Consider the following 60,948-nt stretch of genomic DNA (forward strand, 5'->3'; position numbering starts at 1 on the left):
ACCCATGAAAACTCTTTGGGGATCGAACAGATATTTGTGTTTTCACCTCATTTATGAGCAAGTTAGATAGAAATTAACCATCATGGTAGGCCCTAGGAAGGTTTCAACGGTGGATATCATTATCACTGTTGCTTCCTATGGTGGTCCACTTAAGTCTTGGATCTGTCTCATTTTTGGGCTTATATTACCTAAAATAATAGGAAAAATGGATGGATGGTGTGGATAAACCGCATATATTGGCCCATCAGAGCCCCTCCCCTTTCTGAGCTCCCCTTAGCTGTTACCCCGGTAACACCTTAATGGGTGTTACTATAACCGTGTGGGGCCACATTGATGTATTTGGTGGATATCCATGCCGTCCATTTGATTTTTCATATAATTTTAAGAGGCTATCCCAAATATTAAGAAGATAAAAATATCAGGTGGACCATAACACTAGAAACAATGATAAATGACTATTAAAAACTCTTTGTGGGTCAAAAAAAATTGTGGATTAAACTAATATTTGTATTTTATCTTCATCTGTATATTTTTGACAATATCAAAAATTTTGATTACAAATAAAGAATACAAAAACCTTACGATGGGCCCTTTGAAACTTTTAATGGTGAGGCACTTAATCACCACTGTTTCCTGTGATGTGGTCCACCTGAGATTTTTATTTCTATAATTTTTTGAAACCTATAATAAAATGGACAGCGTGGATATACAGAACATCATCAAGGTGGGCCGCACGGAAAGGGTAACACCTAATCCGCTTCCTCGGAACGGGCGGGGTGGTATGCAATCCACGTGCCCCACCTTTGGTCCCGTCATCTTTTCACGTGAACGAGTTAAAAGGGTCCTCAGTTCTTAAATGAAGTGCGCTTTGACCATCCTTCCTGGTCGTTTGAATATGTTCCAACTGAGTGACAGTTACTACCCGTCCATCCTTTTATAGAATGACCACGTTGGCTCCGTACACGTGGGGCCCATCCCTCACTGACGGACTGTTGATTTAATAGCCCACTGTGAATATTAGAAGATACCTAACCTTCAATCGGACGGTATACGCTACTAAGAAAAGAATGCATTTTCAGTACACGATCAGAAAACTGGGGGGCCCATATGAGCTGGTGCTAAGGCTCTCAGCGTCCACCTCTACGCGCAGCACACCATGCGGACTGACCAATGCGTGGTACATTCATCAGGTGGCCCTACCTAGAAGAATATTGAAGAAAGAATAATCCGCTCATCAGGTGGGCCAATCTCTAATGAAAAGGAATGGACAGTTTAAAAGAAAACAGTAACAGGTCTTCATTCTAGATACTTGAGACCTTAAAAAACGGATAGTCCTGATTTGTCAAGATATTCATATGCGCAGTAAGGGCCACTTATGCATGGGATGGCAATGGCTAAGTTTTGGGAGACCAGGCTAGGCTAGGCCTGGACCCGGCCCGACACTTAGCCCCACGCCTAGCATGGAACTGAAAGTTTTGATTGCCAATGGTTCCAAAATTGATGAAATCTCTATTTCCCACCTGGATGTTCCTCATCTATGGGTTGATTGAGTGGGCCAGACATGCATGAAGAAACATACATTCTAAAGAAATGAAGCCAAAAGTCTACGTTCAAGATGGATGGGTCACGTAATTGAAGATTGAAATGACATACTTATAGTTTATCTTGGTTTCTACTTAATTAGTAAATAATTATAATTGGTAGACAATATATTTATCATCAAAAAGTTTTAAAAAATAAAAAAAACAAATCATATTTAGTTTCCAACATCACAAGTAATTATGTCGAAAGTTTGTTTCGCCCCCCTCACATCCCCCGTCCATCATGTGAGGCCAACCTTTGATGTAGATTGTTCATTGTGTGGGCACTGCCTTTGATGTGGGTCATCTATCGTGTAAGGCCAACCTCAGTTGTGAGCCATTTTTCATTACGGGATGACCTTTTACATGCAAAGTTCATTAGGTAGGGCCCACCATTGATGTTAATCATCCATCATGTAGGGCCTACCATCATTATTATTGTCCATCATGCAGGGCACATCTTCAATATCCACTACCCATCATGTAGAGCCCACCTTTAATGTAGACCGTCAATCATGTGGGCCAACCTCCAATGTGGGCCGTCCATCATGCTGGACTTGCCTTGGATATGGGCCATCATCATTAGGCGAACCTTTGATGTGGATTTTCCATCATGATGGGCCCACCTAGATGTGGATCATCTATAATGTGGGCCCACCATTATTAATTGCAAATCGTGTGGGGCTCACTTTTGATGTGGGTTGCTTATCATGTGAGTCTCACCTTCAATGTCGGTTGCGGGGCTCACCTTGGATGTAAGCCATTCATCATTAGAGGCAGACATTTGATATGCACTGTCCATCATGTGGAGCCACCGCAATATGAGCCATCATCATATATGACCCGCAAAATTATCTACTCATTCATTGGATGATTTTCCAATCTCATGAACTTAGAAAGGATTCATGGCCACCAAGGGCATAAGTTGCCGTCTCATGGAACAAAATAGAGAAAATAAGTTACTTTTGAAGTTGAAAATCAATAAAAACTAACTAATAAAAATAAGTTACTTTTCTAAAAGCTTATTTATTTAAGTTTAATAACTACACTAATTTATTTAAGAAAAGTAACTTATTAAGGTTTTTTTTTCTTATTTATTTATTTATTTTATTTTAAATTTAAAAAAAGCTATAGTTGTGGTATCCAAACTGGTCCAAAGTGACTTCAACTTGAACCCACTCTTAGCCTGGTCTGACTAAAATGACCTGAGCCTCAATTTGACTGGGAAATCAATTAAGCCATGCATGTGAGGCTCAAGCCTGGCTATGGGCCAAGCTTTTGTTTAAGCCCAGCCCGAAGCTGGGTAAGGTGGGCTACCTGGCCCATTGCTACTGTTACCCATGCTCCTGAGCATGCAACTCAGGTGAGTTGGGTCAGGTTGAACGTCAACCCAAGTTGAGCCGATCTTCAAGAGGACCCACTGTGAGCCCAACTAACCTAAAGTCCAACCCAAGGTACTCAACCAAAGCTTAATCCGAATTCCTCTGCACCTGAGCCAACCTGACACGACCCAGCCCAAACACTGTATTTCTCCCTGCCCAGCCTAACCTCACCTGAATTTATTCAACCTGAACCCAACCCGTACAGCCCCACCTGAACTCAAGTCGCAGTCCCTCGTGCACCTAAAATTACATGAAGTTGCATGGTTCCCACCTGTGTCGTAGGTGGCCAGGGCAACCATGCATTCCCAAATTCCACCGGAGGGAGGAATAGTCGATGGATGCAGAATGGGTACAACCCCCTCGGGTCCCTGGCTAGGCACCGACGGGGGCTTTGAGGGGCCACCGTGATGCATGAGTTTTATCCACACTGTCCATCCATCTTACCATATCATTTTACTACAAAGCTAAAAAGTGAGCCAGATCCAAAGCCCAATTGGACCAATAATAGGAAGAAGTGGTGATAATGACACCCACGGTTGAAACCTTCTTAGAGCCCACGGTGATGGTTAACTGCCATCCAAGCAATTCATGAGGTGAGGTCGTATATACCTGGATGAAGGAATGCGGATTGCCTGAAACAGCCGACATGAAGTTAGGTGTGGCTCACGGTAATGTATGTGAGAAATCTATCCAATCCATCCCTTTTACCAGGTCATAGTAGGAAATGGGGTATAATTGAGGCGTATAAGTTGGCTGCACAACAGGAAAGTGTGGGCTGGGAAATGCCTACAGTGGAAACCTTGTTAGGTTCATTGTAATGTTACATCCATACGGTTGTAAAGTCATTCCTACTGTGATAATTGAAAACACAAAAATATTAGCTTCAACTAAAACATGTGGCCCCAACAATATTTAAACGGTGAATGTTCAATCCTCATTGTTTTATGTTGTGGGGCGCACTGTAGTTTTTTTTATCTGCCTTAATTTTGGTCCATGTCCTGATACGATCTAGAAGAATGGATGGACTGGGTAGATTTTTCACAAATATCATGGTGGGCCCCACCAAGCTGGTTGTCATAGGAGGTTTGTGTCACGTGCTGTCAAAAGGCTGATCTGCATCCTGGATGAAGGGGGAAACACAAATATCCAACTTGATCCAAAACATGTGTGGCCCCAAATACTTTTCAAGGGTAGGTGTTTAATCCCCGCTGTGTGGTCCACTTGAGCCTTGGAACTGCATATTTTTGGGCTTCTCCCTGAAATGATATTGCGAAATGGATGAAAGGTGTGGATAAAACGGACGCCCATTTCTTCCTACCCAGCCAGCCTCAAGCTAGAAACGGGCAGGAGCTTTGAGTGGCCATGGTGATGTATGGCTCTTATCCAGACCGTCCATTCATTTTTTCGGATTGTTTTAGGATATTAGCCTAAAAATGAGGCAGATCCAAGGCTCAAGTGGACTACACAATGGGGATTAAACTCTTATCATTAAAATTTTTTTGGGAGGCACATAAGTTTTGGATGGAGCCGGTATTTGTATTATCTCTTCATCCAAGTCGATGATATTTGTATTTTCTTTTCATCCAGGTCTACGAATAGTTTGGATGGCAAATAAACATCACAGTGGGCCCTAGAAAAGTTTCAACGGTGACAATCATTATTACCACTGCTTCATGTGATGTGGTCCATTTGAGCCTCTGATCTGCCTCATTTTCATGCCTGTAATTTGAAATGATACAAAAAAAATGGATGGACCGTGTGGATAAGACCCATACATCACGGTGGCCACTCAAAGCTCCTGCCCGTTCTCAGCTGGAGACGGGCGGGGTAGGACGCAATCCGCGTCCGGATAAAACCCATACATAAAGTGGCCCCCACAGAGGCCCTGTCCAATTCCTAGCTAAGGACAGGATAGTACCCAATCCACGAGGTGCCGTGAACGCCCAAGCCCTTTAGGGCCACCACCATATTGTATCTTTAAAATTCACTCCGTCTATCAAGTGACATACCTTACAGTCATCGGACGAGCGAAAAATCAGCCGCATAAAATATACTCATGGTACACATCAACGGAAACAATGTAACATTGTGCTTACCACCTACAACCTGATGAACGGGTTCAATTAAAAATAAACAAGATGTTGACCCACAGCTAAACCTATGGTTTTCATCCCATCTCCACGGTATCAACTCATATGGCCCACTCAAGTTGTTAACATATATAAGACTTTTGGCGCAGGGCCTAGTATCTACTATATTAGCCGACGGAATGGCATTAACATGCTGGTAACGAGTTCGGCTGCTTAGCTCGGTTGTTTGAGCGCTGTGTAAAACAGGCGTTGCAGAGGATTTGAGTTCAGCAGAAAATAATATTACTCCGAAAAACTTCAAAATTCAGGTGGCATAAATAATAAATTTTAATTAATGAATGAATGAATAAATGTATACACGATTTCTAATCTCATGATCATCAGCATCAACAATATCATGACTAAACGAGAGTGGAGCAGGAAGATGTGGAAGGGTCGAAGAGAGCAGGCAGCAGGTACTTCCTTCCATTCGCCCCGTTCGCATTATAGCTGGCCCCCGTGCTAGAATCCACCAACAGCTCCCCTGCGTAGCCTGGGTAAGCTCCTTTCCCGTAAATTCCTGGACAAGCCGTTGCTGCTTCCAGCGGCGCGTCCTTGGGTCCCTGGAAATACCCGTTCCCAAACGGATTCGTTACTGTTCCGGCCAACAGGCTGGCGATATTTACAATCATGCCATCCAGCCCCACATCGTTGTTGGGCGCAACCAAGGGCGGGACCTGAGGTCCGTAGATGGGCTGGTGGAATGGCCAGGCGCACTGACCTGGACACTGAGTCTCCGAGTTTCCCACCCAGATGTATGCGAATCTTCCATTCTTCTTCGCTTGCGCGCCCCTCGGAGAAGACCCGTGGGTCCCGCACCGGCTCATGCAGAAACCCTCCACCGTCACATCCGATGCGGTCAGGACAATGTTAATGGCGTTCTTCTGCGGCCCCTTCCCTGCGAGACGCACTATCTGGCTGGATCTGAGGGATTTTCCGAGGGAGCAGCTCTCGTCGAGGATCTGTTTCCCCAAAGAGAGAGACGGCGTTTTGGCGTTGGATTGGGAGTAGTATTTCTCGGTGGTCTGCCACCACGATGCGACAGAAGGGTTGTTTTGGGATTTGGAAGGAGAGGAAATGACGGAAGTGAGGAAGTCGGTTACAATGGCCCGCTGGGATGGATTGAACTTTCCGTACCAGATGAGATTGAGGGAGATGGGACCAGAGAGAAGTGGGCCATGGTGGTATTGCAAGAGAAGAGGCTGATCTTGGACCAAGGACGCGAGCTTCCTTGCAGCATACGACGAATGGAAAAGAGAGATTAGAGATAGCAGCTGCAAGACAAGGAAAACGAGGCGTTTTGGCCTGATAGCTGTTGCCATTGAATTGAATAATAGAAGCTTTTAGAGAGATATAGAAAGATGCAATTGGAGATATAGAATGAGAGGGGAGATGGGGTTTATATATAAAGCAAGGGTGAGGTGTTTGGGAAGAAAAGGAGAAGGGAAAGGAAAGAGGGTAGAAGGAGAGAGAGAGAGAGAGAGAGAGAGAGAGTAGTGGAGGCAAGTGATGGCCAAACGCGCCTCTTTTTAGATTTATGTGCAAACTACAGCTAAGAGCATTGAAATTATGTGAGTATGGGCTGTCGCTGCAAAACAAAAGCAAACAGCTTCGTCTCTTTTGACCTGTCTACCCTTCATCGCCAAACCTCACGCGTCTCACCCGGACCGATTTTGGTGGAGCCCCCGCATCTCCCAAAACGGTGCCGCACTTGCCATGAGGCTGACCTAGCTCATGTGCTCTGTATCTACACCGTTCATCTAGTTTTCCCGATCATTTCATGGCATCCTAAAGATTAAGCAGATCCAACATCTCAGGTTAAGAATACCATAGGAAACTGTTGTGATTGACCATCAATGATGTGCGCTTTGACTATCGTTCCTGATCGTTCGATTTTGTCCAAACTGAGCGACAGTTATTGACCATCTATCCTTTTATGGACTGACCACATTAGCTCCGTAAACGTGGGGCCCATCCCTCACGGATGCACCCATTTTTCCATATCATTATATATTAAAAAAATAAAAATAAAATAAAAATGGATGGATGGTGTGTATAAAGCCCATAAATCATGGTGGCCCTCAGAGGCCCTACCCCGTTCCTAGCCAGGATCAGCAGGTTAGTACCCAATCCGGGTTCATTCCTCACTAACCGACCTGTTGACTTAATAGCCACTGTCAATAATGATGCCCTCAGATTGGAAGATCCTAACCTTCATTGAGAAGGAATACACACTAAGAAAAGAAGGCATTATCAGTTTACAATCAGAAATCGGCAGAGTTTCACGCGTGGGGCGCCCATACGGTCGTTCCTGACTTTTGTGAACCATTAAGCTGGTGGTTAGGCTCTCAGCGCTCACCTTTACACGCAGTTTCCCATGCGGATCATGAAAATGTGTGGGACATTCATCAGGTGGGCCCCACTCAGAAGAATATTGAAGAAAGAATAACTGGCTCATTAGGTGGGCCAATCCCTAATGAAAAAGAATGGACAGTTTAAAAGAAAACTGGCACAGGTTTCCATTTAGGCCTTAATAAGTGGACAGTCCTGATTTCTCAACATATTTATTCTGAGTGAGGGCCATCCATGCATGGGGTGGTGGCTGGGGATGAGGCTTGGCTAGGCCTGGCCTTGCAATAACACTTACCCCTAACCCCCACATGGGCCTGAATAAATTGATTGGGACTAAGCCAAAACCTGAGAAAATCCCTATTCTCATCTAAATATTTCTAATTTATCTAATGAAATCAATACTTACCTAGATGGGTTTCGAAGATCGAATAGGTCCAGGATTAGGAGGGCTGTAATGTTCATTACATAAAAGTAGCGGTGGCAACTGTTACATGTCATGAGGTCGTAACAGCCGTTGCAGGCCCCAAAATGTCCTGTCACGCCCAATAAAGGTGCCGTAAGAGTTCATTATAAAACCCATACAAGTTTTTCAAAATTTCTTAATGGAAAAGAGACTGTCATCACCATTATAGCTTGCATGGTAAAGGGAATAGTAGTGACCGTTGCGGCCAACACTGTCATTACAAAATACCTTGGCTTAGGGCTTAGATTAGTGGCCAACACTGTCTTCCAATCCCTTCTAATCCCATCCAATCTGCCCGGCCAAACAGGCCCTTAGCATATCCTGAAGTATGATAGTGCAGGTCATAATTTGTGAAACCGGAAGTCTATATTTAAGATGTGTTACCTCGATGGGGATTGATATGACATATTGTTGTACATAACACATGCTCATATAAAGTGATTTCAAGTTGAACCCGTGCTTGGCTTGATCTGGCTAAAAAATGACTTGAGCTTAAGCTTATCTGAAAATTGATTGAGCTATGCATGCAAGGCCTAAGCCTGGCCTATGGGCCAAACTAGCTAGTATTTTCAAGCCCAGCCGGAAGCTGGGTGAGGTGGGCTACCTGATCCATTGCTACTGTGCCCAGCTGAAGTTGGGTAGGGTGGGCTACCTGGCTGCAGATTACTACCATTACCCATTCTCTTGAGTGTGCAACTGGGGTGAGTTGGGTTAGGTTGAAGGTCAACCGAAGCCCTACCGATCTTCAAGAGGACCCGTTGTGCACCTGACCTGACCTAAACTCTCACCCAAGGTGCTCAACCAGAGCCAAACCCTGAATTCCTCGAGTGTCGGGACAGCCAACACGACCCAGCCTAAATACATGTGATTATTCCCAGCCCATGCCAGCCTAACCGGACGTGAATTTACTCAACCTGAACCCAACCCGTACAGCCTGACCGGAACTCAAGTTGGAGTCCCAGGTGCACCTAGAATCCCACGACGTTGCCAGGTTCCCACCCACACCGTGGGTGGCTGCCGATTGGGTTCTACCCTGCGTATGCCTAGCTAGGAATGGACAGGGGCTTTGAGGGCCATCGTGATGTATAGGTTTTACCGATACTATCCTTTTAGGGTATAACCTTAAAAATGAGACAATCCAAGGCTCAAGTGGACCACGCCATGAGAAGCAGCAATGATAATGACATCCACTTTTGAAATCTAGGGTCCACCGTGATGGTTAACTGCCATCCAACCTGTTAATAAGGTCACATGGACATGGGTAAAGGGAAAATACCAAAACTTCCGTCCCTTAAAAGTTTTCAATGGTAGTTGTTGATGCACAAATCTAGGCTGCCCTCTTCTAACCTTCCTTCGGACAAGAAACAAACAAAGGAAACCTTGTCTATAGCAACTAACGCTCGGATGCCAAAGTCAGGCTTGGAATCTAAGTCTAGTCGTATTCGAGGGATTTTGAGCAGGAGATTTTGCATACCTATTCTTATCAGTGATTCTTGTATTTATAGTGTCCATAGGGCCGCATGATCCGTGATTTCAAGCACTATTTCAGCTGTTAGGTGAGATGTGTGCTAGTGGTGAATGTTGGCGGTTACCCTGGAATTGTACGTCAGGCAGTTACCATCATCGTGCGTTACAGGGAGGGGGTCTTACGCCAAGCTAATCTAGTCAAGCTCCCTTGGTCAACCGAAGACAATCCTCATCTAAGCCGAGCTCTTTCGAGCGGCCGAGGACAACTCGGACTGAGCTTATCAGAGTCGGGCTCTATTGTTCGATCAAAGATGACCCGAGCTGATCCAATCGCAAATAAATTAGTCCGAACAATAGCTCGGTCCTAATTTCTCGTTGGATCTAGCTGTTCTCGATGGCCCCTTAGCCTTGTCAAGTTATCTAGTTTCTAGTGAGTACGCGTGAACAAGAACTTGGGACCATATCTTGCGGGAGCGGGTGTTGGCTTCATGCCGGTTTTCCTAGGCGAAGTGTTTCGGGAATAAGCATTCGTCAAGCTGAGCTGCCCTTGATGGTGGTCGGGCCGAGCTGTCCTTGAAAGTGGTCGGACTATATTATCCCATAATAGTGGTCCTTTAAACTTTAGTGTGATCATCTTGAGCCCTGGAGCTGCCTATTTTTTGACCTGTATCCTAATGTGATTAGGCAACACCGATGGATGGCGTCGATAAAACCCATACATGATTGTGACCCTTCAGAGCCTGTCTGTTCCTAGCTAGGGATGGGATCGGGTAGTACCCAATCCGTTAAGTGCCGGGAACACCCAAGCTTTTTGGGGTCACCATGTAGCATATGTAAAATCCACTCCATGCATCAAGTGACTAACCTAACGATCAACCAACGTACAGCCGAAAAATCAGCCGTGTAATACAAAACACTCACGAGACACATCTACATAAACAATGTAAAACTATGCCGAAAACTTTGGAAGTACACTGATTGTTGGATCAGGCTGATTTTGCTTCTTTCTTACATTTTGTAGATTCATACCTGACAAAAGGGTTTGATGAAAGATAAAACACCATGGTCGTCCCACAGGCAAACCTATTAGTTGGCATCCAATCTCCGCTGTCCCCATTGGTATGGCTCATTTAAGTTGTGAATCTATCTGACTTTTGGCCTCAGGCCGTCTAATATTTTCTACATCACCTGATGAATGGAGTGGATTTCACGTAAACAACATGGGGAGCTTGGATGGTATAGTAGAAGGTTATGTAAGACTTCATTAGGTGAGCCAAAGATGATCATTGGCTTAGATCTAATTGCCGGAATATTTAGATTGAATGATCTAAGAGGCCTACTGCATTTGTGATCATTACATACAGGTTTAGAGTAGGATGTTTGCTTATTGCTTGCTATAAACAATTATTAAGATATATATGTAAATCAATGGTACGAGGAACTGAGAAAGAAGAAGTGTGATGAATAAGTTTCTTTAGTAGACTTACTCTTTAAGTACATTTAAAGTGTGATGAATAAGGAAGTAGATTGGCTGGTGTACTACACACCAGCTATATAGCTGGTGTAGGCCCGTGTCATGCTAAGACAAGCGCTGACACTCCTCAGTTCGGAGTTGGACGAATGGTTCAAAGGAGATTAAAATTACATAGGCTCCAAAATTATGTATATATTATATCCACACCGTTCATCCATTTTTCCAGACCATTTTAGATTACTATTCAAAAATTGAATCATATCCAAAGATTAATTGGACCACACCACAAATAGTAGTGGAGATAATGACTTTCACTGTTAAAATTTTTGTAGGGCCGATCATAATGTTTATTTTCCATCCAATCTGTTCATAAGGTCACAAAGACCTAGATGAAGAGGAAGAAAAGTTCCATATTGATCCAAAACTTCTATGAACCCCAAAAGGGTTTCAATGGTAGACGAACATCCCCCACTGCTTTTTGCGGTGGGGTCCACTTGATCGTTAGATCTGTCTTATTTTTCATATCAAGCCTTACGATGAGATCGAAAAATGGATGGAAGATTTGGATATAACACATACCTCATTATGGAACCCACAAAACTTGTTGACGTCAATACACCAGCTATATAGCTGTGTGGTACACCAGCCAAACCGCTTCCAATGAATAAGCTTCTTTAGCTGCACTCTACTCTCTAAATACATTTAATCGCCTGGTAACTAGAGGTGTAGGTTAGCTCACTCAACTCGACTTGAAAAGGCTTGATTCGACTCGATTTGAAGCTGAATTCGAGTTGAGCCGATTTTTTGAGCTTGAAAATGGTTCGAACTGGCCCTAGCTTGACTTGACTTGGATCGAGCCCAACTCGAATGGAACTTGGATCGAACCATTATGGTGACTAGGTTACTTTGATATTGATGTTGCTCACCAAGTGTTTGATGAAATGACTCAAAGAAGTGTGGCTGGTGGTAAGGAAGGTATGTATATGAAAGCAATACCCTTTTTTTTTTCTTGATTTTGATGTTGCTTAGGTGTTTGATAAAATACCTGTAAAACCATTGCCGTTGTCTCAAATACAATGAGATTTTGAAGGTGCAATTCAGGTGTTTGAGAAAATACTGCAATGGCGAACTCGGCTCAAACTGGCTCGAGCTGCTGACCAAACTGAGCCAAGCTGGCTAGTGAGGACTAAGCCGAGCCGAGTTCAAGCTGAGGTCAACTAGTGGCGTCGGTCGACCAAAACTTGTATCTTAGCTACCGCGTCGTGCGCCGCGGTTCCAACGCCGTGACTTGCGCATCGAACAGATACTCAGGCTAAAAGATGTTGATCTGCGTTTGTTTCGAAGAAACGCCGCGCGTTACAAATATCGAGGGAATCTCTACGATATGTCCAATCAGTCAATCAATCAATCAATGTAAGTACAAGTCAAGTCACACCTTATCCAAGTACATCAACCCATCCCTCTTTCTCCACAAAGTCAACTCTCTCTTTTCACCCATTCCTCTTTTCCAAAATTTCAACCCAACCCATACTTTTCCTTACATCACCCATCACCCATCACACCTCACCCATCCATATCACTCCCATCCCCTCTTTTTCTCTCTTATTTCTCAAAATCTCCCAAGCAACTCAAGCATCCCATGTCCAAGCTTCCTCTCTCCCAAACCACAAGTGTGGCCCACCCTCTCATCTCTCATCCACACTATCAATCTCCCATCAACCTCCATTAAAAGGGAAGCTAAGGAGCATTGGAGTCTAAGGGACCAAGAAGAAGGAAGATAAGGTGGGTGATTTACCATTATTTTAAATTTTAGGGCCCACTTGTTGGTGGGACCCATTTGGATGTATGTGATTTAATCAAGAGGGCCCATAGTGGCGGGGTTCCTCTATCTCACCGTATACTTCTCTCTCTCTCTCTCTTTGTGATGGTGTGGATCCCACCAATATGTGTTATATCTACCCGTCCATCTACATCAGACGGCGTGGCCCGTCCAATTGTAAGTGATGATCCACACCATCCACTGTTTGGATGGACCAAATACATTCCCTTTTCTATATATTATATTTCATATAATATATATATGATATATATAATATATATGTATTGTGTATATATATATATAATATAAAATATATATTATATGTATATATATGTATACATATAGGTGGGCCACGTCTAAGTGGGACCCACCACAATGCTTGTATTGTATGTGGACCGTCCAGCGTCCCTGGACGCTGGACGTGGAGTGGTAAAGGAGAGAAGTGCTAGTTCACAAGGCAGCTTTAAAAAAAAAAACAAAAGATATAATAATAAAATAATATATTTTTTTGGGCATTCATGTAGGCCCCACCTGGATGTATGTATAAGATCCAAGCCATCCATCCTCTTCCTCAGATCATTTTAGGTGTTGAACCAAAAAATGATCTCAATCTGAACTTATGGTGGGCCATGGCATAGCGAACAAGTTTCCTACCATTGAAATACACCTTGATGTTGCTGTACATCAGAAAACTATTCAGTATTTGTCTCGATAGATTTGTATCGAGCCACAGGGGCCAATGACTGGTGTGGATCTTGCTGATGCGGGCCCCGCCTGTGAAAAACCGCAGAAAAACTATATTTTCAAAAAAAAAAACAACAGCAGCAACTACTGCCACTGACAGAAGGCGCAGGCAGCGCCTGCGCTAGTTGATGGCGGACGACCGGCTGGGCCTCACGGCTCTAACTGTGGGCCCCCATTGTGATGCGTTTCGGCCATCAACACCATGCATTTGATGGGTCCCCTCAGACCACGTGTCCACCCCAAAAATCAGCCTTATACGGAACTCATGTGGGCCACACCATTTAAAAGCATGTGAAGACATGCCAAAATGTATAAAATCACTTGGTGGGGCCTACCTGAGTTTTGGATGCTACTGAAACTTGGTCTGGACCGTCAGCCAGGTGGGACCCACATAACGGGTGGGTTGGATTTGTGAACCACGTTTCGGTGGGCCCCACACCCACCGCCAGGTCCAAGTGACCTTATAAACAGGTTGGACGGCATATGAACATCACAGTGGGCTCCTGCCCACGTGACCAGCCAACAGTTTGGTGGCAAATAAACATTTCAGTGGGCCCTACTCCCTGGTACACGTGACCTTATGAACCGTTGGATGGCAAATATATGGTCCGGTGGGCCCCAGTCCCACCCAGGTCCACATGACCTTACGTACAGGTTGGGTGTAAATAAACGTTATGGTGGGCCCTGGCCCACATGACCTTATGTACAGGTTGGATGTAAATAAATATTACAAGTGAGCCCAGGTGGGTAGAAAATAAATATTACAGTGGGTCCTACCCTGGTCCACATGACCTTATGAACAGTTGGTTGGAAAATAAACATTATGTTGGGCCCGAGGTTGCTTGGAAAATAAACATTACTATGGGCCCCGGTCTGAATGACCTTCTCAATGGGTTGGATGGGAAATAAACATTTTGGTAAACCCCACATGGGACCCACTTATGTATGTATTGTAAACCATACCCTCCATTAGAGTGGGCTCCATCATGATGCATGTGTTTCATCCAACTGTCCAACCATTTTGGAGATAATTTAAGGCCCATTTTTGAGGCCCATCTTGATGTATTGGTGGTCCTTGTTGAAGCTCACCTTGATTTGTATAGGGCCCATATTATGAGGCCCACTGTGATGTATGCAAGGCCCATGTGACTAGGCCCATGTTGATGCATTTGTGGCCCGTCATTGAGGCCCACCTTGATATGTACATACGAGACCCATGTATGAGGCCCATTTGATGTACTGGAGGCCCATGGGTCAAGGCCCAATAGGACGTACATAAGGCCCAATGTAATGTAATTCCACCATGGTATATGTGTTGATTTTTTAGTGGGCTACGTCTTGGAAGCAATGATGGTTTGACGTCCACATTGAATGGATAATGTTGGTTAAATGTCTGCATTATAACTCTCCCTAAGGCCCACGGATAGGCCCATATTTGCGGTAAGTAGGCCATCTACGCCCATCTCCATCATACACAGAGCCCATCTCTTTTTATATGTTTAGTATAGATCCATGATTCATGATCATTCGCATCATATGTATGCCTGATGTGAGGAGTGACTGATCATAGCATATGTCTTCGGGCGGACTGTTTATGGGCTCCCTGATAGGCGGAGTGCCCCATATAAGTGCATGGTACACGCAGGACTGTTGCATGACTGATAGTGTGACTTATGCACTTGCATTTGTGTGATTGAAGTTACTGTATGCCTTAGCAACATCAGGGCCATAGCCTCCACAAACACATCGTGGATGGCGGGATTGGAAACTGGAAATATTTGGTTTTAGCATACGGCGCTATAGATGTCCCTGGGTGAAAATCCCTAAACCCAATGGTACCATAGGATGACTCCAACGTTGAGACCGAGTAGATACACGAGCGCGCGAGGGCCGTATACCAGTAGGCCGCGTTTCCGACTATGTCGTGGTCGGTTTGAAAGGGGTGTGACCTTACCCGCCTGAGTGAGGGGGCAATTTCTAGGTTGAGTTTGACCATCTTGAGTAATCGGTCCGCTATTGACAAGCCGGGCCCGATATTGGCAGGCGGATAGTGAGGTCTCTTCCACCCTCCCAGTTGTGCGTCCGGATAGGGGCGGCAAGCTGGCATAGAGTGTACTTGACCCCGGTGATTATCCATACTGAGAACCGCACTGATTTGATGCTCTAGTGAGGAGCTGCATTAATATGTGGATGAGGATTGACATGCTTGACTTGCATTCTATATCGTATGGCCTTGGTATGGCTGATTGCATTCATGTACTCATCACCATGATTCCGTATTACTCTAACCTTGCATTCTGAGCATGCTTATATTGCGCACACACTTACACCACCCTCTAAGCTTTCTATAAGCTTATGCACGGTTGATGCGTGTAGGTGACATCAGGTCGTAGCCGTAGCATAGCAGCAACAGGAGTGTGCGGCCGAGCCTTTGGAGTTTTTGTTATTCGCACTATCTTGTATTTCCCTTCTCACACATTGTACTCAAAATTTTTTGATCATAGTGGATTTTGTGGTGGTGTTCTTGTGATTATTGTTTGTGAGTTATGCTTTTAGTTATGCTCATTATAGTTAAACTGATAATTCGAAATCCTCCTTGTAGCATCCCAGGGAGCCGAATTTTGATGTTGCTTAGGTGTTTGATAAAATACCTGTAAAACCATTGCCGTTGTCTCAAATACAATGAGATTTTGAAGGTGCAATTCAGGTGTTTGAGAAAATACTGCAATGGCGAACTCGGCTCAAACTGGCTCGAGCTGCTGACCAAACTGAGCCAAGCTGGCTAGTGAGGACTAAGCCGAGCCGAGTTCAAGCTGAGGTCAACTAGTGGCCAAGATGAGTCGAGCTAAGGCCAGCTCGATTGGGTTCGACTCGATGTACACCCATACTCGTAGCCCACCCAAGAGAAATTCGTAGTCCCTTTACGAGAATTTTCTAAGAACAGATAATGCGGAAGATCAAGCAATTTTCTCACAGGATATGTCTTCCTAGTCATTTCCTTTACAATTTTAAGACAATCTCCATCACTGATGTATAAATGATCTGTTTATTGCACTATTAAGATTGCAACTTCAGTACACAGGAGGAACAGGCAGTACCAGTAAAGCTCAAAATTAAGGTGGCAAAAATAATATATTTTAATTAATTAAAGAATGAATGAATAAATGTATGCACGAGTTCTAATCTTATCGTCACTAACATCAACAACCTTATGGCTAAACGAGAGTGGAGCAGGAAGAGGTGGAAAGGTCGAAGAGAGCAGGTAGCAAGTACTTCCTTCCATTCACCCCATGCGCATTATAGCTGGCACCCGTGCTGGAATCCACCAAGAGCTCCCCTGCGTAGCCTGGGTAAGATCCTTTCCCGTAAATTCCTGGACAGGCCGATGCTGCCTCCAGCGGTGCGTCCTTGGGTCCCTGGAAATACCCGTTCCCAAACGGATTCGTTACTGTTCCAGCCAACAGGCTGGCGATATTTACGATCATGCCATCCAGCCCCACATCGTTGTTGGGCGCAACCAAGGGCGGGACCTGAGGTCCGTAGATGGGCTGGTGGAATGGCCAGGCGCACTGACCCGGGCACTGAGTTTCCGAATTTCCTACCCAGATGTACGCGAATCTTCCCTTCTTCTTCGCTTGCGCGCCCCTCGGAGAAGACCCGTGGGTCCCGCACCGGCTCATGCAGAAGCCCTCCACCGCCACGTCCGATGCGGTCAGGACAATGTTAATGGCGTTCTTCTGCGGCCCCTTCGCTGCGAGTCGCATGATCTGGCTGGATTTGAGGGATTTTCCGAGGGAGCAGCTCTCGTCGAGGATCTGTTTCCCCAAAGAAAGAGATGGTGTTTTGGCGTTGGATTGGGAGTAGTATTTCTCGGTGGTTTGCCACCACGATGCGACGGAGGGGTTGTTTTGGGATTTGGAAGGAGAGGAAATAACGGAGGCAAGGAAGTCAGTTACAATGGCCCGCTGGGATGGGTTGAACTTTCCGTACCAGATGAGATTAAGGGAGATGGGACCAGAGAGAAGTGGGCCATTGTGGTATTGCAAGAGAAGAGGCTGATCTTGGACCAAGGACGCGAGCTTCCTCGCAGCATAGGACGAATGGAAGAGAGAGATTACAGAAAGCAGCTGCAAGACAAGGAAAAGGAGGTGGTTTGACCCGATAGCTGATGCCATCGAACTGAATAGGAGATGCTTAGAGAGAGATGGAATTGGGGGATATAGAATGAGAGAGGGACGATGGGGTTTATATATAAGGCGAGGGGTGAGGCGTTTGGGAAGAAAAGAGGAGTAAAAGGAAGGAGGGTAGAAGGAGGGACAGTGAGGAGAGAGATGCAGGAAACGACAGCTAAGCACCGAAATTATGGGCTCTCACTACCTGTATGAAGTGAACAGCTCGTGAGTTTGACCTTACTACCATTTTATGCGAAAAACTGTGGCGCGGATTTGGGTACTGCCTCCACGAAGACGCAGTTAAAGACGGACGGTACTGTTGGGAGCTAAGTGGGGCCAACCGTGATATTTATTTTTTATCCACTCCGTTAATCTATTTTAAAAGATCATTTTAGCTCATGGTCTAAAAAAATAGAAATATATTAACCACAAGTGTTTCACATCACTGCATGTAGTGGGGATTGAATGCTTACTGTTAAAATTTTCCGTCGGTCCACCGGATGTTATTTGACATTTCTTAAGGAGACCCGGAATTCCTGTACTCTTTCGTAGGATGCTCCATCCATTTTTCATAATCATTTTAGAACATTACAGCAAAAATTAGGTGGATCCAAAACCAAATGCTGCCCAAGAGTAGAAATTAGGTAGAGAGTTGTCTACTGTAGTCTCCACCTCATGTTTATATGCCATTAAAACCATTTATAAGGTAATTTAACATCAACGTTTTAACAGTTGTTACTGAATCTCCACTATTACCTTTTGTATAAGCTCGTTGAGTTTGGGACATACTTCTAAAATTATCAGTAAAAACGGATAGACAGGTTGGATTTCTCACGAATATTATCATGGCACCACTTAGCATCCCTCTCAAATAAAATATAAATGTAGCTTGATACAAAACTTCCGTGACGTTCTAGAAGTTTTAAATGATACGCTCAATCCTAGCTGCTTCTTGAGGTATGTTTCAGTTAATCTTATATCTCTCCTTTTTTGGCTCATTCCCTAAAATAGTTTTTTAAGGATGGGTGGACAGCGTTGAAAAAAAAAAAAACGTTAGGGTAGCCCCACAGAGCCCTTTACAGTACCGTTCGTCTTGGTTACGTCCTGACGGGGTAGTACCTATTACCTAATCCCTCTTTGAAAACTGGCGTACCTCTTCCAGCTAATAAGGCGGACGTGCCGACAGCTAACGTGGGAGAACGCCTGTGTGTTTCCCAGAAATAACGCGTAATCCATTGCATAGCTGGGCCACCACATCGGTGACAGAAAACGGACGCGCACTGCCCGTCCCTGGCTACGAACTTTCAGAGGCTTTGAGGGCGCTCCGTGATGTATGGGCTTTATCCATATAATCTATCCATTTTCCCTTGTCATTTTAATTAGGATTCAACCCAAAATTCAGAGGCTTAATTAGATCATATTATAGAAAGCAGTGCACCATCTGCATGTGATGATAATTGCTATCCAATCTGTTAATAAAGTACCGGGCACCTCAATGAAGGAAAAACACAAATACCAGCTCGATCCAAATTTTCTGTGGTCCTAAAAAAGTTTCCAACAACAGTTGTTTAATCCTTGCTTTGTGGTTCACTTGAGTTTTGAATATGTCTTATTTTTGGGTTTATACTTTAAAATGAAATGGCAAAATAGACAGACAGTGAGGATAAAATCATACATTGTGTTGGCCAATCAAAGCCTCTGTCCGTTTCTAGCTGGGGGTAGTACTTATCCACGTCTGTGCAAAATATGACTAAAACGGATACGGTTTCCATGCTGAAAGTCAGCAGCGAATCGATGAGACTGTGCATTGTGGGCCCCACAATGGTGTGTGTTTTATCCAAGCCATCCATCCTCATTACAGGCATGAACCCAAAAATAAAATAGGTCCAACTCTCAGGTGGATCACACCACTGGGAAAATATTTGTGATTGACGCCCACAATTAAAAGCTTCTCAAGATTTATTTGCCATCAAACTTTTTAATAACATTACGTAGAGCTGGATAAAGATAAAATACAAATATTAGGTCGGTCTAAACTTCTGTGGCTTCTATGAAGATTTAGGTGGGTGTTCAATGATCACTGATGATTGCTTCATGTGGTGAGGTTCACCTGAGATTTGGATCTGTCTCAATTTTCAGCTTGTGGCATAAAAATGAGCTGGAATATGAATTATCTTGTGGGTTAAAAAAAACATACATCATGGTGGAGCCCACATGGCACCATCCAGTAGCAAGTGAGTGGCTACTGGCAACGTCAGTATGCAATCCAGGGAGATGGATTAGGCCGCTTTGCTAGCACAATCCTTGTGGTGGTGTGTATGTGTGTTGAGTGCTGTAGGCCCCAACTTGATTTGTGTTTTATATCCACGTTGTCTATCTGTTTTTCCAATTCGTTTTAAGAAATGAACCCAAAAAATTAAGCAGATCTGAAGCCAAGTGGACCACACAACAGGAAACAATGGGAATAATGACACCCAACATTGAAACTTTTTTAGGGACCCACCGTAGTGCTTATTTGCCATCCAACCTGTTGATAAGATCATTCAAACCTTGATGAATTTAAAACACAAATATAAGCTTGATCCAAAACTTGTTGTGGCCCTCAAGAAGTTTTCCATCATGGGCATTCAATCATCACTGCTTCCCGAGTCAACCACACTGGCTATGCCCTTTCCGTGCCTCGTGTGGGTGCATCCCCACTTTTGCCTATGGTACTACTGTAGCTACCAGTGGTGGTACCTCCCCCTATGCAGGTTCTGCTCTACCTCACCACTGCTTCCTATTGTATTGTCCATTTGAGCTTCAAATCTGCTTTGTTTTTGGGGCCGTGCCCTAAAATGAGGGAGCAAAATGGATAGACAACGTGGATATAAAGCACATACATTGTGTTGGGCCCCCATGACACTCGACGCATCGACACACTACCGCTGAGGGTGGCGTTGGCAACGCCACCTGATCCACCTTCACAATCCACGTTTGCCTAAAACCTGTAAACTCAGGTGGTATGGCCCACTTGAGTTTTGGAACAGCCTAGTTTTTGAGGCATTCCTCTATCCTGACGAGTCTTTTTAGATAAATTGAGTAGAGCAAATAAACACCAATGTGGCCCTAAGCACAACTAGCATACCACCCTTAACTGTTCCTGATGGTGTGGTCGACTTGAGTTTTTGATCATAGTAATTTGCTAGGCCAGAGTCTAGCCCACGGGTGAAACTAATAGGTTCATCCCTGTCCAAAGCCAGGCTGGGCTGACCAGGCGGTTCAACCAAAAGTCAGGCCCCTCCAGAGACATGCCTTCACCTGACAGGATTTCAAGGCTGGCCCATTTGGAGGCTAGGGTCCCACTATTAAGCCCCCTGAACCAAGTCCAAAGTTTGTAATAGAGCCTGATGAGTGATCTATAATTTCTTTTCACAGGCAGAGTCGATGGGCTGATTCCAGACATGTATATCTAGAGGTTTACACGATCCAAGTTAGCTCAGTTAGCTTGCTCGGCTCAACTCGAAAAAGCTCAATTCAACTTTATTCGAAGAGTTTGAGCTGAGTTTTTAAGCTTGAAAAAATTTCAAGCCAAGTTCGAGCTCGACTCGACTCGGATCGAACCTCAACTTGTATCGACTCAGTGACTCAGTTATTTTGATATTGATGTTGCTCCCCAAGTGTTTGATGAAATGACTCAATGAAGTGTTGTTTCATATGCATACATTCTCCGTGGGATTAGCTAGCAGCGAGGAAAGAATGGATATAAAACAAATCAGTAAAAAAAAAGAAGAACAAACTTCACGTGATAAAACCACCCTCAAATCAAGATTTTGATGTTGCCCGCCCAATGTTTGATGAATTAACTGTATGCTGCTGTTACTGTTTTGCATTATGTGAAATTTTGAAGATGCATTGTATGTGTTTGTCTGTGTTTGAGAAAATGCCGCATAGGCTCGAACTTGCCCGAGCTATTGAACGAGCTGAGCTGAGACGGCCAGTCAGGCTTGAGGAGGACGAGGGTTAGCTATTGGCTGAGCCAAGCTGAGCTGTGCCAAGCCCGACTTGGTTCAACTTGTGTACAGCTCCACGTACAGGGTCCTACATGTCCACACAAGCACACATGCAAAATGGCACGTGTGCTAGGACTCAAACATTAAGGCTGGCCACATGGATTAGGTCATCTGGATAAAATAATAAAAATAAAAATAGGACATTTCAATCCTGGGGCCACATCGTGCATCACAGACGGATGGACGGTGAAAGATAATTTTTATTTGCCATTCGCTCAGTTACGCACCGCCCAACCTGAGAAACAGCCAAATTATTTATTATTTAGGTCAAAGATCCAACAACATACCTTTGGAAGCCCAAAAAGTTTTCAAAGGTAGTTATTTAATCTCCATTGTGTGGGCCTTGGAAGTGCCTTATGTTTGGGGTGGTACCCTAAAATGATATAAGAAAATGGATGGCCGTGCGGATAAAACCAATACATCATCGTAACCGCTCACAGCCCAGGGGTAGTAATTTGCGGGGAACACCGAGGCTCTTTCGGGCCACCATGTTATATCTGTAAGATCCACTCTATCCATCATTCACAATGCGAACGAAAAATCAGCCCTCTAAAAAACATTCATGGGACACTTCAATGTGAACAATGTAAAACTGTGACTAAAACTTCAAGGACCGCAGATTTTGCTTCTTCGCACTTACGCCTGATGAACGGGCTTGATGCAAGATAAACACTATGGTGGGCCAACAGGCAAACCTAGGTTCGCACTCGTCTCCACTGTCCCCTCTGGTATGGCCTACCTAAGTTGTGAATCTATCTACCCCACCACCAATGGAGTAGATCGGCTGTTTAAGCGCTGCGTAAAACAGGCGTTGTAGAGGGTTCGGGTCGACATAAAAAGCGGGGCAGTTCTCAGAAACCTCACAATTCAGGTGGCAAAAATAAATAAATAATTAATTAAAGAATGAATGAATAAATGTATACATGATTTCTAATCTCATGATCATCAGCATCAACAATTTCATGACTAAACGAGAGTGGAGCAGGAAGAGGTGGAAAGGTCGAAGAGAGCAGGTAGCAAGTACTTCCTTCCATTCACCCCATGCGCATTATAGCTGGCACCCGTGCTGGAATCCACCAACAGCTCCCCTGCGTAGCCTGGGTAAGCTCCTTTCCCGTAAATTCCTGGACAGGCCGATGCTGCCTCCAGCGGTGCGTCCTTGGGTCCCTGGAAATACCCGTTCCCAAACGGATTCGTTACTGTTCCAGCCAACAGGCTGGCGATATTTACGATCATGCCATCCAGCCCCACATCGTTGTTGGGCGCAACCAAGGGCGGGACCTGAGGTCCGTAGATGGGCTGGTGGAATGGCCAGGCGCACTGACCCGGGCACTGAGTTTCCGAATTTCCTACCCAGATGTACGCCAATCTTCCATTCTTCTTCGCTTGCGCGCCCCTCGGAGAAGAACCGTGGGTCCCGCACCGGCTCATGCAAAAGCCCTCCACCGCCACGTCCGATGCGGTCAGGACGATGTTAATGGCGTTCTTCTGCGGCCCCTTCGCTGCGAGTCGCACGATCTGGCTGGATTTGAGGGATTTTCCGAGGGAGCAGCTCTCGTCGAGGATCTGTTTCCCCAAAGAAAGAGATGGTGTTTTGGCGTTGGACTGGGAGTAGTATTTTTCGGTGGTCTGCCACCACGATGCGACGGAAGGGTGGTTTTGGGATTTGGAAGGAGAGGAAATAACGGAGGCGAGGAAGTCGGTTACAATGGCCCGCTGGGATGGGTTGAACTTTCCATACCAGATGAGATTAAGGGAGATGGGACCAGAGAGAAGTGGGCCATTGTGGTATTGCAAGAGGAGAGGCTGATCTTGGACCAAGGACGCGAGCTTCCTCGCAGCATAGGACGAATGGAAGAGAGAGATTACAGAAAGCAGCTGCAAGACAAGGAAAAGGAGGTGGTTTGACCTGATAGCTGATGCCATCGAACTGAATAGGAGATGCTTAGAGAGATGGTGTTGGGGGATATAGAATGAGAGAGGGAAGATGGGGTTTATATATTAGGTGAGACGGGGTGTTTGGGAAGAAAAGAGAAGTAAAAGGAAGGAGGGTAGAACGAGGGACAGTGGGGAGAGAGATGCAGGAAACAACAGCTAAGCACCGAAATTATGGGCTGTCACTGCCTGACAAAAGTGAACAGCTCGTGAGTTTGACCTTACTTCCATTTTATGCGAAAAACTGTGGCGCGGATTTGGGTACTGCCTCCACGAAGACGCTGTTAAAGACGGACGGTACGGTCGGGAGCTCTGTGCGGCCAACCGTGATATTTATTTTTTATCCACTCCGTTGAGCTATTTTAAAATCAACAGATTGGATGTCAAATAAACAGTACAGTGGGCCTTAGGAGGATTTTAATTGTGAATATCCATTCATTACTTTTGTCCTGTGGTGTGGCCTATTAAGATTTATATCCCTATAATTTTCCATATGAAGCCATAAAATGATCCATAAAAGTGGATTAACGGAATGGATGAAACACGTACATCATGGTGGGGCCCACAGAGCACCGACCACCAGCCACGGGGAAGGAGGGTAGAACGAGGGACAGTGGGGAGAGAGATGCAGGAAACAACAGCTAAGCACCGAAATTATGGGCTGTCACTGCCTGACAAAAGTGAACAGCTCGTGAGTTTGACCTTACTTCCATTTTATGCGAAAAACTGTGGCGCGGATTTGGGTACTGCCTCCACGAAGACGCTGTTAAAGACGGACGGTACGGTCGGGAGCTCTGTGCGGCCAACCGTGATATTTATTTTTTATCCACTCCGTTGAGCTATTTTAAAAGATCATTTTAGCCCATGGTCTAAAAAATTAGAAATATGTAAACCATAAGTGTATCACATCACTGCATGTAGTGGGGATTGAATGCTTACTGTTAAAATTTTCCGTCGGTCCACCGGATGTTATTTGACATTTCCTAAGGAGACCCAGAATTCCCTTTCGTAGGATGCTCTTTCCATTTTTCATAATCATTCTGGAACATTAGAGCTAAAATTAGGTGGATCCAAAACTAAAGGCTGCCCAAGAGTAAAAACTAGGTTGAGAGTTGTCTACTGTAGTCTGTACCTTATGTTTATATGTCATCTAAATCATTTATAAATGTCATTGAACCTCAGTGTTTTAACAGTTGTTACTGAATCTCTGCTATTACCTTTTGTATAAGCTCGTTGAGTTTGGGATATACTTCTAAAATCATCAGTAAAAACGGATAGACAAGTTGGATTTCTCACAAATATTACGGTGGCGCCGCTTAGCATCCCTCTCAAATAAATGTAGCTTGATACAAAACTTCCTTGACATTCTAAAAGTTTTAAATGATACGCGTTAAATCCTAGCTGCTTCTTGCGGTACGTTTCAGTTAGTCTTATATCTCTCTTTTTTGGCTCATTCCCTAAAATAATTTTTTAAGGACAGATGGACAGCGTTTTAAAAAAAATAAATACATTAGGATAGCCCCACAGATCCCTTTACAGTACCGTTCATCTTGGTTACGTCCTGACGGGGGTAGTACCTAATCCCTGTTTGAAAACTGGCGTACCTCTTACAGCTAATAAGAAGGACGTGCTGACAGCTAACGTGGGAGAACGTCAGTGTGTTTCCCAGAAATAACGCGTAAACCATTGCATAGCTGGGACACCGCATCGGTGACAGGAAAACGGACGCGCACTGCCCGTCCCTAGCTACGAACTTTCAGAGGCTTTGAGGGCCCTCCATGATGTATGGGCTTTATCCACATAATCTATCCATTTTGCCTTGTCATTTTAATTAGGATTCAACCCAAAATTCAGAATCCAGGCTTAATTAGATCATATTATAGAAACCAGTGCACCATCTTCATGTGATGATAATTGCTATCCAACCTGTTAATATAGTACCGTGCACCTCAATGAAGGAAAAACACAAATACCAGCTCGATCCAAATTTTCTGTGGTCCTAAAAAAGTTTCAACAACAGGTGTTTAATCCTAGCTTTGTGGTTCACTTGAGTTTTGAGTTGATGGGTTTATACTTTAAAATGAAATGGCAAAATAGACAGACGGTGAGGATAAAATCATATATTAAGTTGGCCAATCAAAGCCTCTGTCCGTTTCTAGCTGGGGGTAGTACTTATCCACGTCTGTGCAAAATACGCCTAAAACGGATACGGTTTCCATGCTGAAAGTCAGCAGTGAATCTAGTAGACTGTGCGCTGTGGGCCCCACAATGGTGTGTGTTTTATCAAGGCCATCCATCCTCATTATAGGCATGAACCCAAAAATAAAATAGGTCCAACTCTCAGGTGAATCACACCACTGGGAAAATAGTTGTGATTGATGCCCACAATTAAAAGCTTCTCAAGATTTATTTGCCATCAAACTTATTAATAACATCACGTAGAGCTGGATAAAGATAAAATACAAATATTAGGTTGGTCTAAACTTCTGTGGCTTCTATGAAGATTTAGGTGGGTGTTCAATGATCACTGATGATTGCTTCATGTGGTGAGGTTCACCTGAGATTTGGATCTGTCTCAATTTTCAGCTTGTGGCATAAAAATGAGCTGGAAAATGAATTATCTTGTGGGTTAAAAAAAACATACATCATGGTGGAGCCCACATGGCACCATCCAGTAGCGAGTGGCTACTGGCAACGTCAGTATGCAATCCAGGGAGGTGGATTAGGCCGCGTTGCTAGCACAATCCTTGTGGTGGTGTGTGTGTGTGTTGAGTGCTGTAGGCCTCAACTTGATTAGTGTTTTATATCCACGTTGTCTGTCTATTTTTTCCAATTCGTTTTAAGAAATGAACCCAAAAAATTAAGCAGATCTGAAGCCAAGTGGACCACACAACAGGAAACAATGGGAATAATGACACCCAACATTTAAACTTTTTTAGGGACCCACCGTAGTGCTTATTTGCCATCCAACCTGTTGATAAGATCATTCAAACCTTGAAGAATGGAAAACACAAATATAAGCTTGATCCAAAACTTGTTGTGGCCCTCAAGAAGTTTTCCATCTTGAGCAGTACCTTAGCCTATTGTCACGTCCCAAACTCGGAAAACGGGCTCACAAAATTCTCGATCGCCGAATCTAGTGCCGACAGCCTCCGTAGTGTCCCATTCTCGGATTCCGGCACTCTCATGCCAGATTCCGATCCTGGGATCCTACAAGGAGGATTTTCAGAATTTTTTTTTTTTTTTTTGTAATAGAGCATAACCATAAGCATAACCAAGTCACAAAACAACATCACCACATATCCACTATATCGAAAACTTTTAAGTACAATGCAGAAAGGGAAATACAGGGTGATCAAAAGCTTCAAAATAAACTGATGTGCACTCCTGCCTCAGCGCTGCTGCTGTCCAACACTACCTGCACGCAACGGTCGTGCATAAGCTTACAAAAGCTTAGAGGGTACTGTAAGTGTGTGTGCAAGGCCAGCGCCAAGTGTACAATATCAGAGTAATGCGGAAATATGCGATAAGTCCATGAATGCTATCAGCTGTACCAACGCTATATGATGCAAGACATGAATGCTATCGGCCATACCAAGGCCATGCGATGCGAGGCCTATGTAGCCAAATGTCATATGCGAGATGCGAAGCAAGCATGTCAGTCCTCATCAAGTACACATATCAGTACAGTTCCTCTCTGGATATCACCGGGGTCTAATACACCTCACACTGACTGCCTCCTCCCTAGCTGCACAGTCAAGCAAGTGGAAGAGACCACACTATCCGCCTGACCAGTAGTCTGCCAATATCTACCCGGCTCGTCGATAGCGGACTCATTTGCGAGCTGGTCAAACTCGGCCTAGCTTATAGCCCCCTCACTCGAGCGGATAAGGCCACACCCCCTTCCAACCGACCACGAAACAGTGGGAGACGCGGCCTACTGGTATTCGGCACTCGGGCGCTCGTGTATCCACTCGGTCTAGAAGTTGGAGCATCTCCTGGTACCAAAAAGGTTCAGGACTTTCACCCAAGGACATCCTAAGTGCCCATAATGTTAGAGCCAATATTTCCTGGATCCGATACGACCATCCACGATGTGCCTGTGGAGGCCACGGCCCGATGTCGCTAGGGCATGCGGTGATCAAGTCACACATATGCGGAATGCATGAGTCACATCGTCAAATCATGCGGTAATCCTGTGCGTACTACGCACTCATGTGGGGTACTCCGTCTCATAAAGAGTCCAGTAATGTCACAGCCAAACGGCTTATGCTATGATCAAACAATCCTCATATCAAGCATACATATGATACGTATGGGCATGTATCATGGAGCTATACTAAGCATATTATAAAGTGATGAATTATCCCTACAATGCAGATGGGCCTAGACGGCCTACACACGACAAGTACGGCCTATCAATGGGCCTTAGGGAGAGTCGTAATGCGGACATTTAACCAACATTATACTTGCAATGTGGACGTCGAACCAACATTGCTCTCAAGGCATAACTTGCCACAAACCATGGAGAAATCATGCATTGCAATGGACCCTAAGGACAACCCGTTGGGCCTCGATCCATGGGCCTTAGGTACATCAAATGGGCCGTATCACATGGGCCTTACATTCATCAAATGAGCCACATTAATGGGCCTTACCAACGGGCCTTATGTACATTGCAATGGGCTATAACCCATGTGCCTTAGAATATATCAGAATGGGCCTAATCACATGGGCTTTATGTATCTCAAATGGACCACACCAATTGGGCCCCATATGTAGGTCAAATGGGCCTCATAACACGGGCCCTATAAATGTCAAGGTGGGCCTCCTCAAATGGGCCTTATAAATATCAAGGTGGGCCTCTTCAAATGGGCCTTAAATATGACGGGTGGGCCACATCGCATGGGCCATATGCATATCAAATGGGCTACACCCAAATACAAGTGGTGGTAATGATTTCCACCATTAAATTTCTAAGGCCCACCATAATATTTATTTCTCATCCAATCTAATTATAAGGCCTCACAGATCTGAATTAAAGGGAAAGACCAATATCATATTTGGTCCCAAACTTAGTAGACCAAGGGTCTTAATGGTGGGCCTTCAAACCCTATAATGTGGTCCACCTATTCCTAGATCCGTCTCATTTTCTTTTTGAACTCAGGCTTTAAAATAAGCTTTCAAGTGGTTGGATGATTTGGATGCAACACATGCATCATGGACCATGGATCCGATTCATTCTTTAGCTCATGCTCAAAAATGAGCTTGCAAAATGGATTGACGGTTTGGATGCAACCCATGCATCATGGTGGGTCCCACCGTCCAGGTGTGGACGGTGTGGATAAACACATAAATCATGGTGGGGCTCACTGGCCGTCCAGTCCCTGGACGACCGTGGTGAAACACATAAATCTGGTGGAATCCACCGTCCACAGCAGTGGACGGTGGGCCTAGAACACATACATCACTGTGGGTCCCATGTGGGGCCCACCATAATATTTATATGGCATCTAATCCGTCCATAAGGTCACTCAGACCTAGATGAAGAGTACAAACAAATTTCAGCTTGATCCAAAAACTTCCGTGGACCCAAAAAGGGTTTTAATGGTATACATTCAATTCCACTGATTCATATGATGTGGGCCACCTGAGTCTTGGATGTGGCTGAAATTCGAAGGAGGCCCACCTCAGGAGGTGGCCCATCGAATGAACGGATTGGATGACAAATGTGCATCATAGTGGGGCCCACGGCTGGAGCCGTGGGTCTGCTGGTCGACCGTCAAACGCAGCACGCTGCCCCTTCTGTGTTTTTTTTTTTTTTTTTTGAAAAACCGGTATTTTTGTGGTTTTTCACGTGTGGGGCCCGCTTCAAGATAATCCACTCTAACCATTAGATTTCACGGTTCATAACAAGTTTATCAAGTCCAATATTGGACTTGTTTCAGCGTGTAGAAAAATTCAGTGAACTTTAGACGGTGGAGATCACTGTTTTGAAAGGTATGGCCCGCCAGAATCTTCGATTGACCTCATTTTTCGGCTCAACGCCTAAAATGAGATGGTTAATAGGATGGACGGCGTGGATTGAATCCATTCATCAAGGTGGGGCCTAAACAAGTGGGCCACCAAAAATCCTTATTAACCAAGCTGATATTTGTGTTTCACGTCCAGCGTCCAGGGGACGCTGGACGTTCTGGCGCATGGAATGTTATAAGGTGGGCCCTACCTCGGTGGGCCACCACATGGCTAAGTGGTGTGGAGCAACACATAAAAAGTGGGCCTCACCTACAATGACTCGGATCCAATACATGCTTCATGGTGGGGTCCATCCAAGTGGGCCATACAGCCATGTCATCACACACCAAGATGAATAAATAAAAAGAGAGGGAGATAGAGAAAGAGGAGAGTGGGACACGCGTGATGGAGGGACCCCGGCACTATGGGCCCTCCATTTCAAGCATCCAATCGTACATCAAGTGGGTCCCATTGCATATGGGTCCACCAAATTGAAAATCAACGGTGGAGATCCTTTCTCCACCAAACTAGAAGGTCTAGATGACCATATTCATGCATGAAAATAAACATCATGATGGGGTCCATGGAGAATGGCCCCATTATGGAATGATCTTAAGCATTAAGGTAGGCCATTAGCCACATCAAGGGTCCAAAGTGAGATCCATACCATTGATCGGTAGGCCTCACTTGACCCATCATAAGAACATGAAAACCTAGTCTATAGAAGCACCTACCGGTCGATCTTCTCGGTCCGTTGGAATGCCGGTCTCCTTGAGCTTCACTTTAATGGTGGGAGATGAAGATTCAAGGGCTAAGATGGAAGATTTTGGGATGGAAAGTGGGCCACACTACTCACTTCTCTTTTTCTCTCCTTGGAAAAATGTGGACGTGTGAGGCTTATGGGTTGCTTGGAATTGGTGTGAGAAAAGAGAAAGAGAGAGAGAGAGGGAGATAAGGAGAGGTGATGGGTGTGATGGGTGAGTGATGTGAGGTGAGGGATGGGTGAAGTGAGAGGTGGTTTGACTTTGGTGAGAAAAAGCATGGGTTGCTTTACTTGTGGAGAAAGGTGATGTGTACTTGACATGAGGTGATGGATGGGATTGATTTGACACATTGTAGAGATTCTCTTGGGATTGCAAACGCGCGGCGTTTTCTTCGAAATAAACGCCGGCTCACATCTTCCTGCCAGGGTATCGGATCGGTGCGAGAGACGCGGCGTCGGAACCGCGGCGACGGTGCGGTCGCAATGGTACAAGTCTTGATTTAAGCCGACCCAAATCTACAACATACGACTTAGGGTCGATCGCAACGTCAATTATACGTCACAGGTTGCCGAAATTTGATAGGAAGAAGTTTTCCATCATGGGCATTCAGTCACCACTGCTTCCTGAGTCAACCGCACTGGCTATGCCCTTTCCGTGCCTCGTGTGGGTGCATCCCCACCTTCGCCTATGGTACTATAGCTACCGGTGGTGGTACCTCCCCCTATGCAGGTTCTGCTCTACTTCACCACTGCTTCCTATTGTATTGTCCATTTGAGCTTCAAATCTGCTTTGTTTTTGGGTTCGTGCCCTAAAATGAGGGAGCAAAATGGATAGACAACGTGGATATAAAGCACATACATTGTGTTGGGCCCCCACGACACTTGACTCATCGACACACTGCCACTGAGGTTGGCATTGGCAACGCCACCTGATCCACCTTCACAATCCACGTTTGCCTAAAACCTGCAAATTCAGGTAGTATGGCCCACTTGAGTTTTGGAACAGCCTAGTTTTTGAGGCATTCCTCTATCCTGACGAGTCTTGTTAGATAAATTGAGTAGAGCAAATAAACACCAATGTGGCCCTAAGCACAACTAGCATGCCACCCTTAACTGTTCCTGATGGTGTGGTCCACTTGAGTTTTGGATCATAGTAATTTGCTAGGCCAGAGTCTAGCCCACGGGTGAAACTAATAGGTTCGTCCCTGTCCAAAGCCAGGCTGGGCTGACCCGGCAGTTCAACCAAAAGTCATGCCCCTCCAGAGACATGCCTTAACCTGACAGGATTTCAAGGCTGGCCCATTTGGAGGCTAGGGTACCACTATTAAGCCCCTGAACCAAGTCCAAAGTTTGTAATAGAGCCTGATGAGTGATCTATAATTTCTTTTCACAGGCAGAGTCGATGGGCTGATTCCAGACATGTATATATAGAGTACGCGAACCAAGTTAGCTCGGTTAGCTCGACTCAACTCGAAAAATCTCGATTCAACCCTATTCGAAACTGAGTTTGAGCCGAGTTGAGCTGATTTTTTGAGCTTGAAAAAATTTCAAGTCAAGTTTGAGCTTGACTCAACTCAGATCGAACCTCAACTTGAATCGACTTGGTGACTCAGTTATTTTGATATTGATGTTGCTCCCCAAGTGTTTGATGAAATGACTCAATGAAGTGTAGTTTCGTGTGTATACATTCTCCACGGGATTAGCTAGCAGCGAGGAAAGAATGAATATAAAACAAATCACTAAAAAAAAAAAAAAAAAAATTCACGTAATAAAACCACTTTTTGATGTTGCCCGCCCAATGTTTGATGTATTAACTGTATGCTGCTGTTACTGTTTGGCATTATGTGAAATTTTGAAGATGCACTGTATGTGTTTGTCTGTGTTTGAGAAAATGCCGCATAAGCTCGAACTCGCCCGAGCTATTGAATGAGCTGAGCTGAGACGGCCAGTCAAGCTCGAGGACGAGGGTTAGCTAATGGCCGAGCCAAGCCGAGCTGTGCCAAGCTCGACTCGGTTCAACTTGTGTACAGCTCCACGGATAGAGTCCTACATGTCCACACAAGCACACATGCAAAATGGCAAGTGTGCTAGGACTCAAACATTAAGGCTGGCCACATGGATTAGGACATCTGGATAAAATAATAAAAATAAAAATAGGACATTTCAATCCTGGGGCCACATCGTGCATCACAGACGGATGGACGGTGAAAGATAATTTTTATTTGCCATTCGCTCAGTTATGCACCACCCAACCTGAGAAACAGCTAGATTATTTAGGTCGAAGATCCGACAACATACCTTTGAAAGCCCAAAAAGTTTTCAAAGGTAGTTGTTTAACATCCATTGTGTGGGCCTTGGAAGTGCCTTATGTTTGGGCTGGTACCCTAAAATGATATAAGAAAATGGATGGCCGTGTGGATAAAACCAATACATCATGGTAACCCCTCACAGCCCAGGGGTAGTAACCAATCAGCGATTTGCGGGGAACACGGAGACTCTTTGGGGCCACCATGTTATATCTGTAAGATCCACTCTATACATCATTCACAAAGCGAACGAAAAATCAGCCCTCTAAAAAACATTCACGGGACACGTCAATGTGAACAATGTAAAACTGTGACTAAAACTTCAAGGACCGCAGATTTTGCTTCTTCGCACTTATGCCTGATGAACGGGTTTGATGAAAGATAAACACTATGGTGGGCCAACAGGCAAACCTAGGTTCGCACTCGTCTCCACTGTCCCCTCTGGTATGGCCCGCCTAAGTTGTGAATCTATCTACCCCACCACCAATGGAGTAGATCGGCTGTTTAAGCGCGGCGTAAAACAGGCGTTGTAGAGGGTTCGGGTCGACAGAAAAAGCGGGCAGTTCTCAGAAACCTCACAATTCAGGTGGCAAAAATAAATAAATAAATAATTAATGAATGAATGAATAAATGTATACACGATTTCTAATCTCATGATCATCAACATCAACAACCTTATGGCTAAACGAGAGTGGAGCAGGAAGAGGTGGAAAGGTCGAAGAGAGCAGGTAGCAAGTACTTCCTTCCATTCACCCCATCCGCATTATAGCTGGCGCCCGTGCTGGAATCCACCAAGAGCTCCCCTGCGTAGCCTGGGTAAGCTCCTTTCCCGTAAATTCCTGGACAAGCTGATGCTGCCTCCAGCGGTGCGTCCTTGGGTCCCTGGAAATAGCCGTTCCCAAACGGATTCGTAACTGTTCCAGCCAACAGGCTGGCGATATTTACGATCATGCCATCCAGCCCCACATCGTTGTTGGGCGCAACCAAGGGCGGGACCTGAGGTCCGTAGATGGGCTGGTGGAATGGCCAGGCGCACTGACCCGGGCACTGAGTTGCCGAATTTCCTACCCAGATGTACGCGAATCTTCCATTCGCTTGCGCGCCCCTCGGAGAAGACCCGTGGGTCCCGCACCGGCTCATGCAGAAGCCCTCCACCGCCACGTCCGATGCGGTCAGGACGATGTTAATGGCGTTCTTCTGCGGCCCCTTCGCTGCGAGTCGCACGATCTGGCTGGATTTGAGGGATTTTCCGAGGGAGCAGCTCTCGTCGAGGATCTGTTTCCCCAAAGAAAGAGATGGTGTTTTGGCGTTGGATTGGGAGTAGTATTTCTCGGTGGTCTGCCACCACGATGCGACAGAGGGGTTGTTTTGGGATTTGGAAGGAGAGGAAATAACGGAGGCAAGGAAGTCGGTTACAATGGCCCGCTGGGATGGGTTGAACTTTCCGTACCAGATGAGATTAATGGAGATGGGACCAGAGAGAAGTGGGCCATTGTGGTATTGCAAGAGAAGAGGCTGATCTTGGACCAAGGACGCGAGCTTCCTCGCAGCATAGGACGAATGGAAGAGAGAGATTAGAGATAACAGCTGCAAGACAAGGAAAACGAGGTGTTTTGGCCTGATAGCTGATGCCATTGAATTGAATAATAGAAGCTTTTACAGAGATATAGAAAGATGCAATTGGAGATATAGAATGAGAAGGGAGATGGGGTTTATATATAAAGCTGGGGTGAGGTGTTTGGGAAGAAAAAGAGGAGGGAAGGGAAAGAGGGTAGAAGGAGAGAGAGAGAGAGAGAGAGAGAGAGAGAGAGTGTGCGAGTAGTGGAGGCAAGTGATGGCGAAACGCGCTTCTTTTTCAGATTTACGTGCAAACTACAGCTAAGGCACGCAAATTGTGGGCTGTCCCTGCTAAACAAAAGTAAACTTGGGTAATACGTTACGCGTATTTGGGTACTACCTCCACCGGCACGTAGCTAGGGGATCTGTCGTGGACACTGCGGGGGACACGGTTATGTATTTGTTTTCTCCAAGCGTCCAGAGACATACCACGTGAAGCTGTGTGGTGACAATGATCCCCACCGTTGATACCTTCCCAGGGCCTACTCTTATGTTTATTTGCTGTCTAAACCTGTTCACATGGTCAGGCAGACTTGGATGGTGTGAAGACATAAATATCTGCTTGATCCAAAACTCATATGGCCCAAGGGGTTTTCAACGGTATCCCTCTATACTGTGGTGTTGCCTACTTGAGACTAGATATACCTTCTTTTTGGGTTCTTGCCTAAACTTGATCTATGAAAATAAACAGACTAAGGGGCCTTTTGGCGCCATGGATTTGGGGGGATTGAGGGGATTTCAAATTCCCTGATTGTTTGGTAGCATAAAGTAACTAGGAGTAGAGCTGGCAGAATCTGACCTGATCCGATCTGAACCAAAGGCCAGAATCGGGTCGGATCGAGTAGGCCCACTCAAATCCGACCGTACATCGAGTCGAGTTCAGATCACTGGCCAATCCAGACTGGTTCAATTCGGAATCTGATTCGATCCAATCCGATCCGCACAATGTTCATTTAACATTGTTTCCTGTAATGTTGTCTACTTGAGATTGGGATATACCTCATTTTTTCTTTAATACTATAAAATGATCTAGAAAAATAGATGGACAACATGGATGAAATAAAATACATTATGGTGGGGTCCACAGAGCACATATCAGCAGCCATTGGCGTGGCAGGGGGAGTAGCCAATCCATCCTCTCAGGCCTCAGCTCAGGGCTCGAGGTGCATCAAGCACTGAGCTCTGCCAGATTGCCTAAGGAAAAAAAGAAAATAGGAAATTGTTCTTTGCGATCGAGCTCATGGGAACTTCCTATGAGGTCGAGCTGTGTGGGCCCCACCGTGATGCGTGTCTAACATTAACCCTGTGCATTTGATGGGTCCCCTTTAAATTATGGGATATCCCAAAAATCAGTCATATACGGAACTTAGGTGGTCCATACCATCTAAAATCATGTGAAGACATTCCTAAAACATATAAAAGCACTTGATAGGGCCTACCTAAAAATTGGATGCATTTGAAACTTGGTATGACCCCTCATCCAAATGGGACACACATAATGGATGGTCTGGATTCGTGAACCACACCTCGGTGGACCCAAAAAATGATTATGAATGTTTAATTGGAGGGTAACCCATAACCCCTCTCAACTTCTGTACTTGAAGCAGACTGGCAGGCGTACCACACCGGTACATTGACGTCAGCAAGTTCTGTGGGTCCCATCATGAGGTATGTGTTATATCCAAACCGTTCATCCTTTTGGTGGGCTCTTATTAAGGCTTTAGCCGAAAAATAAGACAGATCTAAAGATCAAGTGGACCACATTGCAAAAAAAAATAAAATAAAAACAGAAGATTCGATCCGAACAATACCCAACCTGATCTAACTCGATTTCCCTGACTGAGTCGGACTTGGTTCAGGTCAAGCCAGCAGTGCAATGGATGGGATCGAGTCAGAGGACCCAGACTCAGTCTCGGATCAGATTGAGTTCAGGTCAGTGCATTGAAAGTTTCGGACCGAGTCGAGCTGGACCGAATCCGATCCAACTCGACTCGATGCCCACCTCTAACTAGGAGTTTCAAATCCAAGGCGTTTTAAATCCCCTCAAAGAGGGGGTTTAAAATCCACGGTGATAGCTTGGATTACACCTAAAATCCTTTCAATAACGGCATGTACATGTGTAACATGTGTGTCATCGGATTATCATTCTATAGGGCATGTGTAATACTCCGTTTCTTTTAACGGTGGGTTTCACTGTTGTCGTTGGTGTGGCCCACCTAAACTACGGATGACCCTCATTTTTGGGCACATGCCCTAACTTTGATGGGCAAAACTGATGAATGGTGTGGATTTGTCACATCACTCCTGTGGGGCCCATTCACAAAAAAATATAATAATAATAAAGCAAGTGACGTGCGTCACTTGCTTTTCACTCCTCCACAACTTCCTCTCTTTCTACTTCTCCACGACTGATGACGTGCATCACCCCACAACAATATCCTCCACGACTCTCTCTCTCTTTCCCACTTCTCCACAGTATGGTTGCGGATGGAAACCCATCCACCATGATTGTCATCATCATGGTGGGACCCACTCCTCAATCTAAACCGTCCATTAAACTTAGAACCCACCAACTCACCTGACATCATTTTTATACTCTATTTCTCATGCTATCGAGAGAAAAACCATAGAGAAAATCTGTGAGAAAAAAAGAGAGCTCAGGAGAAGGGAGAGTATCCGTGAGGATTCAATATCGAGTTCAGAGTTGATCAATCCAAGCTAGTACACGTAGAAATCAGCATCGCTTCAGATTATTTTCCTCCCATCATGCAATTTTTCCATAGCAGGTAGGTGATTAATTCCTATTGAAAGATTCATAAGAAATTACCTTATATAATTTAGACATTGAAAGATTCATAAGAAATTACCTTATATAATCTAGACATTAAAAGATTCATAAGTAATTTCCTATTGAAGAATATTCTTTATGTGACTACTGAACTAATGCAAATAATAATAATAATATTATTATTATTTTGCATTTGATATAATCTAGTGGGATGATGAATATTTATTATGTGATCAATTATTTTTTTAATGTAATGTTTCTTACGGGTGCTCTGCCCTAGAAGGATCACCATATTATTTGTTATGGGTGCTTTGATATTATTTATTACAATATTTTCTTGTAAGTTAGATGCATCTTATGTGAACACTTTTTTTTTTTTGTACAATGATTCTTACGGGTACTCTGCCCAGGGTCATTTATAAAAGGATCAGCACGACATGGGTGCTCTGCCCAGGGTTATTCCCAAAAGGATCGGCATGGGTGTTCTGCCTTGGGTGATTCCCTAAAAGGATCAGTACACACGGGTACACTGCCCTGGGCTTTTGTCCCTAAAAGGTTATACCGGTGCTTTACCGAGGGTCATACCCTGAAAGGATCAACACCGGTGCTCTGCCGTGGGTCATCCCCTAAAAAGATCAGCACACATGAGTGTTTTGTTTACTCCAATCTTAGTATTTTTAGAAAAGCTATGTTAAAAATTTATTCATTTGATATTCATGAATGTCAAATTATTAGCTATGATTTTACATCCAATGTTCACCTTATTTTGATTAATATGTTGATGTTAAAATTTATAATATTTGTGAGACTTTTAACTCGAGATTGATGTAATCCTATTGAGTTGTTAACTCATTATGTTTTAACCGTTTCAGGTTATGAATATTTTGAAGATGCAGGGTACTATTAGTAGTGGAGCATGGAATGTGGTTGGATGCACATGACATGTTATTCTACATAGGATAAATTTTATTTTATTTTAGAACTCTGAATGCAGTAATGTTTGACTTGATTTCCTTATTTCAAGTTAAGTTAAATAAGTATGCATCGATGAAATAACAAATTATGTAATTAATTATCTTAGTTTATGTTTGGATTTTAAAGTTTTAGGCTATGGTGGGAAAAAAATGAAATGCATATGAAATTGACATACTTTATCTTTTTTATTTATTTATTTTTTATTTTATATGTCACGGGTCTGGAATTCTGGTCCTGGACACCCTATTCAGGTATCCGAATTTTGAGGCGTGACAGCATCGCCCACTAATGATATCCAAAAACAATTAGATTATCAATTGCATCACTATAATTATTTTAATATGATGATCAGCACCATCCAAACATTGCCCATATAAATCAACGGTTAAAAATCATTGGTTAGCCACTTGGACATGATTTGTGCTTATGGCCTATTCGAGACTTGGAATTTCATCATTTACGGGCAAAGCATATATTTTCACAGACTTATTACAACCATTGTGTCAAATATTGCATATGTAATTAATTAGAGATATTAAAGTTGATTTAATAATTAAATTCAAACCCTTGTAAATATACCATGCATAGCTACTTTTGGATTAAAGTTGATTCCAAATCTAAGGTGCGGATTTCAAATCCAGGGAGTTCCCAATCCAAGGGTTCCAAGTCCACTCAAGCTCAAGTGTACTACACCATGGTAAATAGTGGAGATAAAGACACCCACCACTCAAGCCCACGTGTTATTTTCCAACGTATTTATAAGATCACTCCGGCTTGGATGAAAGGAAAACACAAATATAGAGCAGATCCAAAACTTTTTTTTGGCTCCCAAGAACCTTTTAATCTGTGGGCATTCAATCACCATTTTTTCGTATGGTGTCATTCACTTGTACTATAAATCTGCTTCGTTTTTAAGTTCATGCTCTAAAAGGAGGAGGGAAACGGATGAACGGCCGAGGTATAAAGCCACAAATCGACACACCACCTGATCCGCATTCCCTTAAAACCTGCAAATTCACGTGGTATGACCCCCTTGAATTTTGCAACAGCCTGGTTTTTTGAGGCAATCCTCCATCTTGATGAGTCTGGTTAGAATGAAGCAGAGCAAGTAAACACCAATGTGGCCTTGAGGATCCATAGCGTGCCACTCTCGACTGTTTCCGATGGTGTGTTCCACCTGAGTTTTGGATCACAGTAATTTTTGACGTTTGGGATATGTTCGACCTGAACACAACGAGTGTGCCACCTTCACAGATAGACGGATGATGAAAGATGATTTTGATTTGTCATTCGTTCATTTATACACTATCCAACCTGAGCAACAGCCAGATTATTTAGGTAGAAGATCTAATAACATGCCACCGATCAGATGGAAACCTCTGAATTGGGCAGACTGGCCGCATGCCGGTTACTTTACGGACTCCCATATCATGAAGACCCTTGGTGTAGATAGTCAGGTCCATGCATTCATCAGTTTCGCAAAACTGGATAATGGTTCAGATTGGCTGTCTGTTGATTCCCATGGGCTGGCCCCAACTGAAGAGTGTAACAGCCTTGTTTCTGTCATGCCCGAAGAGAACCTTCTCCTAACGGCTTCGATTTCCCACGGATGTGACCTTTTGGCAGGAAGAAAGTCGCATTAGTATGCTAGGCTCGAAAGCGGATTGCGTGGTGTGCCACACACCACCCACTTCGGTGGTGTCTTGACAACACTAAGTTCTGTGGGCCGCACATACATCATGATGTATGTGATGTATGTGTTATATCCAAAACGTCAATTCATATGGCGTGATCATTTTAAGTAGTAAGCCCTAAAATGAGGCAGATATAAGGTTTAGGTGGACCACACCGTAAAAAAAACAGTAGGGATAATGCTTCATATAAGTTTTGGATCGAGCTGATATTTGGTTTTTTTTTTTTTTTCCTTCATCGAAGTCTGTGTGACGTTGTAAATAGGTTGGATGACAAATAAATATAAGAGTGGTTTATAGGAAGATTTCAATGGTAGGAATCATTATCCCCAATTCTTTCAATGGTGTGGTCCACCTGAGCCTTGGATCTGCCTAATTTTTGGGCTCATATCTTAACATGATCTCGCCAAATGGATGAACGGTTTAGATATAATACATACGTCCTGGGGGGCCCACATGTTAATGGTGTGTGGTACACCATGCAATCCGCTTCCGCTAGGCTCATGGTGCTAACGGCAGTAGGACAGTCATCATTTCTCATGAAATTCGAAGAAGCCAGGGCATAAAAAGCCTATTTTCGCTTTTGGCGATCTTCATGGTATATTACCAACCACTTTCACGGCTCAGATGTTCCTCAAAAATGAAAGATTAGCTGAAAAATTAAAAAGATTGTTATGTTGCAGGTCCTATACAAGGTGAGAAAAAAAAACAAAAAAGTAAAAAGTTACCACACAATACATATTCTCGAAATTCAACCTCCAACCGTCATGACTTGTACGCCTTCATCTGTTGGCCTGAGGCAATGAATTTTTCAGGTCACATAATCTTCACGGAGGAGCCCACCAGATCATGAATGTATCATATGTAACAACTTACTCCACTAGTGCCGATTTCAAGAATAAGCATATGATGGAATGACAACCATTGTGCACAAGCTCAGTATCCAATTACTGGCTGGACATTGACAACCATCCATGTTTATATAAACATCTAGCCAACACTGGTGTATCTGCAAAATCTACTCCGTCCCTCAAGTAACAAGCCTTGCATTCATCCCACGGACAAAAAATCAGCGGCATTAAAAATCAGCAGTATAAAAAACAGTACTCATGGGACACATTGATGTGAACAATGTAAAACTGTGCGTACAACCCCAGAGCTCACTGAGTCTTGAATCAGGCTGATTTTGCTTCTCCCTTCATTCCACACCATGATGGCCCCACAGGAGGACCTATGGTTAGCATCCCATCCCCATTGTACCTTTAGTATGGCCCATTTGAGCTGTTAATCTATCTGTCTTTTGGCCCTAGGGTCTAGTATCTACCATCACACTATGAATGGAGTGGATTTCACGGTGGCCCTAACGAGCTCGGCTGTTTAAGGTCTGCGTAAAATAAATATGTTTTGCAGATGGTTTAGGCCAACGGAAAACAGACAGCACTCAGAGACCACAAAATTCAGATGGCAAAAATAATAAATTAATTAATGAATGAATGAATAAACGTATACACTATTTCTAATCTCATGATCATCAGCAACAACGATATCATGACTAAACGAGAGTGGAGCAGGAAGATGTGGAAGGGTCGAAGAGAGAAGGTAGCAGGTACTTCCTTCCATTCGCCCCATTCGCATTATAGCTGGCACCCGTGCTGGAATCCACCAACAGCTCCCCTGCGTAGCCTGGGTAAGCTCCTTTCCCGTAAATTCCTGGACAAGCCGTTGCTGCCTCCAGCGGCGCGTCCTTGGGTCCCTGGAAATACCCGTTCCCAAACGGATTCGTTACTGTTCCGGCCAACAGGCTGGCGATATTTACAATCATGCCATCCAGCCCCACATCGTTGTTGGGCGCAACCAAGGGCGGGACCTGAGGTCCGTAGATGGGCTGGTGAAATGGCCAGGCGCACTGACCTGGACACTGAGTCTCCGAGTTTCCCACCCAGATGTATGCGAATCTTCCATTCTTCTTCGCTTGCGCGCCACTCGGAGAAGACCCGTGGGTCCCGCACCGGCTCATGCAGAAACCCTCCACCGTCACATCCGATGCGGTCAGGACAATGTTAATGGCGTTCTTCTGCGGCCCCTTCCCTGCGAGGCGCACTATCTGGCTGGATCTGAGGGATTTTCCGAGGGAGCAGCTCTCGTCGAGGATCTGTTTCCCCAAAGAGAGAGACGGCGTTTTGGCGTTGGATTGGGAGTAGTATTTCTCGGTGGTCTGCCACCACGATGCGACAGAAGGGTGGTTTTGGGATTTGGAAGGAGAGGAAATGACGGAAGTGAGGAAGTCGGTTACAATGGCCCGCTGGGATGGATTGAACTTTCCGTACCAGATGAGATTAAGGGAGATGGGACCAGAGAGAAGTGGGCCATGGTGGTATTGCAAGAGAAGAGGCTGATCTTGGACCAAGGACGCGAGCTTCCTTGCAGCATAGGACGAATGGAAAAGAGAGATTAGAGATAGCAGCTGCAACACAAGGAAAACGAGGCGTTTTGGCCTGATAGCTGTTGCCATTGAATTGAATAGGAGAAGCCTACACACGCAGAGAGAGAGAGAGAGAGAGAGAGAGAGAGAGAGAGAGAGAGAGAGAGATGCAGTTGGGGGATATAGAATGAGGGAGGGAAGATGGGATTTATATACAAGGGAGGGGTGAGTTGTTGGGAAGAAAAGAGAAAGGAAAGGAAGGAGGGTAGAAGGAGGGAGAGAGTGGGGAGTGGAAGGGAGTGATGGCAAACGCGTTTCTTTTTTAGATTATCTGGAAACTACAGCTAAGGCACCGAAATTATGGGCTGTCGCTGCAAAACAAAAGCGAACAGCTTGTCATTTCACCTCACTACCTGTTAATGAGAAAAACAGGCGTACCTCACTCAGCCAAACCGGGCGTGGATTGGATAATACCCGCCAGGACCTTTCTCACTGTCCTGTCAGGGGCTCTCTGTGGTGCCACGGTGAAGTTAAGTGTTTCATCCGAGCATCTATCGCGTATTTTTTTTCTTTTGGCATGAGCACCGATAAAGGAAAGCAGATCAAAGGCTTGAATGGACCAGATCAAGGTAAGCAATGGTGACAATGATGTCTTTTGAAGTCCACTATGTTTATTTGCGGTCAGTCAAATAGAATTATAGACCTGGATGAAGAGACAGCATAAACATCAGCTTTATTTAAAACTTTTGATGAAGTATTCAATGATAGTCTTATCATCTCCACCGTTTACTATGGTGTGGTTCACTTAAGCCTAAATCTGCCTCTTTTTTGGATTCATTCCCTAAAATGATCCATGAAAATGAATGGACCGTATGGATAAAACATATATATCAAGGTGGGCCGCACAAACCCCCGTTTGAGGACCCTTGGTCTCTATGTTCGGATGGCGTAGTACCCAATCCGCGTCCGTTAATACCGCGAACGTGCCTACCGCTAACGTGGCGTAAAGACTTTTTGTTTCCAATGAAGCGGTTTAGGTGTTACCTGGGTAACACTGAAGTGGGTGTTACCCATACCAAGGGGATCACCTTGATGATGTGTTATATATCCACGCTGTCCATTCAGTTTTTCAGTCCATTTCAGGACATGGTCTTAGAAATTTAGTATATCTAAATCTCATTTGAACCACACTACATGAAACAGTGGTGATGGAACACTAACTATTAAAAAATTCTCAGGGCCCACCGTAAACAAATCCATAATGCTTATTTGGCATCTAACCCTTGATAAGGTCAATCAGACCTTGATGGAGGGGGAATACAAAGATCAGCCTGATCCGAACTTTTGTGGCTTATAAAAAGTTTTTAACGGTCAACCACCATGAGCCTGCAGCCCCATGGACCAATGGTAGGCTCACAAGAGTTTCAACCCGAGGTGACCACCACTTTTTTCAGTGGTGTGGTCCACTGCAGATTTGGATTTGCTTAAGTTTTCGCATAATAATTTAAAATATGCTAAAAACATGGATGAACGGCGTGGATATATAACACATTTACCGAGGTAACACTTAATCAACTTGTTTGCCAGCATAAGAACGGATACACCAAGTTTTATGGCCCCTATTACGAGTAAAAATGGTCTGAAGATCAACTTAGGACTCACAAACACATGCTTCCGAACCAAAAGGCTCCTAAACGACCAATCTCACGTCGGTTATGAAGAAGAGTAAGTGCTGAACTTTCAAGTTTAGGCCTCAGTACCATACATTTTCGACCTTTAATCAAGCTTATCTGATCTTTAAGAAATGTTTGGATTCATATGACCAGAAAATGATTGGAAGACTAATTGGTTCGATGAGTTCAAGGGGACAGTGGTCCAGAACAACATATATAGTCGAGGAGATGAGTCCACTCCCTATACAAAGGAATTGATTGATTGACCAGTGACGATCAATGCAGAAATTCACCCTGAGCCGACCATAGAGATCAACCCAATTGATCGAGAGTTCGACTCAGCTCAACCTTAGCCTGATTGGTCGAGAGCTCGGCTCAAGTCAGCCTTGACCATCCATTGCATAATTCCAGGATCAACTACATCAACACTTACCATCTACACAAATCCTGCGTAACAGTTGAGAAACTTACATGGAGATTACGCCTGAGATCGAGAACCGTCTCCACCCATGTAATCAACTCTTACCATATAAATAGAGGATCTGTCTACGATGAAAGGTATGCAAATTCTCTCACCCAAAACCCCTTGACACTATTAGACCCAGATTCGTAGCTTGACTTTATTATTGGAGAGTCCCTTTCTCTAACCAGGGTTTCTTTTGTCTTCTTCCTGTGCAGGCACTCGAAGGTTTAAAAAGAATGGATCAAATTTTTACATCAAGAGTCACCATCATTATTTATATGTTATATGCCTTCGGTGTTCGTGACCTTATCAAGGATTAGATATGGCTAATAAATATCATGATAGGTCATAAGAAGGTTTCAATGGTGAGTGTCATTGTCCCCTGAAATGATATGTCTCAATGGATCTAACTGGGTGATAAAACCTACACGTAATGGTGGCCTCTCATGGAGCCAAGGGGTCGCAAGTAGTACCAAACCATGACGCCAATGGGTAGCATCCAACAGGGACAAGCAAGGAACACAAACTTCTTAGGGTAACCATGTTGTGTATGTAAAATCCACTTCATCCATTAAGTAACAACTCCACGAGGACTATACCATTGAGTAACACTACAATGAGACCAATGTAAAATTGTGCCTGAAACCTCGAGGAGGGACGAATTTGCTTTTTCCCTTCATTCCAATGGCTCATACCTGATGAACGGATTCCACGAAAAGTAAACACCATGGTGGCCCCATAGGCAAACCCAAGTTCACAGTCCATCTCCACTGTCCCCTTTGGTATTCCCACTCAAGTTTTGAATCTATAATATTGGCCCCACAGCCTAGCATGAATGGAGTAGATTTCACATCAACAAATATGGTAGGCCTTAAGCGCTGCATAAAACAAGCGTTGCGGAGGATTTAGGCACTCAGAAAACAGACAGCACTTAGAATTCAGGTGGCAAAAATAATGAATTAATTAATGAATGAATGAATAAATGAATACACGATTTCTGATCTCATGATCATCAACAACAACAATATCATGACTAAACGAGAGTGGAGCAGGAAGATGTGGTAGGGTCGAAGAGAGCAGGTAGCAGGTACTTCCTTCCATTCGCCCCATGCGCATTATAGCTGGCACCCGTGCTAGAATCCACCAACAGCTCCCCTGCGTATCCTGGGTAAGCTCCTTTCCCGTAAATTCCTGGACAAGCTGATGCTGCCTCCAGCGGCGCGTCCTTGGGTCCCTGAAAATACCCGTTTCCGAACGGATTCGTTACTGTTCCAGCCAACAGGCTGGCGATATTTACGATCATGCCATCCAGCCCCACATCGTTGTTGGGCGCAACCAAGGGCGGGACCTGAGGTCCGTAGATGGGCTGGTGGAATGGCCAGGCGCACTGACCCGGGCACTGAGTCTCTGAGTTTCCCACCCAGATGTATGCGAATCTTCCATTCTTCTTCGCCTGCGCGCCCCTCGGAGAAGACCCGTGGGTCCCGCACCGGCTCATGCAGAAAGCCTCCACCGCCACGTCTGATGCGGTCAGGACAATGTTAATGGCGTTCTGCTGCGGCCCTTTCGCTGCCAGCCGCACAATATCGCTGGATCCGAGGGATTTTCCGAGGGAGCAGCTCTCGTCGAGGATCTGTTTCCCCAAAGAAAGAGACGGCGTTTTGGCATTGGATTGGGAGTAGTATTTCTCGGTGGTCTGCCACCACGATGCGACAGAAGGGTGGTTTTGGGATTTGGAAGGAGAGGAAATAACGGAAGTGAGGAAGTCGGTTACAATGGCCCGCTGGGATGGATTGAACTTTCCGTACCAGATGAGATTGAGGGAGATGGGACCAGAGAGAAGTGGGCCATGGTGGTATTGCAATAGGAGAGGCTGATCTTGGACCAAGGACGCGAGCTTCCTTGCGGCATAGGACGAATGGAAAAGAGAGATTAGAGATAGCAGCTGCAAGACAAGGAAAACGAGGCGTTTTGGCCTGATAGCTGTTGCCATTGAATTGAATAGGAGAAGCTTTGAGAGAGAGAGAGAGAGAGAGAGAGAGAGAGAGATGCAGTTGGGAGATATAGAATGAGGGAGGGAAGATGGGGTTTATATATATAGATATACACAAGGTGAGGTGTAAGGTGTTTGTGAAGAAAAAGAGAAGGAAAAGGAGAAGGAAAGAGGGTAGAAGGGGGGAAAGTGAGGAGCGGATGGGGAGTGATGTACAAAACGCGCTTCTTTTTAGATGTATGTCCGAGCTACAGCTAAGGCCACCGAAATTGCGGGCTGTTGCTACAGAACAAAACTTTCCAGCTTGGCATTTTACCTGGGACGCCGATTTCCTGCGAAAGCTATAGGAAGTTCCTGCGCTGGGAACCAGGTGGGCCACTGTCATATTTGTTAGAAATCCTCTCCGTCCATCCATTGAGCTCATTTTAGGAGATTAAATCAAAATTGAGAGGGATGCAAGACTCAAGTTGGCCCTATTAAAGGAAAAGGTTATGCTCCTAGGTGGGGACCACTGTCATATTTGTGAGAAATTCTCTCTGTCCATCCGTTGTGTGAGCTCATTTTAGGAGATTAAATCAAAATTGAGAAGGAATCAAGACCCAAGTTGGCTGTACTAAAGGAAAAGGTTGTTAGGAAAATTTCCACTGTTGAAACCTCCTTAGGTTCTACAGTGATGTTTACATGCCATACATACGTTAGTAACGTTCATTTGTACTGGGATGATCTGAAAACACAAATAATAGCATGATTCAAAACTTTTGGCCGTTCAATTATCACATTTTCAGCTCACTTGAGGATTGGATACGGTTTGGCCTCGTGTACTTAAATGAACTCAAAAAGCGTATGAAATTTCTCACAAATATGACAGTGCCCCACATGGGTTCCCAGTTATGGAACTTCCGGCGAAAGGCTTTCACTGGAAATCCGCGTCTACCACTCCTTTCTTTTAAGACTCGGATTGCGTGCTGACACTGCCAGCATTGCCAGCATATTCTCGTCCCTACCGGAAGGTGCTCTGTAGGCCCCCGAAAATATGCGTTTTATCTGGACGTGGATTGGCTACTCCCCTGCCACCACCCGGTGGCTGGTGGTCGGTGCTCTATGGGCCCCATAATGATGTATGTGTTTCTTCCGTTCCGTTCATCCATTTTCAAAAGATCATTTTACGTCTGATCCCAAAAGAGAGGGTGATATACATCTCAAGTGGATCACATCACAGGAAAACAATAACGATAGGATATCCACCATTAAAATCCTCCTGAAGCCCATTGTACTGTTTATTTGACATCTAATCTATTGATTAGGTCATACAGACCCAGAAGAGAAAAAACAAAGATCAGCTTGATCCAAAACTTTTATGAGCCCCAAAAAGTTTTGAACGGTCCACATTCATTCAACACTGTTTCTTGTAATGTGGTCAACTTGAGATTGACATATACCTCATTTTTGTTCTCATACATAAAATGATTTAGAAAAATATATGGATGGCATGGATAAAACACATATATCATGGTGGGGCCCACAGAGCACCGACCGACAGCCATTGGCTGGTGGCAGGGGGAGTAGCCAATCCGTTTCCGTTTTATCTGGGCACGGGTATCTGCCTTGCGGGAGACGTACATTCCTGTAGTGGCTCCATTGGGCCCATATATGTGCTCTATCTAAGCCGTCCATATATTTTAAAATATCATTTTAATGTATGATCCATAAAATAAGTCAGATCGAAGTTTCCAGTGGACCACACTACTGGAAGTAATGGTGACAATGACTCCACAGTTGAAACCTTCCTAGGGCCACCATTAAGTTTTTTTGCCATCCAACCTGTTCATAAGGTCACATAAACCGGGATGTAGGGAACACATAAACATCAGCTTGATCCAAAACTTCTGTTAGCCTGAGAGGTTTTCAGCCATAGGCATCAAACCCTACTGTTTCCAGTGTTATGGTCCACTTGAACATTTAATCTGCCTCATTTGCTCTCATCGTCTAAAATAATATTTCAAAATGGATGGACGGCATGGATAAAACACATACACCACAGTGGGCCCCATAGATACCCTCACAGGCTCTTCTGTCTCCAGCTAGGCCCCGGTGGGGGTAGTACCCAATCCCCCGTTCTATCCACGGCCGTCCATCCATTTGGGATCATTATTTTAGGGCATGAGCCCAAAAATGAGGTAGATCCAAATCTCAAGTGGACTACACTACTCGAAAACAGTGGTGATTGAATGGCCCGCTGTTAACGTTTATTTGCCGTCCAACCTCTTGATAAGACCTGGATGAATGGATAACATTAATATCAACTTGATTCAAAATTTTTGTGGCCGGAGGAAGTTTTTATGATGGCTTTCATTCACTACTATTTCCTGTGTAGTCTACCTCAGATTTTGATGTATCCCATTTTTTGGCTCATGCTCTAAAATGAGTTGGAAAATGGATGGACAGCGTGGATAAAACACATGATGGGGCCACAAAGCACCGTAGCAGCGTCAGTAGCCAATTCACGTCCCTTTATCCGAAACCCTGGCGTACCTTGCCTAGCCAATAATACGGCAGGTGCGCCTATTAAACTCCCCCTTTATCCACGAAAACGTCGGAAGAGGATTGCGTACCGAGTAAACTCTGTAAGGCCCACCTGGATATATATATATATATATATATATATATATATATATATATATGTGTGTGTGTGTGTGTGTGTGTGTGTGTGTGTCCACACCGTCCATCCGTTTTTTCAGATCATTTTAGTGCATGAGCGCAGAATTGAAGCGTTTCCAACGCTCAACTATATCACACCACAGGACTCAACTATATCACACCACAGGAAAAAGTGGAGATAATGACGTCAACGTTGAAACCTTCCTAAGACCCACAGTGATGTTTATTTGCCATCCAAACTGTTCATATGGTCACGTAGACATGGATTAAAGGAAAACACATATTGTCTTGATCCAAAAACTTCTATGGCTCCCTAGAAGTCTTCAACGGTAAATGTCCAATTCAAGCTGTTTCCGGGGGGACGACGAGGACGACTGTGTTCCCCCAAAGGCAACAGTGTAAAATATGCCTAAAAAACTGTAAATTTCAAGTGGTATGGCCACCTGAGTTCTCCAAACTGGAATTAATTTCATTATGCATGCCAGGCCAAAGCCTAGCCCACGGGCCAAGCTAATAGACCCAAGCCCAGTCCAAAGCCAGGCTGGGCTAACAGGGATATCGGCCCCAGCGCTAGTTGGAGTGTAACATAGAATTCCTGCTGGATGCACGCCAATGGGAACATTCAATAAGTTTATTGAAATTGGCTCTGCATCATTGGAATCTCATCATAAATACATAACGAATTACTGTTACCTGGGATTGGTTTCAGGGCTTTCCTGCGCACAGCTCAGACTAGGACCCGAGCAGGCTGGACGCACTGGGTGTAGTCCCAGGGCAGCCCATTAAACATTCCTTGTGTGCCAATGGCCTTGCCCTCATGGTTGCAAAAGATCCGGGCAGTCCATCCATAAGTCAGGCCCCACCACAGATATGCCTTCACCCAGCAGGATTTCAACGCTGGCCCATTTGGAGTCTGGGATCCCACCATTTAGGCCCTCATGCTTGCAAAAGATCCGGGCAGTCCATTCAAAGTTTGTAGCAGAGCCGAACATGCGATCTATCATTTCTTTTTACAGGCAGGGTTTTCATCGATGAGCCTGAAAATAGAAACGAGACAGATGGACGAAGCACAGACACATCTAGAACCCTACCTGTCCACACAACCACACGTGTGATTGGCACGTGTGCAAGGACCCACTCATTAGGTCTTCCGGTTTAAATAAAAATAAAGATTAGCCATTTCAATCATGGAGCCACATTGTGCATCACGGATGGATGGATGGATGGTGAAAATCATTTTTATTAGCCATACGTTCATTCCAATAACATGCCACCGATTGGAGGGAAACCTCTTAACCTGGCACGCTTACTGCATGACGGTACCTCAACTTGCATGTCAATGGACAGGACTACTATATCATGAAGACCCACTCGCGTACAAAATCAGATCCATCCACTCATCAGGTGCACCAAAACTAGATAATGGTTCAGACTGGCGTTCTGTTGATTCCGATGGGTTGGGCCCTCCTGAAGATTGGAACAGCCTGATTTCCGAACAAAGCCATCTTCCCAAAGAGAACCTTCTCCTTGCGGGGCGGTATGCTAGGCTCATGGTGCTGATGGCAGTAGGACAGTCATCATTTCTCATCAAACTCAAACAAACCAGGGCATAAAAAGCCAAATTTCGCTTCACGTGATCTTCATGGTATTACCAACCACTTTTCACGGCTCAGATGTTCGCAAAAAAATGACGGATTAGATGGGGAAAACACAAAAAAACAAAAAAGAAACAGAGAGAAAAGGATTGTTATGTTAAAGTTGCCATACAACGTGAGATTAAAAACAGAAAAAAGAAAGCCCCACCCCCCACAACGTTGTATGTGACGTTTTTCTTTGCCAAATGAATGAACATCCTCCCAACTCCAACCTCCAATCGTTGTAACTTTCAAGCCTTCATCTGGCGCAAGGCAATGACGTAACCCATGATGAGATAACTAGCTGGTTTTTTTGGGGCCACATCATCTTCACAGTGGGGCCCACCAGATGAACGTATCAGATGTATGACACACTGCATTGGCATTTTGTGAATAAATGTAACAACTTGTTCCCCTAGTGCCAATTCGAAGAAGCACCGACATGGAATGAACGAGAAGTAAAAAATGCAATCTACAGTCAATATGAAAGCTAAATAAGTTTCTCAGCATCTTAAAGCAGTTCATGTAAGCATTTATCTTTCTAATAACATCTGAGCCCACACAAACTCTAGGCCATATGATGGAATAACAACCATTGTGCACAAGCTCAGTATCCAATTACTGACTGGACTTTGACAACCATCAATGTTTATATGCACAACAAGCCAACATTGGCTTACTGCAAAAAGAAAGCTGCATCAACCAAAATGATGCATGAATCAATGGATAAGACATGAATTATGCAATTGCTAGCCAACTAAACCAACAATGTCAGCATCCAAGAATCTCCTAGCTAAGATGCTGGGTGATATCTGAAGATTGAGAATGGCACTGAAAGGTGGCTTGGAGCTTGATGTAAGCTATGTTTGTACAGAAGCAAACATGTGTTGTACACTGGATCAGTCAACCACTGGTATCAGAGCAGATTGCGAGTTATCCATTCGCTAGCAGAGAAACAACAAGTGTTATGTACAATTAACAAAGACTCGTATGAATGGAAACCCATATCTAGATGCATGCTCTTCCCAGCTGGCAGAAAATATTCCTAAAGTTGCTCTAGTCAAACTATGGCATACTGGATATGGAGACTGTATGCATTGTTGAAGCAATGCATTGATCAAGGGTTTCTGAAAAATTTTTATGTAGCCATTACTGTCTTAAGGAGTTCAAACATGCAACTGGAAGTCTTAAGGAAATAGAGGCCAAGGACAACTACATGCGACATGTTGAAAAGAAAGTGTGTGAAATGTTATCGACTGTAAGTGCCTGCTGACCAATAATTATTGGGTATGACTTGTCAAACAGGATATCTAGAGACCTTCACACTGGAACACATTCATTTGAACTAATTTCTTTTTGATAAGTAATATGGGCTCAAACCCGAGGCCACAATGTGAAATGCAGGCAGTCTAGCCTGCCATTGAGCTATGGGCTCGAACCAGCATTCATGTAATCTTTTAAATCATTTTTGTGTTACCTCATAGTTATTTTTATGAATGGACTAAGCTAGCGTTCTGACAAGGGTTACAACAATCTTGTTCATACAAATCTGTAGCACTCAAGCCTATTTGTATGGCGGCATGGTCATTTCCAGAGTAGGGCGTGTGTCTGTCTATGATTCCCATGCTAGTCAGCAAGACTACAGTAATTCGGTAATCTACAGAGAGGATTGGGAAATACCTGAATGAAGCATGATCTAAAATCTCTAGAGCCTAAGATACATGTAATTATGCATGGATTACATATCAGATGCAACTGAGATCCATCTCAAGCCTGCATTAGTAGCTACCAGTTTCCATGGACAATGGCATGATAAACCAAGGAGCTGGCAGTAACTCGTTTAATCTGTCTCAAAGGTACAGAAACACTTCCTAGAACAGGAATCCTTTTCTAGGTTTTGTATAAATTGTAATTCTAATAATTGATAGTCAAATTCATTGTGGAGATGAATATATGCATGAGGTCACCATAATCAGAGCCTTCTCCCATCTATTTGGGTTCCGCTGTATAAATCCTGTTTTGCTGATAATCAAGATTCATAAAAGGAATTCCCAAAATTGCTCGGCAAAATTCGATGGCCTACATGTCACCAACCGTAATTTACCCAAGACACTACCAGGCAAAGTTGGTGGTTTTTTTACTATCACGAAATATATGTGTGTGTGTGTGTGTGTGTGTGTGTGTGTGTGTGTGGGAAAAGGTTCTATGCAGTCGAGCTCATGGGAACTTCCCATGAGGTCGAGCTGTGTGGGCCCCACCGTGATGCTTGTCGAACATCAACACTGTAAATTTGATGGGTCCCCTTTAAATAATGGGAAATCCCAAAAATCATCCGTATACAGAACTCAGGTGGGCCACCATCGAAAATCATGTAAAGACATGCCTAAAACATATAAAAGCACTTGGTGGGGCCAACCTAAATTTTGGATGTATCTGAAACTTGGTCTGACCCCTCATCCACGTGGGACACGTATAATGGATGGTCTGGATTTGTGAACCACACCTCGGTGGGCCCAACAAATGATTATGAATGTTTTAATGGGAGGGTAACCCCTCTCAACTTTTGTACGTAGTGTGGCCCACAAAAGTCATCGATTGACTTGATTTTTAAGCCCAAGGCCCAACATGGAATGGTGCATCTGACTAATGGGTAGATGTTCGACACGCATCACAGTGGGGCCCACACAGCTAGACCTCATGAGAAGTTCCCATGAGCTCGACCGCATAGAACCTTTTCCCTATATATATATATATATATATATATATATATATATATAAAACTCTGGACAAGAACTTACCATTAAAAAATTGAACTGCAATGAAGTACCTAGTCAATTATTATCCAGATCATTTTTTTCTTTGTTCTTTCCTAAATGGCATTGTCCAGATCAAAATTTACAGCCATCGTGCATTGCATTACCAATGTAACAGCAATGGGAATGAAGTAACTGAACTAGGTATAAGATGCCTTTTACTACACTGCATTATCTTTTTATAAAATGTGTGCTTGAGAACATTAAGGTTAATCTAAACTCAGTTCTAGGACCCCTAAAGCACCACAAGACACAGCAAACCCTCTTTGGCTGTCTTCTTGTCTACATGCATGGATCTTACTAAATTCTATTTTGATATAAACACTAGAGAGCGGTCATTTGGATGCACGGAATAGTGGTTCCAGGGGAAAGCATGTATATATGGATCTTTAGAAACCTGGATAAGGGGTTTCAAAGAATTATAGTTCTATTGTTCTGATGCCCACATGTAGAGCTCCGCATATGATGGATTTTGTGTTTGGATGATAGCTCCTAGAAGTCCATTTGCCAAATTGAGAAAAGTCAACTCTAACGCAGGAGCATTATATTGAATAGATGAGCTATGGCACGTGTGCCAAGTGCCAAAATCTTGCACATGCACAAGATCTGGGCCATGTACTCAGTGGGTCTTAAATATAAACATGCTCTGTCATGAAATGCATGCTAGTCCACTAATTGGGTGCACATCTGGTGCGTCACTCATTTGATGTTGATTTTCTTTTCCATCCATCCAGTTTCCAGAAGAGTGAAACCCACCTAATCATTTTCCTTACAGAATCCACTGCGGGGCAAGGGATGTTGGAGCAGGATTGTAGGAGCTGTGATGAAGAGATAAACCTCTAATAGATTCATTTTTCCAATGGAAGCCAAATATTCAATTTTTGTGGAAACCCCTTTTCCGATAGAAGCCCTTCCTGCGATACATAAGGCATCCAAACCATTTAAACATTCACTATCTGCAGACACCTTTGTCTAAGTGAAGGATTTCATGCATCCAAATGACCCCCTCCTAAGGATATGAATAGGCATACCAACCGGGAGAATAAGAGATCCAACCAGCTTGATAAATTCTCATTTAATATCAGAGCATGATGATCCAAATAACTGAAGTTCTTATTCTCCATGAATTCAAACTCCCACTCAGACATGTGTTTGTTTAGCAGCAAAAAGATAATTTTTTATTTTTTATTTTTCATTAAGAAAGCAAAAAAAGGCGAAATGAAAAAAGAAGAAGAAGGAGGAGAAGAAGAAGAAGTAATAAATAGGAAGCCCAATACATATATACTATATAGGATCTAATAGCCCCTTGGCCAGAGAGTCTGCCAAATTGTTTGCATTCCTAGGAACATGTTGGAAGGAAACGTCTAAGAATCATTCCATGAGCATCATCGAATTAGATATAAAATTCCCTAGGCATGCTTAAAAACTACTTGGAACTTCAAGTCATCTGGCTGCTGATGATGCTGAAAATCAAATCATTCTTATATCCTTTGGCAAACCACCGTGACTAAATCAAGATTTAACATATGCCATATAAATTGAACAATGGTGTATGGCATAGAGGGAGATTTACAAGATTGAACAAAGATTATTATTATTATTTTTTAATTTCCTAGGATTGGAAAAACCTCTGATGTTGAAAGTGAGGCTCTTCTAAAATATAGGGATGAAATCCCTCTACTTTCTTCTTCTTGTTGTGAAACTCCCTTTCCTTATCTTTCTTGGTCTATCTTCGAGTCCCCCATTTTCTTTACCGTCATATTGTTCCATCACGTGATCTGGTGAAAATCGGAGAACTCTAAGGTGGTCTTATGATCTATTCAAGCTATTGGAATCTAGAAACTGTGAGAAGTGAGAAGGAATGTTTTCTAGACTGTATTTGCATTGACATAGAAGCTGGATTGGTTTCTAGCTTTGATTCGTAACAATTTTTGGAATCATAGCAAGTTCCACTTGGGAATGTCTCCATTTTCCATTTTATTCTTCTATACATCCCAACATCCATCCCAAACCCTAAATCCTACCCCTAATTCAATCATCTGCAATTTTTCCTAACCATAAACCCAAAAACCACAATCTAAACCCCAATCCTACCTACAAATTGATGCAGAAGAAAATTGTCGGGTCGAACCCAGATCCTTTCCACAGCAGATCCGGAGCTTTAGAAGAGGCAAAAACAAAAACAAAACAAAAAACAAGAAGAAGGCACAGATGCAGGAAAACAAAATAATAATAGACAACTAGGCCGAATCACTCTACCAATCCTATGTCATCACACCAATGGTTTTATTGGCGTTGCACCAAAAGAGCAACAATTCCATTGCAGGGAGAGAAGAAGAAGTTACATTTACTTTCAAAATATTTATCAACTCCCTAAACAGTAAACATGGCCTTAGATACCTTTATATAGGCCAAAATACAAAAGATAGAGATCCAAAGAAATCCTACGAATCTAGCGTTTGCTACTTTTAGACTGCCCATGCAATCATAGAATCACTAAAAGATTGATGAGACACGCACTTTAACATGAAACTAAATAGTTATTTAAAAGAACGAAAAAAGATAACCAAATGAGGACTCTGAATGGGGAAATTCCCACAATAGGTCTACGTCTGTAATGTTTATACGATCAGCCCATGCATAGGTATATTTTGGTAAATTTTCAAAATAGCTGCAATCATACGGCAAGTAAGCCCTGAATATCAAGTGCTCTTAAAATGAATAATACGAAATTCCGCATCACAGTTTTTTTTTTATAGGTAACACTACCAGGGATTGAACCCTGGATCACTCACACACAGTACACACTGTCTCCACCGGTTCATCTAATGAGCAGGAGACAAGCATACAATGATCAAGACCATTGACCTGAGACCATTTAAACCCTAAAAGCTATATCAATATAAGAATGGGCTATGCTGCTCCAGGACAGTGGTCCCACAAATTGGATGGTCCTAACTGTATGGTCAATGGATTCCATGTTAAACTATAAAAAGGGCACATCAATAGCAATAAGGGTCAAGTATGCTGGACATCAAATAGGTTACAAAGTAGGTCTTTGTAAATACTTGTAAACTGTACTGGGTTTATGTACTTCTCCAAAATACATTTTGTGGCTAATGGTATTTTAGCAATTAAGAAAACTGAAACAAGGTTCTGGTCTGTGCTTCTGAGAATAGAAAGAGACCCATTCTTTCTATCCCACATTCTTCTCTCTAGTCTCTACTTGCTTGATAAAGTGCCAGAGTTCAATTGCAATTTGGTATCAACTTAAGCTATGGTTTGACAACAGACACTCGAAAACCTAAAATTTCAGAAAACCACTATTTTCCAGGGGACCATGCTGACCAGATAAGCAGTACTTTGCTTGTTGTTTTGTGTCAAAATACCGTAAAATCAAGAAGTCTAGGCTTCCTTGGTCTTTCTGGGTGTTCCTGACTTCATGACTTTGACGGAGTAGAACCATAAAACAACAAGATAACATTATGCCGTTCATTTGTGGCAACTCTAGGATCACCTGCATGTCCCACCCCATTGTGCCCACATGCTGACATGGGTTCAAATTCTGGATGCTACTGCATAAGAAACTGTATGGTCAGGGCCCATTTGGATGCACTTGCACAAAAGGTAAGGGTTTCAAGCCTGCCTTTAGGATCGACTCGACGAAAACCAATTTGACTGGTTTTCTTCAAGTCAGCACTTTAGCACCTATTTGTTGAGCACAATGGTGAAACCGGGGATTGCAAAGTGTACCAAAACGCACATCAAAAAGGGGGGTTGGCTCAAAAGGGGGTTTACACCTCAAACACTCCTTAAGAGGGTGCATTCGACCTTAGCAAATGCTACTCTATATGAAACTTTACAGGGTTGGCAGGAAAATAGAATTTTAGCATTCAGTTCGATTCTTTTTCGAAAGGCAGTATTGAGTTCAATTCTAGGTAGAGAAAATACTAGAATCCTATTTCACTACTAAATCCATAAAGCTTCTTTCCTAAATATTCTTTGCACAGTCGTATAAATCAATAGACCATATGACTTGCACAAAATCATCAAAAATTGTCAATTGTCAGCCATAAAAATACTCCATAATGTGTACACTTTTCAGATTTGGTGTTGCAGCTTCCAAAAACAGAATCTGGAAGAATTCCCTTCCCATAAGTAGACTACAACTGTTGTAATCAATAGATTCCTGTTGCAGTGAACTTCCAGAAGTAGATTCTGGATATTGCAAATTGCTAAAGTCAGACACTGGATGCTGTAGATGATGACCGTACAAGCCAAAATGCTAGTTTACACCTGGCATTTAGATGCCCTACTGAATCGAATCACAACCATCTAGTTCAATCAAGTGTTCCATAGCATACAAAGATGAGGAAGTCACCATCAAAGTGATGGTACATTCCTTCCAATTCCAACTTCAATGTAACGCAATTGCACTTTGGAGCATAGGATGGATACCAAACTAACTAGAATCCAAGGTATTCCATAACAGCAATGGTGGCCATAATGGTCCCCATAATGCCGTTGTGGTTTTCTTTTTCTTTTTTTTTGAAAAAACCTATTTCGGCTGTGTAACGGACCATTACGAGTCAATTTTTCTGTAATGGCCATTACAATCCCGTAACATGTGACAGTTGCCACTGTTACCGTTACGTAACGGCCATTACTTGACATTTTAGAATACCTTGCTACAATGCGATCATATCCACAGCTGCAATTAAATTCAATCAAATGCCAAAACACTGCCCTCCACATTTCTGTCTTATGGGTGTTCAGTCGTGGTTTTAAATACTATTCAATATGATTCGGCATTGTCTAGGTAGTATAGTTTCAGTCTGAACGAAAAAACAAGCCCCACGACCAATACTTGTTGATCCCAACCGACGAGCACTCTAAAACAGCCATTCAAATCCTTAGGTTGGAAGTTCTTGAAACTTGTTCAACACTTCTAGAGAAAATTTGTATCTTTCAAAGGCATATGAATGGGACAGCTATGTTATTTTACTCTACAAGAAGCTATAACATTCAAAAGCCATTACCTGGAACTCTTAATTTAAATATACATAGTTCAGAAAAAAGCAACTCAGAAGAATAGCTCAACACCAAAAGAAAGGGGAAAAACATAAACACATGAATTTCATGTCTATTGAACAAGGTGAAAAGGACCTGAATTTCATGTCTATTGAACAAGGAGAAAAGCACCTGAATTTCATGTCTCCGGAGACTTCTTGGCCTTCTTCTGTGATGAAAACACCTCAGCAATAGACTCAGCGATCCGCCGCTGGGATTCTAGAATCATCTCCGTCCGCTTCCTCTCCATCTCCATCCGGTTCCTCTCTGTCTCGCGCATCATCTCCATCTTCATATTCTCCATCCTAACAAACCCTTCCCCAAAAGCTCTGACAGCCGAAACGAGCTCCGACAGCGGCCCTGTTTCATCCCCCTCCTCAGCGCCCACGAAAGAGCTCCTCTTCCGGAATCTAGAGAACCTCGGGAATGACCTGTCAACGAACGAAAGAATAGGCTGGGCGCGGATTATGTGATTGATGCTCCGGGTGTTGTTGTTGTCTTCCTCATCGGCGGCGGGGGCATCCCCGCCATCTTCCTCTTCCTCGTCATCGTCGTCATCATCGGAAGCGTTGGAATCGCGTTGTGGGGGTTGGGAGGGCCCGCGCTCCATGAGATCCATGCGATCGAAGTAGGGCCAGGATGATCGACGGTGGAGCTGCTTCTCGGAGCGGTAGCGCTTGCGTAGCTTCTCGATCTTGTGGCGGCATTGGGTGGCGGTCTTGGAAGGGGGGTTGAAGCCGCAGCGGGAGGCGACGGAAGCGGCCACCTCCTCCCATTGGCTGGCCTTGAGGTGGCCGCGGTTGAGGGAATACCATTTCGCCTGGTACGCGTCCAGGAGGTGGGTGGTCTCGAGGTGGGACCACGGCGATGGAGGGAGGGATGGAGGCGGAAGCAGCCTCTTCGGTAGAGATGAGGAAGACGCTGCTGCTGCTGCTGCCGCCGCTGCCGCTGCAGCTGCTGCTGTGGTAGCCATGGTGGGGTTTGGGTTAGGAGGGTTTTTCTAGGGTTAGGGTTGGGGTTGGGGTTTGGGTTTGGGGAGGAGATGGGGATTGGGTTGCTGTTGTGGACTGCTTTGATGTCGGTGGGGTTGCTATTGATGCTGCCATCAGGTGGACTGGGTGGCGCGAGGTGGTGGAGATGGAGGGCTGGGATTTTACCGGAGTGGTTGACCGTGGTGGGCTGAGGTGAGTGACGTGTAGAAGAGATCCATTCTGCGCCGAGGGTGGCGTGCGGGGTCTACGACTCACGAGGTTTGCCCGCCAAGTCTGGGGCTTTCCCAACAGCATGATCACCTTCTCTGCCCCACCACGTGGTTAATCTCGTGATCCAGAGCGTTCATCTAGAATCTCGTGTAGCATATGGTCAGGAACGTGTTCAGTTTAGGATGAAATTTGAAGATCTTCAACCATCTGTGTTGGAAACTTCTAGATCAACGGTCTTTATCGATCATCACCTGATGGGCTTACCATCCGCACATGCAGCCACGTGGGTCCGGAGGCAATTGAATGATCCTCGAGGCTCCATACTCGGCCTTTTGGTTCTGTACAATTGGAGCCCTTTATTTAGCGATCTGGAGCATTGGTTAGTTTTGTGCCAATGTGGACGGGCTATTCTCCAAAATAGCTGCAGTTGGACCATCGTCCAAATTGCAAGCTTCGGCCTGTCCCTTTAACAGTGGGACCATCATAATGGAAACCAATATAAGGGTGGCAATGAGGCTGGTTTGGGTTGGGAGCGTGGACTTGGAACCCTGAATTTGAAATGAATTTGAAATCCTTTTATTGTGTTTGGCACCCTGGATTGGGAATTATTTTAATCCAAAAATAGTTATGCATGGTGTATCTACATGGGATTGAATTTAATTACCAAATCAACTTTAGTGATATATGTAATGTTTGACACAATCGTTGTAAGAAGCCTGTTGAAATATATGTTTTGCTCGAAAATGATGAAATTCCAAGTCCCAAATGGGCCACAAGCACAAAATCATGTGCGAGTGACTAACCAACAATTTTTAACCATTGCTTTACATAGAAAATGTTTGGATGGTGTTGATCATCATATTAAAGTAATTATAATGATGCAATTAATAATCTAATTATTTTTGGATATCATTAGTGGGTCATGTGCCCAATAGAATAATAGTCTAGCGACACACATGTTACACATGCTACTATTGAAATGATTTTAGGTGTAATCCCAGCCCTGGGTGGATTTGAAACCCCCACTTAGGATTTGAAACCCCCAATTACTTTGTGCTGCCAAACAACCAAGGGATTTGAAATCCCCTCAAATAAGTGGTGCCAAACAATATATAAATGGATCAATAGTTCTTGTCCAAGCTCGACTCACCACCCATTATCTCAACTTGGCAACCCAATAAGCAAACTCAGGTTTAAGAATATGGATTATGGCACTCAAAGCTGTGCACAATCTATCCTAGGCAGCGAATAGGTGTGGATTCAAGAATAGATCACGCTTTTTCACGAGTTACCTTC

The 60,948-nt window shown here is 44.0% G+C and overlaps 7 protein-coding genes across 10 annotated transcripts; all 7 read right to left on the minus strand.

Moving 5' to 3' along the window:
* Positions 1-5,355: 5,355 nt before the first annotated feature.
* Positions 5,356-6,544, minus strand: LOC131242315 (protein PHOSPHATE-INDUCED 1-like). The gene has a single exon (XM_058240885.1). The coding sequence runs from the start codon at positions 6,411-6,413 to the stop codon at positions 5,454-5,456; it is 960 nt and encodes a 319-aa protein (XP_058096868.1). The 5' UTR covers positions 6,414-6,544; the 3' UTR covers positions 5,356-5,453.
* A 9,979-nt stretch (positions 6,545-16,523) lies between these two features.
* Positions 16,524-17,636, minus strand: LOC131242316 (protein PHOSPHATE-INDUCED 1-like). The gene has a single exon (XM_058240886.1). It carries the CDS (start codon positions 17,583-17,585, stop codon positions 16,626-16,628), a length of 960 nt encoding a protein of 319 aa, XP_058096869.1. The 5' UTR covers positions 17,586-17,636; the 3' UTR covers positions 16,524-16,625.
* Positions 17,637-22,500: 4,864 nt separating this feature from the next.
* On the minus strand, positions 22,501-23,605 carry LOC131242317 (protein PHOSPHATE-INDUCED 1-like). The gene has a single exon (XM_058240887.1). The coding sequence runs from the start codon at positions 23,558-23,560 to the stop codon at positions 22,601-22,603; it is 960 nt and encodes a 319-aa protein (XP_058096870.1). The 5' UTR covers positions 23,561-23,605; the 3' UTR covers positions 22,501-22,600.
* A 9,611-nt stretch (positions 23,606-33,216) lies between these two features.
* On the minus strand, positions 33,217-34,353 carry LOC131242318 (protein PHOSPHATE-INDUCED 1-like). The gene has a single exon (XM_058240889.1). It carries the CDS (start codon positions 34,286-34,288, stop codon positions 33,335-33,337), a length of 954 nt encoding a protein of 317 aa, XP_058096872.1. The 5' UTR covers positions 34,289-34,353; the 3' UTR covers positions 33,217-33,334.
* Positions 34,354-41,180: 6,827 nt separating this feature from the next.
* Positions 41,181-42,323, minus strand: LOC131242319 (protein PHOSPHATE-INDUCED 1-like). The gene has a single exon (XM_058240890.1). The coding sequence runs from the start codon at positions 42,234-42,236 to the stop codon at positions 41,277-41,279; it is 960 nt and encodes a 319-aa protein (XP_058096873.1). The 5' UTR covers positions 42,237-42,323; the 3' UTR covers positions 41,181-41,276.
* Positions 42,324-45,225: 2,902 nt separating this feature from the next.
* LOC131242320 (protein PHOSPHATE-INDUCED 1-like) lies at positions 45,226-46,347 on the minus strand. Its single transcript, XM_058240891.1, has one exon. The coding sequence runs from the start codon at positions 46,273-46,275 to the stop codon at positions 45,316-45,318; it is 960 nt and encodes a 319-aa protein (XP_058096874.1). The 5' UTR covers positions 46,276-46,347; the 3' UTR covers positions 45,226-45,315.
* A 4,196-nt stretch (positions 46,348-50,543) lies between these two features.
* Positions 50,544-59,722, minus strand: LOC131242321 (trihelix transcription factor ENAP2-like). 4 transcript variants are annotated; one of them, XM_058240895.1, is made up of 2 exons: positions 58,583-59,722; positions 50,544-50,895 (listed from the first exon to the last, which is right to left on the minus strand). In XM_058240895.1, the coding sequence occupies exon 1, from the start codon at positions 59,421-59,423 to the stop codon at positions 58,590-58,592; it is 834 nt and encodes a 277-aa protein (XP_058096878.1). In that variant the 5' UTR covers positions 59,424-59,722; the 3' UTR covers positions 50,544-50,895; positions 58,583-58,589. The 4 variants fall into 4 exon arrangements, with proteins under 4 accessions (XP_058096878.1, XP_058096876.1, XP_058096877.1 ...); XM_058240893.1 differs by having other exon boundaries at positions 50,544-51,039; XM_058240894.1 differs by having other exon boundaries at positions 50,544-50,830; positions 58,583-59,721.
* Between the last annotated feature and the right edge of the window lie 1,226 nt (positions 59,723-60,948).

The sequence above is a fragment of the Magnolia sinica genome, chromosome 4, assembly GCF_029962835.1.
Source record: "Magnolia sinica isolate HGM2019 chromosome 4, MsV1, whole genome shotgun sequence".
Classification (NCBI taxonomy): Eukaryota; Viridiplantae; Streptophyta; class Magnoliopsida; order Magnoliales; family Magnoliaceae; genus Magnolia; species Magnolia sinica.

Coding starts and splice junctions, on each gene's coding strand:
- LOC131242317 (XM_058240887.1), bottom strand. CDS start 23,560: ATGGCATCAGCTATCAGGTCAAACCACCTCCTTTTCCTTGTCTTGCAG.
- LOC131242316 (XM_058240886.1), bottom strand. CDS start 17,585: ATGGCATCAGCTATCGGGTCAAACCACCTCCTTTTCCTTGTCTTGCAG.
- LOC131242318 (XM_058240889.1), bottom strand. CDS start 34,288: ATGGCATCAGCTATCAGGCCAAAACACCTCGTTTTCCTTGTCTTGCAG.
- LOC131242319 (XM_058240890.1), bottom strand. CDS start 42,236: ATGGCAACAGCTATCAGGCCAAAACGCCTCGTTTTCCTTGTGTTGCAG.
- LOC131242321 (XM_058240895.1), bottom strand. CDS start 59,423: ATGGCTACCACAGCAGCAGCTGCAGCGGCAGCGGCGGCAGCAGCAGCA.
- LOC131242315 (XM_058240885.1), bottom strand. CDS start 6,413: ATGGCAACAGCTATCAGGCCAAAACGCCTCGTTTTCCTTGTCTTGCAG.
- LOC131242320 (XM_058240891.1), bottom strand. CDS start 46,275: ATGGCAACAGCTATCAGGCCAAAACGCCTCGTTTTCCTTGTCTTGCAG.